The 72,089-nt window shown below is 41.8% G+C and overlaps 1 protein-coding gene and 1 non-coding gene across 3 annotated transcripts; both read left to right on the plus strand.

Moving 5' to 3' along the window:
• Window positions 1–10,203: 10,203 nt before the first annotated feature.
• On the plus strand, window positions 10,204–39,808 carry LOC148024998 (uncharacterized). Of its 2 annotated transcripts, none has more exons than XM_087694693.1 (6): window positions 10,204–10,464; window positions 16,295–16,398; window positions 16,520–16,696; window positions 38,804–38,902; window positions 38,992–39,237; window positions 39,341–39,808. In XM_087694693.1, the coding sequence occupies exons 2-6, from the start codon at window positions 16,342–16,344 to the stop codon at window positions 39,641–39,643; spliced, it is 882 nt and encodes a 293-aa protein (XP_087550819.1). In that variant the 5' UTR covers window positions 10,204–10,464; window positions 16,295–16,341; the 3' UTR covers window positions 39,644–39,808. The 2 variants fall into 2 exon arrangements, with proteins under 2 accessions (XP_087550819.1, XP_087550818.1); XM_087694692.1 differs by having other exon boundaries at window positions 10,207–10,464; window positions 16,278–16,398.
• Window positions 39,809–43,355: 3,547 nt separating this feature from the next.
• TRNAG-UCC (transfer RNA glycine (anticodon UCC)) lies at window positions 43,356–43,427 on the plus strand. Its single transcript has one exon. It is a non-coding gene; the product is annotated as a tRNA-Gly (tRNA).
• The last annotated feature ends 28,662 nt before the right edge of the window (window positions 43,428–72,089 follow it).

Here is a 72,089-nt window from a genome sequence, read left to right on the forward strand (position 1 = left end):
CTCAATCTGCCTATCCATGGCAAAGGATGTGAACCACTGCTAGAGGACACTCCAGGTCCACTAATATTTTGTGACTGCTGCTATGAATTCTGTGCAGCATTACCATTTTGTGCATCTACATCATCAATCACATTTACTGGTTTATACCAGCTACTCATCTCATAAAAAATAACATCTCTGCTCACTGTAAACTTACGAGTAGAAGGGTTATAGCATCTATACCCTTTCTGCTCTGCAAAGAGTAACCAATAAAGATGCACTTCTCAGCTTTTGGATCCAACTTGGATCTCAGCTCATCTGGCACATGAACATAGGCAATGCAACCAAAAATCTTCAAATGAGAAATATCTGATTTCCTACCAGTATACCTCTCCTCTGGAGTCATCCCATGTATTGCTGCAGTGGGAGTCCTGTTCATTATGTAGACTGCTGTAGCAACTGCTTCAGCCCAGTAAAAATCTGGCAACTCTTTTTCGTTGAGCATGGCACAAGATACCTCTCCAATATGCCTGTTTTTCCTTTCTGCAATTCCATTTTGTTGTGGGGTATGACTGCATGAATATTGCTGCTTTATGCCATGCTCCTGCAAGAACCTTGCAAACTCATTTGAGAGGTACTCTCCCCCTCCATCTGACCTTAGGCATTTTATCTGCAGGCCTGTTTCTTTTTCAACCATAGCTTTAAGAGTTTTGAAATGCCCAAAAACTTCACTTTTCTTTTTCATGAAATACACCCAAACTTTTCTGCTATAGTCATCAATAAAAGTGACAAAATAATGACAGCCTCCAAGAGATGCAGCTTTAGTAGTCCACATATCAGAGTGGATCAATTCCAATGGCTTCTTACTCTCTTGAACATGTCTAGGAAATGGTTTCCTTGCCTGTTTTCCAAACTGACAGGCTTCACATACCTTATGCATTTCTGCAACCTTGAATTTAAGCAATCCTGCAACAATATTTTGGGCCTGCATTGATTTAAGTCGTTGTACATTAACATGACCAATGCGTTTATGCCAGATATCAATATCTGCAACTACACTGGTCCCATGTGCAAACATTGCTGCACTCAATTTAGGCATGTCTACATCCAACGTAAACATTCTGCCCTTCTTCTTTCCTTTTGCTATCAAGTGACCTTTATTTTTCATATCCTCAAGAAAGCATCCATGAGAATTAAATCTGACCTGCAAGCCCTGCTCAACCATTTGACCAACAGAAACCAGATTCTTGGTGATATTCGGGACATGAAATACATCGGACAGGTATTTCTTTTTCCCATCCTGTATAGACAAAGGAAATTTTCCAATCTGCACAATAGGATGTGCAGTATCATCACCAGTCTCCACAAATCTTGGTTTTTCCACTTTCCTTGCATCCTCCATCCATTCTACATGAACTGTCATGTGGTTTGATGCACCTGAGTCAACATACCACACATCGTTGCTTTCTTTTGCACTTGTCACAGAATTGTTCATGCGCTGCACTATAAACAAATGCTCATTTCTGTCATCACCCTGTCTACAGAAGATGCATAATTCCCTTGTTGCAGTTTTCCATTCATGATGTCATTCTGCTTTTTATAGCAGTCTTTAGCCATATTCCCCATTTTACCACAGTAGTAGCATTCAACATTACTGTTTGCATTTTGGCCTCTTTGCCATCTACCACGACCTCTTTGGCTCCCCCTGCCTCTAGAGTTACCACGTCCTCCTCCATAGGACTGGTTTTCTTGAGTTTGCTGCATATTCTGATTTCTACCACGGCCTCCAGATCGCCCTCCTCTACCTCTGCCTCTACCTCTTCCAGCATTTGAGTAGAAGACAGCTTCTTTTGAAGTTCCTCCTGAAGAAGATGCACCACCATTTCTCTGCTCCTCAAAAATTAGAAGAGCAATCGACTCCTCAAAATCAGGAAATCTTTCACGGATGGAAATGGATGTTCGAAACTGTGCATAATCCTTTCCTAGACCATTCAAGGTCACAAAAACTAAATCATCATCTTCCACTGGTGACCCAATGGAAGCAAGTGCATCTGCAATCTTCTTCACCTTCATGTGGTAGTCATTGATGCTCATATTTTCTCTTTGCACATTATGCAACTCTTGCTTGAGCTGCATTTTCCTGGCTTGCGTATTTGTGCTATACATTTTTGACAAAGTATCCCATGCCTCCTTTGGCGTACTTGCATCCTGAATATGCACAATCATAGAGTCTGAAATACTGATAGACAGCTAGTACATAACTTTCCTGGCTCTCTCATGCCATGCTTTGAATGCCTGCATTTGCTGTTGATTGGGAACATCAGGAAGAACTGGTTCTTCTTCATTTCCTGCAATAAATTCCCAATATCCTTTTCCCATAAGGAAATTCGTAATTCTAAACTTCCATGCTTGGAAGTTGTTCTTGTCAAGCTTTTCAGTTACAATCTGTGAAATAGAATCAAACGCCATTAGAGAATACTGCAAAAAATTATGTCACTGTAGAGAACACAGCTTCAGCCTCACAAGGGCAAATCTGCAAAACTGTAGAACAGTGGTCGCACAGCATAAAACTGGGCCTTTTCCTGAGTGCGTGCAGAAAACTTCCACCTCCAAAACAAGCCCCGAAATGGCCTCAAATCAAAAAAACAGGGTCGCCGAAGGCTAAAGTCCCTTCCCGCAACATATATTGCCCTCTTACTTCACCGCGAAGGGCGTCTCAACCTAAGACAATGCACTCTTGCAATTTTCGACTGTGCTACCTACAGAGATCTGCTCCCAAAACAGAAAATGAAAGCAACATTGCTCCTCTTACCAGAACACCGCGAGCTTGGCTTGCTTTCTTGAGCTCCTTACCACGAACAAGGCTCTGATACCATGTCAAGATTGTGGGAGAGAAGGAAGGAGTCTCACTTGTAGCTTTCTTGCTTGCACAATGGGGGAATACACACAAAGGTGGAGACTGAAAACAGTTTTCCTCTTCTTAGTTGTGTAAGCCAAAAAGAACACTGATACAAAGAAATAGAAGAACCCTATATATGGGTCTCAAACCAAACTCAACTAACTAAGGTGGCATACTAACTGAGCCATGAACTAGAGTAGATAAGGATAGCTGCTATGTAGCTATTATTCATGGGCGGTGTACCAACCGCATCTGCAACTGACATATCGGTGACATAAATGCACAACGATCACCCTGGCATATCACGAGTGGAGCTCGATATCTCAACAGGATAGGGGGTAGGGCAGAGATCATGCAAAGGCGACTTGTGGGACTTATCACTCTTTAGTGTAGTATAGTGCACATGTGCTGCCTATTGAGGTGTAGGGAAGAAATTCAGAGAAGGTGAAGCTAAGAGGTGAGATAGCTCCTCCTCGGCCCACTCTCGATCTATTTTACATACAACACCTTTACATCCTAAGAGTCCACATCTCATGCTCTCATTGGCATAGCATCAACTAATTGCCACTCTTTTGTATGATATATTGAAAATGATGTTACTTCATATGCTTTTTGTAGCTTATAGGTGGTAGTTGTTTAATCATTTACTTTGATGAGACTGTCTTGGTTGGCATCATTGAAAATTTCTATTGATGGTAGTCCTCTTCCCCTTTTATAATAGATCCATCATATTAGATCGTGTACCTACATTCTTCCCCATTCCGAGCTCTTGCAGTGACCACTAACCATTCCACCTTGTGTCTTCACAATTCTTCTATGTAATTGAACTAACGTCTCCACAATCATAGAGCTATTTATCTTTTAAGTGTACAACATTGTTTAGAAATGCACTATTAAAAATTTTAATATACCTTATCCATACTTTGCATACTAAGTGATTACAACATGAAGACATAGTTCCATGGCAAAACAATTGCAGCCCTTACTAATGGAGACCCTTTGCTTGTATAACCAACTGTACCTAATGAACAACCTACCTACCTTCTCGTGTCACTTGGCTTTTCAAACATAGACCTCTCTTTAAAAGGAACAATCTACAAAGAACAAGTGTGCAAAATAAAAGTGTATGAGTAGCCCTAAAGAAATATGAACTTACATGTTACAAGAGTTTTGAACTATGGCTAATGATAATCTTGTTCATAACTATCTTCACATATCTTGTAGACCCTTTCAAGGCTTCAATAGCTTGAAGGATCCTTATGTGGATGCTATCTAAAGATGACTCTCTTAAGGGGGTAGCTCTTTAAAATAAATCTACAAGCCTTTGCTAAAGAGTTCCCTTGCTCATTGCCAAGTGTAGTTTTGATACTCAAATATGTGTATATGCCTTAAGGCAATACTTTTGTTGCTAATGTCCTATCCCTGCTATTCAATATCTTCAAGCTTCAAAAAGTAGTAAATGGAAGCTTTTTATGACTCAATCAAACACCCTTTCATAGGCAATGGTAGTGCAAATCCACTTCTAAATAAGCTCTTAGTTGTTGATGTTTCTATGTGTGAATTAAGAACTAGAGGCCCCCCTTTATGATAGTTTCAACATGCCTTAAAATTGGAGCCTCCTATACACCTATTAGTAACTCCCTATTCTAAAATTTTGTACATTTAGACATAATGGTAGATTCTTTGCACAATTGTATCCATTCTATAAGGATTTAGATTTCTTTAACAACCCTGAAAAAATAGCCTTCATATCTCTTGTATACAGTACTTTTGCATTACATGGTTTGATTAATTATCTAATTAAGACCTACTATACCTATCGTCATGCCTCCCTAGATTGCAATACTTGCCTAAAAAGGATCTTATCCACACACATGCATGTTGTTCTTAGCCTATTATAAATAGTGTTGTGAAGCCTTATCTCTCACACATCATTTGCAGTTGCCTGAATGAATTCTATAAAGCTAATAGCTCGATTTTTTGGCATGGAAATGTGCACATCCAAGGAGGCCTCATGCATGTTGTTCTTAGCCTATTATAAATAGTGTTGTGAAGCCCTATCTCTCACACATCATTTGTAGCTGTTTGCATGAATTCTATAAAGCTAATAGATCATTTTTTTGGCATGGAAATGTGCACATCCAAGGAGGCCTCATTTTGGTCCTCATAACTCATAGTAATCCTTTGACAAGAGCTCCACCTGGCAAGAACAAAACCTGCCCTCAAAGTCTCCAATTGTCACCTTATGTGTAGTCATAGTGGCCCTTTTAGTAGCCTCCACAACTATGAAGAAACATCTCCCAAACAAGGCCTACCTTTAGTTGATTCACCTTTTGTCATCATGGCTACCCTTTTGGTATGGCAAGAACCATCAAACTAGGCAGTATTCGCAATGTTATGGCCACATCTACTTCTACTTTACTTCACGATCAAGGGGATCCTTAGAAGTAGCCCAACCTCTCATAGTAATCCTGCTAATCTTGAGAATTTTAGTCCCTCTAACTAGTTGGTGAATTGCAATGGACCTTTGGCATGATGATTTGGGGCCACTTTTTTGACAACCGTGAGTTGCTCTTTAAGAATTTTGCAATGTATCCGCATGCAATAGTGGCTTAGAGACATCCCTTTATAACCCTAAGCATGCATTCATATTGTAATGACCTTGAATCTAACCAAAAGGGAACGAATTTATTCAAATAGCCAAAATGTTAATCCTATGTTGTCTAAGCTAGTATCTAGTGTTGTAATTAATTAGTGATGGCTAAGAGTGAGAGAGAGTGTGTGTAATTGGTAATTAGTTATTTAGTTTGTGAACTAAAACTTAACTAATTTGTACATTACTTAGCGACAATGGCTAGTGTTGTAGTTAATTAACTAGTTGATGTGTATGTGCATGCAATCATGTGTGTGTATGTGCATGCAAACATGTGAACTAGGTTGATATGTGCAACTAGGTTTAGGTAGTAGTATTGTTGCTTGTATTTGAATAAATGAACTCAAATAAGTCAATAAAGGCAATTGGGAAGGAATCTATTTGAGTCTAATAAAAAAGAAAAACATTGAGGGGAAATAAAGCTAATCAAGCTATCTAATAACGTGGATGCAAAGGTGTTGTACATGCTAGAATATTGATGTTTATTTGAACTGCAATCAAGAAAAAAACAAAAAGCTTTGGGGTTGCCATATTCATGTTATTGATGTTAAGATTGTGTGGGAAAGCAAAAATAATTTTTTGAGGAAGGAACAAGTAGAACTAACCCAAGATGAGAAGAGAAACCCTAAAACCAGGGCCTTGAGTAGCAAGCTTCCTTTTGGAGAGACCTTGCTCAATTACTTGTCTTTCATTGCTTTTAGCTAGGCTAGATGGAATGGTGTAGTTGGGAGGAGTAGAGAGGGAGCTATCCAAAATTTTCTTAAATTCTTCTTTGCATTTATATATAGATGCTCTTTGAATATTTTTTTATTTTTGTATGAGTGTCCATGTGTAACCTTGGAACGTGTCTTGGTGGGACAATTGTAACACCCTTGAAAGAAGGTTTTATCTTTGGATGCTTGAGATTGATACCTTGATGATGCTTATAAGTTGTAGCTATAGCAAATTAGCATAAAGGATCCTTTTTGTATAGTCTATCATTAGAGCAATCGCATGCTTGTTCCAATCTTTGTTTGCATAACATGGTCCACATTTTGTTATTATGATCTCTACCCTATGTTGTTGGCATGCAAGGATGAGGATTGTGCTTGACAAAGGCATCAAAACTTACATTTGTTGCATACATTGATTACTTGTTTAAGAGAGAGTGGTTTGATGCTACATCATAGCTACTCCTTAAGATTTGTATCTTGTTAGTATGCCAATGATGCTTGCATATTTGGTTGCTAAAGATGATTTGAATGTGTAAATATCATTCCAACTCACATCACATGTTTTTAGTGATGTGTTTTGGGAAGCAACAGCTTTCCTTTTCCTAGAATACCTTAATGAGATCCTACAATTTGGCATTTGTATGGAGTACATTGCTATTGTGTATTCAATTAGCACATGTATGTATATCTTTTCATGACAACACTTCGAATCTATGGTTAAATATGGGCTTAGCAAAATGAGATATCTCTTCTAAACTATGCATTTTAAGACCAATACTTACAAGATTTTGGAGTTAATTAGATTTTGCAATAAACCTGATGTATAGCTTGAATGCTGTGTTGATGAAGAATACCTTGCAAAACATAAAACCAAAAGCTAGAATGTTGCTTGGTCAAAGTTTGAGATGTGGTAGTTTTTACATTTTAACTTTTAGTATTTATTTCAAATATAGCTCATAACTTTGTTGAAATATAGGAATAACAAGAAAAAACATATAGACATGCTATACAAGTGGCATGCCAAAGAGCTGGTACAAGTCTCTTCTTTATTTTGTAATTCTGGGTGAAGGTGTTATTTCCCTGTCTTTTAAGAAGATATGCACTTTTGTTTACATTTCTTTACTTTCCTTTACTGTTGTTGATGATAAAAAGAAAAAATGTAGATTCTAACCTTATGAAAGATGGTACATACAATGATTATACTTCCCATTACTAAATCGAAGTCTACAATGATACTACAAAATCAAATAAGCAAAACATATTAATTGTAAGTACAATTAGAAGATGTTAATGAGGATCTATGGAAGCATTTTATCATTAAATATAGATTTACATCTGCATCTCTATGTTTAAAAGAAATACAAGATCAAATAAGCAAAACATATTAATTGTAAGTACAATTAGAAGATGCTAATGAGGATTTATGGCAACATTTTATCATTAAATAGAGATTTACATATGCGTCTTTGTGTTTAAAAGAAATATAATATCTTTTAGAATATTTTAATCGAGTTTAGCTTATGTTTCTACATCGAAAAATAAATATTAGATCATGCGTTTTGTTATGCATGATATTAATATTGGTAAATTGAATGTCCTAAAACCATATCAAAATAAAACGCAATATCTCTTTTAAACTATACACTAGATAAGTAACACTTACAAGTTTCTTAAGCTAATTGAATTTAGCCAAAAACTTATTGTGTAGCTTTAGATATTGTTTTGATGAAGAATTTCTTATGAAACATAAAATTGATAACAAGAAAGTTGCTTGGTTAAAGTTTGAGATGTGGTGGCTTTCACATTTCACTAATTTTTATTGTTAAGACTTAACTTATAACTTCATAAAAGCATAGTAGTGATTTATTTTTTAAAAAAAACATAAACATTCTATATAAATAGCATGTCGAAAAGTTGGCACAAGTCTCTTCGTTGTTTTATAATTATGGGGAAAGGTGTTATTTCCTCATCTTTCAAGAAGATATGTGGTTTTCTTTACTTTCCTTTATTATTCATAATGACAAAAATAAAAATGTGTAGATTCTAACCTTGTGAAAGTTTGTACACATGAAAATTCCAATTGCCTTTACTAAAGCGATGCTTACAATGATGAGATAAAGCCCAATGAGAAAAACTATGACATTGATTCTAAATTCAATAATTATTAGTTTCGTGCTCCAAAATAAGAACCAACAATACAATCCACAATTTTTTCTTTTTTAATAATGAACAATAAAGGAGAGTAAAGAAAAGGAAAGGAAAGTTCAAATCTTCTCCAAAGATAGGGGAATGATACTTTCCCCCATAATTATAAAACAATGAAGAGACGTGTATTAGCTCTTCAACGTGTTGCTTGTATAGTATGTTTATATATTTTCTTATGTTACTGATATGCTTTTACAAAGTTATAAGTGAATTCTTAACTAAAAAATTAGTTAAACGTGAAAGCCACCACATCTTAGACTTTGATCAAGCAACCTTTTTTTTTGGTTTTTTGGTTTATGTTTGCAGGGGTACGCTGATTCTAATTGGGCAAGAGATCCTGACACTCGGCTTTCCCATGAGAGCAAGAAGAAGACTAGAAGAGGAGAGAGAAAGAGAGAAAAGAGGAGAGAAGGGTACTCTTCATTAACACAAGATCTTAGGCTATACGATAACAGTCTAGCTAAATCTAATTAGCTTCACAAACTAAACTCCATTGAGACATTCAAAAAGAGGAGAGAAGGGTACTCTTCATTAACACAAGTTCTTAGGCTATACGATAACAGTCTAGCTAAATCTAATTAGCTTCACAAACTAAACTCCATCAAGACATTCAAAAAAATCATGAAGTTTTTTCAAACATATAGGTTAAGATGTAAAATTATATTTAATTATACAATCATACTATTGTCATGAATAAACACGCATTGTTATGCTAATGCAATAAAGAATATCAATGCACTCCATGCGGATGCCAAATCACATGGCCTTGTTAAGCTCTTTTAGGAAAATGAAAACTTTACCTTCAAGAAAGACATTACTAAAACCATAGACCATAAGTTGGGATCATTTATATACTAACAATATGCGCAACTTGTAGAGTAATCATGATGGAGCATTAGAACACCCAGCGTGACAGATCTATATAACAAATGCAAGTTTCAACGGCTCTATCGAGTACAATCCTCATCCTTGCATGCTAACAACATGGGATCAACAAGATAATAACAAAATATTACTATTAAACAAGCACTTGGGCAGGGAAAAAAACATTATCACTACCTAAAATTGGCTGCATGTGTCAACCTAGTTCTAAATGGAATTGTTTTTCCATGCGAAATAGTGATATATATATATATTAAAGAATGCCCTTGGCTACAAAAGTTTATAAGGCCCTGCGGCTTTACACAAAGAGAGATTCTAGTTACATAAGAGATACTAAGACTTTTAAACTTGCCTATAAGCTCCTATATTCTTAGAGCTTTGAAGGCTAATTCTTGCCAAGTGGGTAACTTATAGTTACCAAGCAAAATTGGTTGATTCCTGGTAGACCAGATAAATTTTTAAAAAAAGTAATGCAATAGTTTTATGGCCTTTCAGTGGAAGTATCACAACGGGATTTATCCTGTCGATTCAACCCAAAGGTTTGTGCACCTTAGAGCCGCCTAGATGTGGGATTCGATCCTTTGTAACTCACGCACATGCCCAACTAACTAGGCCAGATAACTTGGACTCTGGAGAGTGACCAACTTGAGCGATTGTGCTACAAGGAATGTGTGTTTATGAGAGGCATCTAAACTAGGAGCCCCAGGGCTGAAGGTCCATGCTTGTAGGCTTTCCCCATCATTCTTGGGCAGGGGGAAGTGACACGAGACCGATTAACAAACCTATTTGGAAGATGGAATCGTTTTTGTCACCATAACCATACCATCATAACAACATGTATGGTATGCCCAAGGAGCAATGTTAATTTTTTAAAAAAGGTGTCAAGGCGACTCATAAGACGTTGAATCAGCCCAAGCCTTTCAAGGAGAGAGGCGGGGGCCGGCTTCTTCTCCGACGTGCTGAACTCGTGCGTTTGATGCACACTGTTGGCACATGCGCAGCTGGCTTGTCGCAGTATAAAACTGTGTCAGAAGAAGAAGAAGAAGAAGAAGAAGAAGAAGAAGAAGAAGAGGGAGGAGGCTAGCAAGGGATGGATCCGCATAGCACGCAGACCAGACACGTCAAAATCTCAGGTAATCCGCTCAATCTGCACCTTTCTTCTCTTCCTTGTCAGAATCAACCAGCACATGGATCCACTCCATTTAGATTTCCTGTGATTTACCACATGCCGTTACAGACGTTGGCTCATCCATTGCGGCCAATGGCCTCATTGTTGTCCCGCATCATTCAAATGTGTAATATCAAACCCCCAACCATGACAATTCGTTATATTTCAAGGGATTGATCGTAGGGATTATTAGCCTGGCTAACATCGCTTTATGCCTGGCAATGCTTAGGCTTGAATGTAATGACACCCTTGCATTGGCTCGTAGAGTATTACTTGCATATTGCATTGCCACTTCAAACGTCATTTGCAGTTTTATCATTCTGGTGATGATTGTTTTCTGTTAAGTCAGAACAGCAGAAACTTTTGTTCCACCATTCCTCGGCAAATGGAGCATTCTGGAAGTCCCCAAGAGAGAGTCTCCAAGCTGGTGTGTTTAAGGGAATATTTGGTTGTCCGACACCCTTGGTGTGCATCATCAAACCAGTCTAGCGAGGCTGATTGGAACCAATGTACTTACACTCGCTTGACTGACTAATGTGCTTGGGTTTGGAGAAATTAAGTCTGGCAAAACTACAGTCTGATTATTGCTGTGCACAATTTCCTAAGATATGATGAAAAGTTGTTATCTAACCAACATTTTTTGGTTGCTAATGGTGGACTCTGGTGTGGTACGGATGAGTTGAAAGCAAGGCCATGTTTTGAGGTTTAAGTGCATTAGCATGGAAGGTTGGTGGAATGTTATCTATGCCAATAAAAACATCTGGTTTGTGGTGTGAAGGCACAGTTAGGGGGAGACTCAATGGAGTGCGTAGGTCATTGCATCTAGCAAAGATCTTGTTGGCAAGCAGGCAGTCTTGAACTGATATTAGCAGGCACTAGTCATTCGGATTAATGGATTTTCATTCTCATCTTGCTATTCCTATCTTCTGTCAGACATTTTATTTGCTCATCTTGATATTAGCAGGCACTAGTCATTCGGATTAATGGATTTTCATCCTCATCTTGCTATTCCTATCCCTTGTCAGACATTTTATTTGCTCTAAACTACAACCCTGGCCACCAAGATTGAGAACTGGTTTTTGGTACTCAGCGGTCTATGCTCTTTATATGTGGTTTATAGCAGTACTGAGATCCAATTTCTTTGTGAGTAGCGATAAAGCAAAATGATGCAGCCATGTCTCAAGGCAGCACATTGGCATGTCCTTATTTGCAATTTTAATTCATAACCAGTGCCTGTATTTGGCCAACTATTTCTTAGTCTAGTTAGTGCATTACAGTATATCCAGTTGTGTGCTTGTTGCTGTTTGTGCTTCTGCTCATGTAGAGATGGATGTACTAGTAAAGCCATACTTGCTAGGCATGTGCTACAGTTTTGGATGTTCAGAAACTATTTATTACCTCTGTGGTGTTGATATTACGAGGAATGAGAACCTTTAGATGATAGGTTGTTTTCTAGTGTTGCCGTTGTCAAAAGTACTACCACCTAATGTTGGTGAGGGGTACTTTGTGTCAGAAGTGGTGCAGCAATGGAAGCATAGACAAGTACTGAAATAAACTATTGAACACAAGTCAAAAGAGAAAGAAAACAAAAGAACATCGCAAAAGAAGAGAGCTCAAAGATGTGCTCGGGAAATGGAATCCATATACCAAATATGAGAACGACACATAAAATAGTAAGTCATTGGCTGCATGGGCACCGGGATTGGCTCCTCTTAAACAGGAAGACCACTTCAAGAATGATGATGATTGAATGAGGAGAAGGAGCTTGTGAATAAATAGGGCTGTGAATAAATAGGCCCAAAATATGCCAAATACGACAGTTGGTGGGCCAACATTCAATTCTGGCCAACTGGCATAAAATGCCACAAATGCCACACAAAAAATCACTAAAATAATGCCTAAATGATGACTAGTGTGCCCAGCCCAACTGGCATCCACAGACTCACACATGAGTTGACAATCGTGCTAACACCTTCTCTCAGATTATGGGTGATCTTATACAGTTCAATGATATGGACTCTTCACAGTCTATACAACATAGAATCATGAGAGTAGAACCATAGATATCCAAGTAGTGGGTGATCAAGCCACCACCAAGGTGCCTCAGAGAGAACTTGATGTCGATGTCGATCGTACCGGTTCTTAAAAATAGAGAAGAGTCATAAAAGATCTTTGTTTGTCACATTGTATACAAGACCATCCTGTCAAAAATGCCTTTGAATATTTGTGACCATGGATTCCCCTCCTTTGGCCAAGATTGCCAAAGTGTCCCCTTAAGTGAGCTCGGACCAGGAGCCAATCCTGCTCTTTGTCAAATAACCAACTCATCATGAACCTGGATGTCAATCCCAACTCTAGAATTTGAATCTGCTAGATGCATCAAGAATGTCTCTCTTTGGAACCTATGCACCTGTATATCCATATAGATGAGCTCGGCTGCCCCATCTCACCATCCTCTCATACTCCCTCTTTGGCACTGGAGAGTTGTGAGGGATGACTGCATCACTTAGACTAGAAGTAGTAGAGGAAGGGGCAATCAAGTCCTTCCCTCATTCCGAAGAAGTGGATCCCTACAGCACCTTGGACTTTCCCTTGGCCGGAGGATCAAAGTTAGAGTTTGAGGAAGAGGATGACTGAGCAGAGGAGTCTCCATCATGCTTCTTCTGCTTCTTCTTCTTCTTCTTTGTGAAGCTACTAACTCCTTGTAGTCCTTCCGCAAGTGTCCCTTTTTACCACAGTGATAAGACTGAGCCTTGACTTATTCATCCTGTCACTCCTCTCTAAAGTTGTAAAGGCCTCACTAGAACCTCCATAAGAGATGGAAATCTCCCTTGTAAACGCAAAGATGCCTCATGCTCAAGCAGTATCGAGGACATATGTATACAATTCATAGGTGTAGATGATGTCTGTGCTCGCAAAGCATTCGTCACTCTATCAACCTCCGGGGGAGAGCTTGTATCTCATTCCCACGAGATGTGCCTTGGAAAGGACAGACTGCATGTGTTGAAGTTGATCTCGTACCCGTGTAATACGGAGCAAAAATGATTGAATGGTGTCCTTTGGCTCAAACTTCGTGTGCTGAAGCTGTCCATAAAGGGTCACAACATGCATGAGGGAAGGTGCCTTGTACAACATTTGAAGCTTTGACCATATTTCTAGTGATGTCTTGTAGGAGGATGGAACTTCTTTAGAAATACACCAAAGCAATGCAGAATATGCACATGCATCGTTCGAATCCAATGTAAGCACAACTTCCTCATGGTTGTCCTCATCAAAATCTTCGGGAAGAGAAAGAGGACATTGAGGCTGAGGAATAGTGCCACATACAATGTACCAAATCCACTTCTGCACAAATGAGGCTTTCATCATAGCACTCCATGTAAGATAGTCAGGGCCATGTAACTTATCATTTGTAGAAATGCACGGAGGAGCCATTTGGAGAAGATAATATAGAGGAAAGAGGGTATATGGAGAGGGGATATAGTTGAACCAACAGCGAAGACTTCACAAAATGAGAGCTCACATGTAGTATAACAAAAAATTAGATCAGAAACGAAGGCCAACTGCTGCAAAATGAAGAAAAACCAGTCAAAAACTACCAAAACCAGAAAAAATGACCTGTACAAACAATTGCCCAGCCATGGTTAGGGGTAGAAAATGAAAAATGCAGGCTGGTTGGGCATTTAATGCAGTGAATTGACGATTACAGGCTGGAATTGAGGCGCGCAATCTGAAAATGCAGGTTGCTAGTTTGAAAAATGCAAGCTTGATCAGCAGGGGGAAGAAGGACCCATAATCAACCGAAGAATTGCAGTAGGAACCTAGATCTTGCAATCTGATACCATGTCATAAGTGGTGTAGCAATGGAAGCATAGACAAGCAGTGAAATAAATTGTTGAACACAAGATAGAAGAGAAAGAAAACAGAAGAACACTGCAAAAGAAGAGAACTTAGAGATGTGCTTGGGAAATGGAATCCATATACCAAACACGAGAATGACACTTTCAATAGTGAGTCATTGGCTGCTTGGGAATCGGGATTGGCTCCTCTCTCCAATAGGAAGACCACCTTAAGAATGACGATGAGTGAATGAGGAGTAGGAGCCCCTAAATAAATAGGCTCAAAATATGCCAAATATGGCAGCTGGTGGGCCAGCATTTAATGCTGGCCGATTGGCATAAAATGCTACAAATGCCACACAAAAAGTCACTAAAATAATGCCTAAATGATGACTAGTGTGCCGAGCCAAACTAGCATGCAAAGACTCACACATGAGCTGACAATCCTGCTAACACTTTGTGGTTGTTTAGAGCCCTTTAAATAATGCTTGAGGCCTTTCACTATGCTTGAGTGTTGAAAGACGAGTTGCATATCTAGTTCAGTTTTGCTGGTCTTTAGCACTCATAGGATTTGGTGATTCAATGTTTGATAATAGCCTGATCAGACATGCTTTTCTGCTGCATGCTAACAGTTTCAATTTCACTGTATACAGAAGGCCCTTAGGCACACTTGCCTGCATTAGTTCTGAGCAGCTGCCCTGTGTTCGAGCTACTACAATAACAACTGCATTGAATCCTGTCTATTAGCACTGCACATTATATAGTCACAAGTAACACACGGGACAGATGCCAGGATGCTGTCCTGTGACGGTTGTGTAACAGGATGCGCCACGTCCGGAAGTGACGAGTCGAAAAGTGATGACACAATGTGATGGCATGGGGACGTCTATGGGACAGGGACAGGACGTGACATGGTCAAATTCAGTGCCGACACTGACCTGTGTAACACGTCTGAACTACCCACATAACACGTCCATCTGACCTGCCACATGTCTGTCCATCTGACCTGCAAAGGACTCATGACGGACCTGAAATGACTGACCGTAGGCTCCCTTTGCTAAGCACAATGCATTATATGTATGACCCTTGCAAATTGCTGCACCACAGCAAATTCACTGTTCAATGTTCAGTGACCAGCCTCCCTTTCACGGTTCACTGCTGTGTCCACAGTTTCCAACCAGCCCGTGCCCATCGTCCATGCCCATCTCGAGTCTCGAGTCTCCACGAGACATGACCATTCACACTGCGCAGGCTCTCTCTCTCTCAAAGTTTGCTAATTTTAAGCATACTTTGAATTACTTTAATGCTGTCCTGGTCCCCTGTCTATTTTCGGCTGTCTCCATCATGTCCCTGTCCCCCATCACTTGTGGCTAGCAGCACATAGCTCTAGGCCTTTTGACCAATCAACATCAATAAAGTTTCCAATCAAATATCACCAACCAGGATGATCTTCTACAGTGATTCTCCTGCCTGCTGTCCACAGCTCATTTTTGTTGTCAGCTTTATGTGTTCAATCAGCCTACTTGTGCTCAATGGAATTTTATAGCTTCTTTGTATTTATGTACTCCCTTATTTGTAACATGTTATTCTGAACGTGCCAGACAACTTATTGATGTGCACTTAAGATCTAAGCTTGGGGAAGACTTCACTATGAGTTTTGTGATCATGTGACAGAGAGCGCTTTTTTCAAATGTGGCAAGGAAATCTATTCAGAATTCTGTTCGCTTACTGTCCTTGGTCTCATTGCTGTGTATGCAATCTTTTGCATGTTTTGAAGTAGTTAAAGATTTTTCTCTCTTATTAGCTTGTGATATTGAAGAAGATCTCTACCATGATAGGGCTGGTGTTTTAGTAGCTTATCTTCTTTAATCAGTGAATCATGCTTATGGTCTGTTATTGGAGGACAATGGATAACACTAATCACCTTTATCTGATCAAGCATGACCTGAGTCACAGTTGATCAATCAACTTGACACCTTACTCTTGGATGAGGGACAGCAAATATGTTTTGGGGAAGGCATGCACACCGACAACAGAATTCTGCAGAAGAGGATGCCAAGGTAAAGTACTTTTCATGAATGTTAGATCACTTAACAGTTTACTTAGTTTGCAGTATTCTTGTAAGAGATGGCATGATATGGATCATCCAAGTCCTCAGCTAACAAATTTCAAAACTTACAGGAGGAAGAACTTCGTACTGCCTTAGGGCCTCTTGCTGGTCATGCACAGCTATACTGTTCAAGTGCTTGCTTAAGAAGGTACTTACGGGCCAGAAAATGGAGCGTGAACAAGGCCAAAACCATGTTAAAGGAAACTTTGAAGTGGAGAGCATCTTATAAGCCAGAAGATATTAAATGGGTAATTCTTAACTCCTGGATTTTGTTATACAAAACTTTTTTGTAAGAGATGAGGAGATTTGAGCAAGGTTCTGCTATGGACACATATAGAAGCTTTTACACAGGGTTTTTGAAGTTTCATTATGTTGGCTGAGGTTTTTCAGTTTGTCTTTTCCTTATTTGTGTCTGCCTCCTTCCAATTTGGCTCCATTGGAGAGAAAAATTGGTTGGTAGTCTATCATCCCGAAAGCTATCATTAACTCCTGAACATACCGCTTTTGAGAAAGGAATTTCCTTCTCTCACTCTGCCATTTCTCATGGTAGAGAAAGAAGTGTAACAGCCCCATTTCTGTCATCTAAAACTCGTGCTTGAGGGAATCCCTGGTCTTTGCATCATAACTGTGTAGTCTTTTGTCACAGTGAGGTTGTCTATGTATGGCACAAAGAGAGCTGTCTGGCCATGTGAGACATGGATCTAGATATTGGGATTGGAATCCAATCTTTGATTGTCCAGCCTTTCCTTAAGAAAGGTGTCAATCTTCTCCATGCACATGGAGAATGCTTCAAGCCACAGAGAGCTCAAAGCCTTCTTTAACTTGTATACCTTGCCCTTTGCATGTGACCTTGCCAACCTTGGAGGTTTCTCAACATAGATCTCCTCCTTGAAATCCCCATTGAGAAATGCAGACTTCACTTCAAGCTGATAGAGTGGCTATTGCTGCCTATGTCTAGCCCAAGCAAGAATGACCTTGATGGTCATGATTGGGTGATGGGGATGAAGGTATTATCAAAATCTGCTTTGGGTTTTTGAGCAAACCCTTGGTCACTAATTTGGCCTCATGCTTGTCCAAAGAACAATCCAATGATTTTTAGTTATGAATGTCCACTTCACTCCAAGACTTTGCATTTTCCATCCTGCTCAATGGCATCTAATTCTAGCTCCATGGCTCTTTGCCAATGATCATGCTATATAGCTTCTCCAATTGAAGTCAGGTCCCTGTTTGCCATGGCATGGGTCATCAATTCGTAAATGGAGTGCAAAAACTCTCTTGAATGTGCCTGATGTTGATGAGATTGTTGTGGGTCATCCTGTCACGTCTAGTCCTCTAGGATACCATTAGCCCATCAGGGGGGTGGCCGGAACTCCTCCTGCTCCACAATCTTGGGAGGTGAATTTGAAACAACCATTGGGTGAGAGGTCGATAGCGATTGCCCATCCTCCACTTGAGCATCATCCTTTGATGGCTCATGATGCTTTGGCGGTTGTGACTACTTGCCACTTGCATCTCCAAGATAGGGTGCCCCTCACCCTCTTTTCAGCTTGGAAGCTCCATGAAGTGCATGTTCTTGCTAGTGTAGATGTTTGAAGTCTCTAGATCAAACCAAGAACTGAAGAATTACCATTGATGAAGACATTGCCTTGCATCAAACACATGTGCTCAATATCTTCCTTTGATATTCATATATTTTTATTGTAGTTCTACTTAATATTGAATCACATGCATTTAAAAGAAATAGTCATGTGGTATATCTCACGTCGTAGTTGCATCCAAGTTTTCCACATAACAGTCAGCCTCAAAGATCTTATCCTTAGACTGCACAATCCCTACATGCAGCCCAGGGTGTTGGTGAGGGCATTGGGTCAGGTTGAATAATGATGACAGCACCTTCGACGGTGAGTGTGATGGAGACGGAGAGAATGTAGCCTGCTGCCCATGATGGAGACGGAGAAGACTGCAGCCACCTAATAGATCACTTGTGAGATAGAAATATAAATGACTACCCCAACTAAATGACCAGTTATATATAGCTGAAAATCAGAAAAACTGGCTGACCTGATGCTGGCTGACTACATTTAATGAAGTCCGCAGCAATAAAATAATGCGAAAATTGCTAAGGCGGCATTCGGCATTTGGGAAAAAACCGTTGTCACCTCGGGGGGTTAGAAATCATCCGGTAGGGCAGCACAACTAACAAACACACCAAGACTAGGAAGAAAGACATAGTCGGAGTTCCAAATGTCCCTGGTAGAGTTTGACTAGGGCTCACAACAGCGAGGAGATGACAGGCTGACAAAATAAGGTAGGCTAACACTACATTGGCCATGGTTGGTATGACACCTTTTGAGGCGTACTTTGGTCACAACTCGCATGCCTCATATTTTAGGGTGTTTAGGTGTAATGCTCATGTTCACATCCCAAAGAAATAGAGGGATAAGTTCGAGCCGACTTCCAAAAAACACGTTTATGGGTTATAATTCGTAGTCTTAGGGATACAAGCTTTATGATCCCATTTCACAGGATGTATATGCAAGTCGAGATATTGGATTCATGGAGTTTCTAGCTGCAGAGGGGGGTGTTGACCATCCCATCCTTGGAGATCTAGGTGATAGATGGGCACCTGAGCAGGTATCTTTGGAGTCGATGCCTCTTGAGGCTCCACCATTAGTGGAGAATGTGAAGAAAGTACCCTAACACAGAAACACAAGTACAATCATACGACATAGCACAGACTGATAGAAGAACATAATTAGGGTTAGGGTAACTCAGAGACAATGAACACAGAGAATGAATGAAATGATATGACTATTGAATATACAATGCTCACATAGCAAACACACTATGTAGCGAATGAATACTGTATCTCAAACTCTTGTATCTCAAGGATTAAGGCAGGGATATTGAGCTGGAGAGTGTGGGGTATTCCGAATGGATCCCAAATCGCAGCAAGGCAGCCTAGATGTCTAGCATTAGCAAACACAGCCAAGGAAGGCTGGATTTGATGCAGACACTAGTGTAAGAGAGAGAAAGACCATAAACATAGGTGAACGCGGTTGGGAGGAGAGAGAAAACAACAATGACAGGCTGAGGAGAGAGAAAACAACGAATGCAGGCTGAGAAAATCTGTAGCAGCGACGGTCGAGAGGAGAGAGAAAAACAGCAAACGTAGACTGAGGAGAGAAAATTTGCAGTGACATCTAAGAGGAGAGAGAAAATTTGCAAAGCGGTACTTGGGGCTTGCAAACGCAGCAGTATGCTGATGTGGCAGGTTGTACGATAGCTAGATGATAGACAGCAGCAGTTGCTTGGCTGGAAACAGTAGCAAAATGATGGAAGGCCGGAAATAGGTGCTAGATGAGGGAAGACTACAATGGACATGTTGGATTGTGATGTCCTCTACGAAAGGGGTGTGGACAGCAAGCTGAAAACACCTAAAACCTGCAAAAACAAGATTAGGGCTGAATGGAGGGCAGCATATCTATTTATAGAAAGTTTGGGCCCTCCCAAGTGGGTTTGTGCTTATGGGATACAGACACTCTAAGAAAACATTTCTTTTTAAATAAACAAGGTTTCTTCCTTAATTAAGCATGATTTGGGGCTGTTTAAGTAAAGTTAATGCATTTTTAGCTCAACACCCCCTCTCAAGCCCAACAATAGTGCCATGAGAAGTAGGCCAGCCAAGCCCTTTTTTTTCCCTTTATCTTTTATTCCAAGGCGTCCCACGCCAAAGTAGCAAGAGCATCAGACAAAGGGTGCGCGTCGGTTGCCCAGTGGCCTACTAAGACTACAGAGGTGATGACTATCTTACCAAGGGAGCCCAAGAGATTACCCTAGAGAGGTTAGGGCATTGGACAAAGGGTGGTAATAGTGGGAAGTTTAGAAAGGTTGGGATTTGGCTGGAAAGATGGCTTTGGATTTGGATTTGTGTTTGATGGTAAAGCAGGGGGTCGTGTCCAAGATTGCACGTCAGCTGCCCAATGGCCTACCAAGTCTTGCAAATGCGGATGGAATCATCTATGTAATTTTTTTTTTTGGAGAGCTTTGTATAACATTAAGTGAGGGTTTCAAATCAATTTTCGCTCTATTGAGTGTGTGTGCGTTCCAAATGGGAGAGTGAGAAGGGATATTCAAACCCAAGATCTTCATAAAACAAGCATACTATCCCTACCATTATTGGGTGTCGGTGAAGAAAGAAAATGACTAAGGTGTGGATGACACAAATATAGCAAAGATGTGAAGTAAGCAAGACAAGCAAGCAAGCAAGCTAGGGAGAATTGCTTTGGAGATTGCTATGTGCAATGCCACGAATATGGTGGATCCAGCATCAACCACTCCAAAAGACCAAAAAGGGATAAATGCGCATAGATGTATGGTTACATGAATAGAATGCCAATGCATGGGTTTATGCAAAGGGAGATAATAGATGTCATGCTCACACAAAATGCAATGCAATGGTACTACTTAGGCAGTGCTCTTGCAGGGGAATTGTTCACTTGTCCAAGTGTCCTTTTACAATCATGTGATCCTAACAATGCGGATGAAGTTACAAATGTCCGTAAGTACAATACAAAATAATAAATGAACGAATAAATGTCTAAAAACTATAAACATTATCATTGTCACTATCAAGAGAAATAGCCGTCCCCTCTCAAACTGGAAGGAAAAGCAAGAGGAAAGCATCCCCTCCCTGTCAATTTGAAGAAGCAGGGGAGGGTGTACCCAAGCCGATCCTGGGTAGAACGTATTGAAGAATTGTTTGGTTGACCGCTTTGATCAAAATGTCATCAAAATTGTTTGATGAAGACACAAACTCTAGGCGGATAGTGCCTAACTTAACCTGCTCTTTGAAGAAGTGGAAGTGGACTCCCACATGCCACGTCAATGGTGTGATGATCAAATTGCCGGCAAGGGCAATGACACTCTTGTTGTCGCAATAGACAATGGTGGGAGAGTCACAAGAGAAGTGAAACATTGCCAGTATGGCCCTCAGGTAGATGGCCTTGGTGGTGCCATCGAAGAGAGCTCTATACTTATTCTTAATTGTGGAAGCCTCCATCGTCTCTTGCTTACGGTTAGACCAAGAAATGGGAGCTGTGGCCAAGATGAAGAGATAGCTGCCATGGGAATGTTAGGTGTCAGGATCTCTTGCCCAATTAGAACCAATGTACACGTGCAAAAGTAAACCAGAACCATAAATGAGGCCATAATAATAAGCACACCGTAAATAATGCAACACTCCAAGACATGTAATCCAATGTGATATTCTAGGTGCTATGAAATACTGATTGAGCATGTTGATTGAGTAAGCTAAGTCTAGCCTAGTATGAATTAACCCAAAGAAGTTTCCCTACAATAGACCTATAGGTATGCGCATCGAAGGATTGACCTAGGGTATTCTTCGACAAGTGGACAGTAGGATTGAGAGGTGTGGCCACTAGCCATGTCTGATCTGTAGTGAATTGTTCCGCGAGCTGAAGTGCGTACTTCTGTTGTGACACAAAAATACAACCCCTAGATCGAACTATCTCCATCCCTAAGAAGTAAGACAACAAACTGAGGTTTGTTATCTCAAATGTAGCACTAAGCTTTGCCTTGATTTCTGCTATGGCAGCAAAATCTGAGCCTGTGATGAGTAAGTCATCATCGTACAATAGGATGTAGCTGGCCCCCTCTACAATGTACCGAACATATAAGTTCGAGTCATAAGGGGTAGAATCGTACTTGTAAGTCTGTAAAAACTCGTCCATCCTATGAAACCAAGACCATGGTGCTTGCTTTAGCCCATAAAGAGCTTTCTGCAAGCGGAATACCTTATCCCTCGGGTTTGCAGAAGGAAATCTTGGTGGCTGCTCCACATAGACTTCCTCTTGCAGATAACCATTCAGGAGGCATTCTTGACATCCATCTAATATATTGGCCAACCGTGGCGAGCGGCTAGTACGAGTAATAACTGAAAAGATGTCAACCGCTTAGTAGGTGCGAAGGTCTTTTCATAATCAATACCATGCTTTTGTCGAAACCCTTGCACGACAAGGCAAGCCTTGTACTTGTCTAAGTCCCATCAGCCTTTAGCTTGGTTCTAAAAATCCACTTCGTCTCGATGACTTTCTTGTGGCTCGGATAATCCATCAATGTCTAAGTCTCATTTCGGTCAATACTCTCTAGCTTCTTCTCCATGGCCTCTTGTCATTGAGGGGTGTTGAAGAGCTTCTTGCCATGTATTCGGCTCAAAATGTGCTATGTAATTGGTGGTAAACAATGACACAAAGGATGCCTGAGATGCAAGTCAGACAGATCTTCTAAGTTTCTCTGGAGTGGAATTTGGTGGTAAGATCCGTGAATCCCGCATGGTCTGTCAGTACTAGCAAGATAATGGGTCTCGTGGAGGGGGCCTAGGAGTCAAAGAATCCGCATGTAGGTCAGGAGCGGATAGTATACCAGGCTCAGTAGGCACGATCTCCAATGTTGTGGAAGGAGGAATCGGATTGGAATCTGGTGCATAGGACTGTACAATATCCCTCTCGTCAAAGATAACGCCCCTCCTAACGATCACCTTGTTTGTTCGAGGATCGAATGAATGGGTAGGCTTTCGCTTCGGAGGAATATCCGACAAAGATAAGGAGATCAACTCGGGGAGTGAGCTTTCCTATTTTATCATTAGGCGTGTATATGTATGCACGATATCCGAAGACTCTGAAGTGGGATATGAGAGGCCAAGAGCCAAAGAATGTCTCATATGGGGTCTTCTGAGGAAGAGTTGCAGTCAGACACCGGTTGAGGATATACATTGCAGTATTGGCAGCCTCAATTCAAAGGCGCTGAGGGAGCTCTGCTGCGAACAACATAGAGCGTACTATTTCCATGACTGTCTGGTTTCTATGCTCTATGACTCCATTTTGAGAGGGGGAGTTGGTAAAGGTGAGTTGACGAGAGATGCCATGTTGCTGTAGAAACTTGGAAAACTCGTGGGAGATGAACTCACCACTGCTATTACTCCTCATGTAACCAACACGACAACCCGTTTGGTTATGAACTAGCATTACCCAAGCAGAAAAATATGTGAAAGCATCGAACTTATGCTTGAAGAAGTACACCCACATGTATCTCAAATGATCATCTTCTATCAAAAAGTACAGTGCGCCATTCAAGGCGGCAGTGGATGTTGGCCCACAAAGATCAATGTGAATCAATCTAAGAGGTGCCTTAGCTCTATTTGTAGACTACTGAGGGAATGGGATACAATGCTACTTCCCGAGTTGACATGCTTTAGAGATATCTCGAGCTAGCTTCAGGCGAGGAAGGTCCTCAACCATCTCATGGTGAGACAACTCATAAAGAGAGTCAAAGCCAAGATGTCCTAGGTGAAAATGCCAAAGACACTCATTGTTTGTAGGCTCCCAAGATGTGGCTAATGCGTGGAAGCTATGGAACACAGAGCCCTCGGCTATTAGCTCGGTAATAAAATGGGTCATGTGGTATAGGCCATTAGGTTGTGCCTCACCATGAGCAATCACTAAACCAGTCTGAGAGTTAAGGACCTCGACTATGGTTGCTGTAAAGAAAACTTCTAGCCCCAACCGGTAAAGTTGCTGATTAGATAACAAGTTCACCCTAAGTTGAGGGACATGGTATACATTGTCCAACGAAGCCAGATAGTCATGTGATGTATAGCTCTATTGTCCACAATCCAAACAGGTGCTAATGTGATCGGCTGTGATGAGTGGGTCTTTGCGGTAACCTCATCGGGAGGCAATTCACAAATGTAGATGAGATTCTCATCAGATGACTCTACGGAGATGATGTGGGTCTTTGCAAATTAGTTAGACAAGCCCTCTAGAGTTGAGAATGTTGTTGGTTGAGATAATTGACTAGTGGCAGTGTGAGTTTGACCTTTCGATTGTCCCTTGCCATCACCCTACCTCCTTCGAGGAGGGTTGCTCGAATGAGAAGTGGGGGTCTGTGACTTGGGTTTTGGTATTGTGTCTCTTGCATTTGATCAACACTCCTCGTCAAAATGGCCAGTCTTTTGACAATGTTGACAATACCTATTCTTCTTAGGTACATTCCCCCACTTGGGTTTGAGTTGAGAGTGGAAGTTTCCTTGTGATTTCCTTGCTTGTTTTTTATTTTGATTTTGATTTGAAATTTGATTTTGTTTACCCTTTCCTTGCTGCTCCTTCTGAGAATGAGCAACAAGAGCCCCCTCTGAGAGATTATTCATATGAAATAGATTGAACAACTGTGCATAACACAATAGCTAATACTCAATTTCATAAACTGGGCAGAGAAACAACTTGCTGCACAAAATTGAAGTATTTACACGATAGTTTGTTGAGAAAAAATGTGACTTGATCGTTAGAGGACTTAGGAGGCCTTGTAGTGGAGAATTCAGCAAGGAGACGCCGATACTCAGCCGACTTGACTTTCAACTCATCCTGGTCAGAGATTTTGAAGTTCTGAAGCTCACGGTCAAGATTTATTCGATGGGTCCTATCTCGAGCTGCATAGCACTTAGTCAAGTGTGCCCATCGCTCTTACGCTAAGTCAAAATGCTGAAGCTGAGAATGAAACTCAGGCAATAAGCCCTACATTAGCTCGATAACAGCGGAGGCATTCCTAGCCTTCCATGAGCAGACGACCACGTATGGAACAAGTATGGGATTGGGTTGGGGTTCCAACCCCTGCATAAGATCCCATATGTTCTATGAGTCAAGGACATGTCTCATCAATTTCGGCCAAGTTGTAAAGTTTGACTCGTTAAAACGAGTCTTGTCATTGAATGCATGCTTTGTGGAAGATGAGGTAGAACCATGAGGCGTCGAGAATGTGGGGTAAGATGGATGTGGAGGATAAGATGTTGGTGGTGGTGGTGGAGGTGTTTGATAAGGAGGAGGGGGAAGAGGTGGGTAGGCAAAAATAGACTGTGAGTATCCAATGAGTGCCGATTAATGCAGAGGCATTGGAACATGAATGCTTCCATAAGGTGACGGTGAAGGTGGAGACACTAGGACATGTAAGCCTTGTCCAAATGACGGCTGGGACACAACATAATGACTAGGGGGTCCACTAGGTAATGCCATGGAGGCAAACTATGGCACTGACTAATCCTTACTCGAGAGAGACTAGGGGGAATACCCAAGCTGCAATGATCCCAAAAGTGTGTGAGGAAAAGGTAGAACACCACCCGATTAAGGAAGAGATAAGGTCCTAATGGTCGTTCCTGAGTTTGAAGAACCCCCAGGTGTGGTGAATGAAAACACATGTGATTCTACATGAGATGCAACATGCGGTGCACTTAATGGAGGTTGAAAGGATGTGGTAGTAGAATAAGAGGGTGGGATGGGAGGGAGATTAAATGGATTTGTGATAGGTGTAGATGTGGGAAATAATGTGGGTTTCTTTTGTCTATTAAATGCATTAAATTGAAATGATGATGATGAAGATACATCTACTTCATTTGATCTTTGAAAACAAAATTGTTTGAAGGAAAAGAAGAGGAAGGAGTACTCACAGTTTCTTGCTTCAACAACTTACCTAGTCTTGATTTCATAAAGAAATATCTGTCTTCCTCATTACTCATAAACCGGAAATTGTTTTGCATACGTCATTCATCAAGAAAATCATCCATACCAATAGGAGAAAGGGAATCATCATTAACAGAAACTGAAATGGTAGACATACCTAGCGCCGGAGAGAATAAGTATGAAGGCAATGGCATGTACTCTATGCCAGTTTCCACTTGCGGATGGCCAATCGTAAGTGGAGATTTCGCCCTTCTTGCATGGTTAGTAGATTGGTGCAATGAATCTAAAGGGTGAAATTCAAATTTACCTTCTATCTGTTGTTGGGCTCTATGTATCAAAATGAGATCGTACTTAGCTGGAGTAATCTCGTAAGGTTGTGGAACTCGATGGTAGTCCAATGTCTGTCCAACCATGTGAAGAGCTTGTGAAGCAAGTTGTGAGGCCCACTCCGACTCATTCTTCGATGGATTTAGCTCAGATGTAAGAAGTGATACAGAAGTAGTGTTCAAAGTCATTTGCCCTTCTGTTGTTCCTGCTTCTTGTGTAGAGCTTTTAGATCAAGGCCTAGGTTTCTCTCAGAGACTCGGCTCTAATACCATGTGAAGAAAATACCCTAACAGAGACGCAAATAACATCGCATGACAAAGTACAGATTGATAGAAGAACACAATTAGGGTTAGGGTAACTCAGAGACAATGAATACAGCGAATGAATGAAATGATATGACTATTTAATATACAATGCTTATGCAGCAAACACACTATACAGTGAATGAATACTGTACCTCGAACTCTTGTATCTCAAGGATTAAGGCAGGGGTACAGAGATGGAGAGTGTGTCATACTCCAAACGGATCCCGAATCGTAGCAAGGTAGCCTCTGGATGTCGAACACTAGCAAATGCAACCAAGGTTCGATATGATGCAAATGGCAATGCAGGTGAGAGAAAGACTAAAAACGCAGGTGAGGAGAGAGAAAACAGTGAATGCAGCTGGGAGGCGAGGGAAAACAAAAGCGATAGGGTGAGGAGAGAGAAAACAACAAACACAAGCTGAGGAGAGAGAAAATCTGTAGCGATAGTTGAGAGGAGAGAAAAACAGCAGTATGTTGATGTGGCAGGCTGTACGGCAGTTGGATGACAGACAACAGCAGTCGCCTGGTTGGAAACAACAGCATAATGATGATGGAGGGCTGGAAACAGACGCCAAATGAGTGAAGACTGCAATGGACAAGTTGGATTGTGATGTCCTCCGCGAATGGGGTGTGGGGAGCAAGCTGAAAACACGTGAAACCTGCAAAAACGAGATTCTAAATGTAGGTGATTTATCATGCCATCACCCTCATTCATGTGTGCATTTGCCAATCCTTTTCTCAACTCAGAGATTCTAGTCTCATTTCTTGCTGTAAACATCTACTCAAGGATATCCCATGCTGCCTTCGAGGTCTTACAAGACCAAATATGAGGTTCTATTGCTCTCTTGATAGATAAAGCAATTAAAGGCAAGGTTTGTGCATCTTTGGATTCCTATTTGCTTAGTTCTTCTATAGAAGGAATGTAGGCAACAACAAGGCAACTGCTGTCCTCTAGCCCCTCTTTGAGGCATTTGAGGACAAACCCTCTTGGTCTAGCCAAATCATTCATCACAAAATCCCAAATACCCTTAGCAACCAACAGATTGCACGCCATGAAACTCCACAAGGAGTAATTGTTTGAGAGAGCAAGTGCTGAATATTGATGAGGTGATACCTGATGAAGAGATGGCTAACATCACACTTAACGCTCTTCCAGAGTCTTATCTTGGTTTCCATACTTCATTGAATTTGTCCTTGAGGGGGGCACAATAGCCCCTCACATTCATGGAGTTGAATTGAATGGCCTCTTGTTGTAGGAGAAATAGGCTCAAAAGAACACGGCTATGAGATCAGGTGATGTAGCTATGATTTCTAGGTATAAAAGAAAAGGCAAAGGCAAGCAACAAGTAAAAAATCAGCCCAAGTTTGATGTGGAATAGCCATCTAGCAAGGCTGCCCAAGAGTCAGACAAAGGGAAAAATATGGGTAAATATGACTATTGCAAGAAGCTTGGCTTTTACATAGACGAATGTAGAAAAAGGTTAGCAAAGGAGAAAAAGGACTTTGGCTTGGCTAATGAAACATCAACCACTCAGTCTTTGGATGGTGATGCTACAACCAACTTTGTTAAGGATGATTATCCATTTCTCACTTGCAATTATGACATGTCTATGGTTGATTCAACATTTAATGCTGTTGAAACACAACACATATGGTATTTTGATAGTGGGGCATCCAAGCACAATCCATGCAATCAATCCCTATGGGAAAGAGAGTTTCCTATGTGAACAACTCTAGTTATGATGTTTGTGACATTGGTATGGTTGTGATCATTGCTACAAATGGATTAGTTTTTTAGCTAAACCTTCTTTCGGTTTTAGCTTTTAATAAGGAAGACTTTTACGTCATCTTTAAAGATGACGAATGCATTGTTAGAGATAGAGAGCTTGATTATGCTCTTTGTTTGTTAGGTATTTTGTACAAAGGTCTCTTTTTGTTGGATACTTATGAGAAGAGATCTCATTATGCTCTGACAACCAATACAATTACTCCTTTTATGTAGAATGCGGAGCTATGGTATGCTTGATACGGCACATGAGCATGACTCTTCAGAGGTGTCAGATGGTTGATGCTTTGCCTACTTTGGATACTCCACCTCCTCATGCTTGTGAGATTGCATTCTTGGCAAAATGCATAGGTTTTGCCTTTGAGAAGGATTGTGTAGTGCATGCTGTCCAGAAATTACAGCTTGTACACAGTGATATATGCAAAATCATGTTCTTGGGCATCATCTTTATTTATTTATCAATGACTACTCTAGATACATTTGGATGTATGGTTTGAAGGCCAAATCGGAAGGAGACCCTCAAATACATCCAAAGAGTCTAATGTGGTTGACATTTCAAATTGAGCATGCATATGTGCTGAATTTTCAGAGAATATGACATCTCTACTCACAAAAACCTTGCAGGTGGAAGGGTCTTATGTCCTATACACTTTGATTTTCATGCTATACCATTAAGCTTTCCACGAAGCTCTTTGGGTACATGTATCAAAAGATGACGTATCAGCGAGACGGTAGGGTTCGCAGGAAGGAACATGGAGTGAACTCGGCAAACATGGAGAAGAGATAAAAAACTCTGATGAATGGAATGATGGAGTTCTGAATCATGGAGTGCGTGTGACATGAGGGAATAAGGGTGTTGTAGCACAAGGAAGATGATGAAGACAACCATAAACCACGAACCGCAATGTCCTCTTGAAGGTGTGTGAGGGCAGTGGAGAAGCTAGAGAGAAGAGGTGACGGATTGAATGAATCAGCCGTAAGGAATGAATGAGAGAGTGGCCTATAAATAGGCACAGTCAGTCTAGGATGGTGCCCCTTTTTGAGGCTGTAAACCCTAAACGCAAACCCTAAATGCAAAACGTAGAAACACAAAAATGCAAATTGCGGGTGAAGGGTTTCTCAACACCTTCTCTCAGGCCCAAAAAGGGGAACAAGAGAAAAGTGAGGTGGAGATACAATGCTACATGCTGAAGAATGATGATGTAGCATGTGCCACTTGGACAGTGTTCCTCGTGGGGAAATTGTTCACTTGCTCAAGCGCCCTAGTACAAAGATGATGAAAACATGCAATGCATAGGAGGAATGTCGGACTTTGTGTGGTGCTAAGAACCATAAGGATATGCTCGTACTCGATCTTGAGAGCTCCATATTGACCAAGTGACCAAGGCAAGAAGAAGAGGAGGAACAAGATGTAGAGGATCCCTAAGATCCAAGGTTTCCACCTAAATGGTAACCTGTAGTAAAGAACAATAGACAAAGTGAACTGGAGAACTTGAAACTCAACCTTGGGAGAAAAGCCACTAGCTCCGTGCATCCATGCAAGAAGAAATACGAAGGCCTCGTCACCAAGTCGCGGTTGAACCTCCAAGGCCTCAATCTAGGTAGATCCTCGAGATCTTGGGTATCAATATGTGAGATGACCACTGGAAGAAAGCCACCCCATCCAATGGTAGAAGAAGAAAGTAAAAGGCCTCCGCCAGGGTGTGTGAAGGATGGAGCGGTGGGTAGGGATCTCCTTTGAAACTGGAGGAATAGGAGCCCCCTCTGAAGTGCAATAGATGTAGATGCCCCCTCAAAGGGCAAAGAAAGATCATCCCCCTCTGAATCCCTCTATGAGGTAGATAGGGAATCCAAAAACTCATGGATCATGGACTTCGAATTGTCTAAGGATGAAGGAAGTGTAGTCGGTCGTGCCGAAGAAGGTATCTGGGATGGTGAAGAACTCCTAGAGGTGGCCTCTCGAACTTGAGTAGGCGAGGGTGAAGGATGGGGCTTAGACGAAAAAAAGAAAAGAGTCGAGCAGCCACTATCTCTTAAAGGAGTGGACTGACGAGGAGACAATATCAAACAATCACTGTCTCTTGATGGAGCGGACTATAGAACTGCGGGCCGTGGTAGCCACTGTACTCGAAAATAGGTGAGAGAAGATTGCCGTCGGCATTCTGATGATCTCCAGGAGGTCGTAGTGCCAATGGATCCGCCATGTGCTCGAAAGGACTTAGTGCGCATCGGATGCGTCTTATTGCCTTGAGCATAGTACTTTGATAGCTGATGCAGAATGATCTCTGTGGCCCAGAAAGGAGAAGTGGCACAAGAAGTGCCCAGGTGGGAGGTGCATATACTCCGGGGGGGGTGGGGAGCAAAGGTTGAAATCGGCAGGCATCGGTGGTATGTCTAGTGATGCCACAGTAGGAGCACCCAGTAGTTTGCAATGCCCGCCTCATGGGGTGTGAGGGCAGTGTGAAGCATGAACCACAATGTTCGCCTCAAGGGGTGGGAGGGTAGTGGAAGGGCTGGAAGTGAGTTGGCAGTGGAAGGAGGATGCTACTAGCAGTAAGAGGTTGCAATTAGTAGAAAAACGCAAGTGAGAAAAGAGAAAGACTAAAAACGTAGACTGCAGGAGGGAGAAAGACTAAAAACGCAGGTGAAGAGAGAGAAAGACTAAAAACACAAGCTGCAGGAGAGAGAAAGACTAAAAACGTAGGAAAAACCAGCAGCAGCAGTCAACATTGCTAAAATCAGCTCCGAACAGTGTGTGATAGGTTGGAAACAAGCGCCAGATTGTTGTAGACAACAATGGCCAGCTTTGGACTGCGATGAACTTCGCGTCCGGGGTGTGGATAGCAAGCTGAAATACCTGAAATCTGCAAAAACGAGATTGTTTTTTGAATGGAGAGTGATTAGCAACAGTCGCTCTGCTGTAAACAGCTGCAAACTGCGGGTGGAAGGCTGGAAACAGGCGCCAAGCTGTAGATAACAACAAGGGACAGCTGAGGCTATGATGTCCTCCGCGAAAGGGGTGTGGGCAGCAAGCTGAAAACAACTGAAACTTGCAAAAACGAGATTTTGATGCAGTGGAAGAAGAAGAGAAGTGGATGTTGAACCTGCCACTGGTCTTTGCCGTCATTGGAGTGGAGGATCTTTGCTGCTGTTTGAGTAGATCTAGCTCTGATACCATGTCAAAAGATGATGAACCAGCAAGATAGTAGGGTTTGCAGGGAGGAACACAGAGTGAACTTGGCAAACATGGAGAAGAGAAGAGAAGAGAGAAGAAACTTTGATGAATGGAATTATGAAGTTCTGAATCATGGAGTGAATGTGATACAAGGGAACAAGGGTGATGTAGCACAAGGAAGATGATGAAGATAGCCACGAACCACGAACTGCAATGTTCTCTTGAAGGGGTGTGAGGGCAATGGAGAGGCTAGAGAGAGGAGGTGATAGACTGAATGAATCAGTCGTAAGGAATGAAGGAGAGAGTGGCCTATAAATAGGCACAGTCAGTCTAGGATGGCGCTCCTTTTTGGGGCTGCAAACCCTAAACGCAAAAACGCAAACTGCGGGTGAAGGGTTTCTCAACAACATGTGTGTATGCAACACAACCAAAAACACAGAAGTAATTTGGTGTAATGGTCTTCAATGCTTTTGTAGGGGCATGATTCAAAACATGATTTGTATACATTCATTTAGTCATTTCCATGAGAGTGCGGTTCTTGTGTTTAGCCACTCCATTCTATTGAAGAGTCATCCTCACTATAGACTAATGTGCTGTGCCATGGTCTAGCAAACAAGTCTCAAAGGCTTTAGACATGTAGTCTCCCCCTCGATCTATGGGAAGAGTCTGCACTTTCAAACCAGTTTTAGTTTCCAATTTGGCAACCAAATGTTTAAAGAAAATAAATATATATGATTTGTCCTTCAAACCATAGACCCAAGTGTACCTAGAGTAGTCATCGATAAATGTGACAATAAAGATGACCCCCAAGAGCATGAGTTTGCATTGGACCACATACATCACTATGTATAAGTTGGAATCTCAGGATAGCATGCACTGCACCATCCTTCTTAGCAAATCTATGCATTTTTCCAACAATGCAAACGGCACAAGCTTGGGGAGGTGGAGTATCCAAAGTAGGCAAAGCATCAATCATTTGACTCTGTTGAAGAGTAATGAGATTGCCAAAACTCTTGTGCCCATATCAAGCATGCTATAGCTCCGCATTTTGTATAGTAGGAGTAAGTGTATTGACAATTAGAGCATAATGAGATCTCTTCTTATAAATATCCAACAAAAAGAGACCTTTGTATAAAGTACCTGACAAACAAAGAGCATAATCATGCTCTCTATCTTTGACAATACATTTGTCATCTTCAATGATGACGTGAAAGCCTTGCTTATTAAATTCTAAAATTGAAAGAAGGTTTTTAGTAATCCTAGGCACAAATAATACATCCATACTTTGAAGAGTAATGAGACTACTAAAACTCATGTGCCCATATCGAGAATGCCATAGCTTTGCATTTTGTATAGCAAGAGTAAGTGTATTGACTATCAGCATAATGAGATCTCTTCTCATAAGTATCCAATGAAAAGAGACCTTTATACAAGTACATGACAAACGAAGAGCATAATCAAGCTCTCTATCTGTGACAATGCATTTGTCATCTTCAACGATGACCCAACAGCCTTGCTTATTAAAAGCTGAAAATGAAAGAAGGTTTTTAGTAATCCTAGGCACAAATAATACATCCGTAAGCTGAAAATCTGATCTATCTATAGCAATGATCACAACTATACCAATGCCACAAACATAATAGCTAGAATTGTTGGTACAAGGAACTCTCTTTCCCATAGGGGCTGATTGCATGGTGTGAATAAACACTTCCGAGAAATGATGTGCTTGGATGCCCACTAACAAAATACAATGTATGCTGCGTTTCAGCAGCATTAAATGCTGAATCAGCCATATATGTGTCATAATTGCAAGTGAGAAATGCATAGTCCTTCTCAACCAAGTTGGCTATAGTATCAGTATCGGAAGATTGAGTAGCCCATGTTTCATGGACGTCCAAGCCGATGTTCTTTTCCTCCTTTACTAACCTTTTTTTGCATTCATCTGCGTAATCGCTAGTTTCTTGCAATAGTGGCATTTATCTTCTTTTTCCCTTTATCCAAGTCTTGGACAACCTTGCCAGATGGTTGTTCCATATGAGCCTTGGGTTGATTTTTCACTTGTTGCTTGCCTTTTGCCTTCGCTTTTATACCTAGAAAGCATAGCTACATCATTTGATCTCATAGCCATGTTCTTCCGAGGTCCGTTTCTCATGCAATAAGAGGTTGCTTAACTCCATGAATGTGAGGGGCTATTGTGTTCCCCTTAATGGCAAATTCAATGAGGTATAGAAACCAAGATAAGACTCTGGAAGAGAGTTAAGTGTGATGTTAACCATCTCTTCATCGGGTATCACCTCATCAATATTTAGCAACCGCTCTCTCAAATCCTAAATGTAGTAAAGGTGATCTACATGCTATCACCCTTATTCATGTGTGCATTTGCCAATTCTCTTCTCAAGTAAGATATTCTGGCCTCATTTTCTAGCTGCAAACATTTGCTCAAGGATATCCCATGCTGCCTTCGAGGTCTTATGAGACCGAATATGAGGAATTATTGCTCTCTTGATGATTGATGGAGCAATTAAAGACAAGGCATGTGCATCTTTGGAGTCCCATTTTCTTTGTTCTTTTATAGGAGGAATGTAGGCAGTAGCATGGGCAGCTTGTTTTTCTCTAGCCCCTCTTTGAGGCATTTGAGGAGTAAACCCTTTGGGTCTAGCCAAATCACCGGTCACAAAATCCCAAAGATCCTTAGCAACTAGTAGATTGCACACTATGAAACTCTAGAAGGAGTAATGGTTGCCATCCAATTTGTCCACTTGAGCAAGGACACTTAAAATGTTGCTATGATCACTGTGACCCTATAAAGCCATTGTTGCAATAAAATGCACAAATTGCAAACAAACACTTCCAAGCTGAAGTGCAAAATGTACTCACATGAGTACCGAAGTCCCAACATGGGATTGATAATGCAATCACAAAACTGTCTCAAAGCAAAATCTTTATCAGATTCTTCGTAAAGTGTGCCATGAAATGTGTGCCAAAAAAGTCAATTTTAGCATTTTAATGCTATAAATCCCAATTTTTATAAACTTCCGTGTCCAAACTGTATCAATTGGCAAATAAATTGTATATTTGCACTTGTTTGCTACCTTGGGATGTGTGAAACACAAGAGGCCCCAAATTTTCGTGAAGAAATTTGGAGGAATTGAAGAAATTTTATACTTATAGCCTTCTAATTTGATGAAATGTCGCTTTGGGATGTGGCTAGATTGCAACTAGTAACTTTACTGCACCTCTAGATACATGTCGGATCCAAAGATCACAAAAGCTCCAAATTTCTCGTGAAAATTTCAAGAAATTTCAGAAATTGGGCAAGTTGGTTGAAAATTCCTAAATTTCTTGGCATGGAGTGTGAGAAATTGAAAATTTCTTTGAAATTTGGGATGAGACAAGCAAGATGGATGAGGAATTGCACAAATTTTCAAAAGATCTCAAAGTTCTAAAATTAGGGTTTTTGAGTATTTTTACACAGTTGAAAATGACAAAGATAGGCAAGATAGATTGGAAGTTGCACAGATTTTCAAAACTCCTCAAATCCAGAAATTAGGGTTTCTTTGTTAGTTTAAAGATATGCAAAAAATGGTGGGCAGGGCTTAGATAATGGCGGGGAGGGTTGAGAATATTAGGGTTGAGAGAGGTTGCATGTAAGATTGCATACGTGATTGTGTGCACGCTGAAAATATTAGCAACTGCTCCTCCAAAAAAATAGTAGCTTCTCTTTCCAAAACAACAACTCCTTTTCTTTTTGTCGGCTGAGTGGACTTCGTTGGGTGGCACTAGTTGATCGGTGGCGAGACGAAATTCATATGTCTAGCTTTGACCACCATTGGAAATGGAGGAGAGAGAGAGTGTGTGATGAGAGTGAACACAAGATAGTGAGCAAGAGTGGGTAGTAGTCCCACATTCAAAAGATGGAAGTGCCAAAATGATAGCATGAAAGTAGAATAGGTCTTAAGTAAGTTAATTAACTCAATTGGAGTTAAACTAACTCTAGAGGTAGTGACACAACTCATTAACTCAGTTGTGCCCACATCATATACTAAAACATTGGGCACTGCCTATAATTGGCCAATTTTAACAATGGTTAGCTCGTCTCTCCCTTTGCAACGACAATTAATAGACAAAGCCTTGGTAGGTGATACTTGTATGTTCTTGAAGGTTGACAGGGATAGTATTTGTAGAGCCATGGAAAGATTACTATCCACAAATCAGCCCTCATAAATTGCAGATAACGAGACTTCTTGGCATTGATTTGGCACGGAAGGTGGTTACACAAGGTAGCGATACGAGATAGTTGGGATAGCTCGTATTGCTAACTACTTTGTTTATTAGAAGCCATAGGTTGAAAATTGCAAAGATAGGCAAGATGGTTTGGAAGTTGCATAAATTTTTGTAAAACCCCAAATTGAGAAATTAGAGTTTCTTTGTTTTCTTAAGATTTGTAGAAAATGACAAGCAAGGCAGAGAAAATGATAGGCAAGGCTAAGAATATCACGAGGACATGTATTTTTAAAACCTCACTTAACATGTGGATTAATTTTTAATCACATGGTTAAGTGAATATTGCACATGTGAGGTGTAACTGGGGTTAGAGTAAATTTACGAGGTCGGAACCTAAGGAAATCACAGGATGTCAAAGGCAAAAGTTGCTATAAGTTATGTTGCACAGGTACTTGGTGGTATTTGGTGCCAGCTGTTAGCTTAGGTCATTCATTTGGCCATAAGTATCAGTTGGTGACACTAGAGAAATAGTGTTTAATGGTACTTAACACCAATCTGATGGTCAAAACATGGCGCAGAGACACTTGAGAATAGAAGTTGTCTAGCAAATCTAATTATTGGCCAGTTAGATTATTTTTCAGGGCATCGAAATAATTATTAGATTATTTTTCAGTATTTAAAGACTGAAAATTATTATCTAATTATGGATAATGCTAGAAAAACCATTTGGGAAGGTTGCCACTTGTCAAAAATGCTCATGCAAGATTGAAAAACATCTTTAGAGGTTGAAGAGAGGCATTTTAGTGTATTTAGTTGGCAAGAGAGAGAGAGGAGATGTTGTTGGTCTGATTTGCAACCATTGGAGGACCTTTTGAGGCAGCTAGGGGTAGGAGAAGACCAATCAACAATATGTGATAACATCTACAAGTTATTGAGACAGGGAAACGGTAGTAAATGACTGGTTGTCTTTAGTTCTTTGCATCTAACAACACTAAATGACAGATTTTCTTTAGTTCTTCGCGAAGAAAAGTCTGAATTTTCTCTCTCCTCAGCATTCTCTCTTATCTCCTAGCCTTTCTATAACTTTGTTCCGAAGATTATAGCATTGAGATTACTAGAGGTTGAGAAATTTCAGATTTCTCTGTTGTAAACCCTAATCTGTAGCAAAAGTTAGGGTTTAGCAGTAGCCTCGGGAAGCGTGCTAGAAATTGGAAGCTCCAAGACTTGGATTCAATAGGATTGAAGTTGTTTAGGGTTTAGCAGTAGCCTTGGGAAGCATGCCAGAAATTGGAAGCTACAAGACTTGGATTCAATAGGATTGAAGTTGTTTTCAATCAAATTTAGGTGGAGGGACCAGAAAATCAATGAATTTGGGGTAGTTTCCATCTCCTTCAAAGCAGGTGAAGGCCAATTGATTGCCCGAATCAAGGGGCAAATCAGATCGAAGACTTGCTGGTCATTTTGGACAATAAAGGGAGTTGGAATACTAAAAGGGATTGGGAGAATCCCATTGTATATCAACTTCTTCTTCAATTAAGTTAAATAAATACCGAAAGGGGCGCTAGTTTTAGGGCCAATAGGGTGTCCAATGTCCAAGATTATATGGTAAAGTATGCATTTCGGTTTTGTAAATTTGTTAATTGCTATAAATAGTGCTGAAACAGGTTATTTACCACCCTATCCGAGGAGGAAGGCTGGTTTCAACTCCTCCCCCAAAATAGTAGCTTCTCTTTCAAAACAACAGCCTCCCTCCAAAACAGCAGTTCGTCTTCCTTTTCAGCTGAGTAGACTTCATGTAGGTGGCACCTGTTAAGTGGTGGCTAGATGGAACCCATGTGTCTAGCTCTGGTATGAACTGTCGGAAAAACACACACACACACACAGAGGGAGAGAGAGAGAGAAAGTACAAGACAATGAGCAAGAGTGGGCAGCAGTCCCATACACAAAAGAGGCGAGTACTAGAATGATAAAATGAAAATACAATAGGACTTAAGCAAGTTCGACCTATCCCTAACTCAACAAGAGTTTAACTCTAGAAGTAGTGACATAACTTATTAACTTAGTTGTGTCTACACCACACCAAAATATTGGGCACTGCCCATAATTGACTAATTCTAACAACCACCTCACCATTTTCTACCAAATGGCATAACATTGTGAGAATGGGATGAATTGCAAGAGCAAAGATCAAAGGACTCAAAAGGACATCCTTGTCTAAGAGATCTGGAAATTAAGAATGGTTTTGTAACCCCTCCATTGAGCATTGCTCTTGCATACAAGCCCCCACTAAGGCATAATGCAGACCACTCATCATATCGGCTATTTTGCAACACAGTCCACGAAGTGTCCTTGACCCTATCTCCTGAGATATGTACACATGAGCCTAGAGTCCTTTCTATCGAAGTCCTGAACTCACTTTGTCTTAGGGCATGTTCATACAATGGGACTCCTCAACCACCTTACCTTTTAGGATACATTCAGTGGTTCACACCTAGTGACCAAATGCCTCAATCATCAATGGGCAATGTTATGGGTGCCCATCCTACATGTCCAAAGATGTATATTACAATTTTTAGGATGCATTCACACATAGTGACCAGATGATCAGTGGTCAATGGCCAATTCTTTGGGCTTCCATCTTTGATGTCTAAGGATGTAACAAGGCCCACCCTGCTCTTTGGTAAGAGACGTTCAACAATGAGAACAAAGCAAATCAAGAGAATTTAATTAAGCATCCCCCTAGGGCATCTTTGCTGCTAGTAGGAAAATCTTATCACCGAAATACACATCTGAGATGCCAAAATGCAGCTGTGAAGCTGTTATATTCAAATGTAGTTCATTTTTTAGCAGCTTTTTGGCACATTTGATTTATGGCCTTTGCTCTTTGCATTTCAGTGTGCTTTGAATTCTGTTATTGTGTCAAATCAAAAAACTCCTTTCACCACCGGACTTTTGCATGCATCTTAAATTACTGATGCACTGTGGTGTTCATGTTCTTTTATCCTCAGGAAGAGATTGCAGTTGAATCTGAGACGGGCAAGATGTACAGGGCTGATTTCTCTGATAAGCATGGTAGACCAGTGATCATTATGACCCCAGCAAACCAGGTTTATTTTCAACCTTAAATGCCTTGAGCCAGTTGCTGGAACAAGCCAGATAAATTGAAGTTTCAACTGATTAATGTTTCTTTGAGCAGAATACAGATTCCCATGATGGACAAATGCGGCAACTAGTGTACACAATGGAGAATGGCTCCTTTCATTTGCCAGTTGATCAAGAGCAGTTTGTATGGATAATTGACTTCACTGGATGGTCAATTTCCCACGCATCACCCCTAAAGACGGTTCGAGAGACAGCTCATATATTACAAAACCATTATCCAGAAAGACTAGCAGTTGGAATCATGCTGAATGCACCAAAAATGTTTGAATACTTCTGGAAGGTTTGTCACTGTCCATTCTTTTAACACTTTGCAGCAAACTGTTTGCTGCTTCATTGCTGCCGATGAGTTATACTTAGTTTTTAACCTTTTTTTTTTTTTGAAGCTGTGGAAACCTTTCATAGACCCTGAAACTTATGCGAAGGCCAGGTTTGTCCATTCAAATAGTGCCAGCAGTTTGAAGGTCGTGGAGGAGCTTTTTGACATTGAAAATACGAAATTAGACTTTCAAGGGCAATATAATCATGCAGAATATGGCCAAAAGATGTCAGCTGATGACAAAAAAATAGCTGCATACTGGGAGCAAGCTAGCAGCCACTCAGAGCCTACATATGGTGAATTTGGAAATAGCACTCCAGATGATGTGAAAGAGTCGATTGATTCATGTGCTCAAAATGGAATCCACTGATTTTCATTTTACATAATTTACTATAGAACAATGAGATATGCCCATCTAAATGTCTACAGCTTGAGAAAGTTGTGAACAAGGTGTGCCAATATTTGAGCATCTCTTCGAACTGGAGAGATATCATGGTGCAATTGTATTGGTCAATGCCAAAGGTTTTATCAAGAACTCTGCTTACTCACCCATATGCACACATGCACCCACATGCCCATTTTGGGACATCTAAAACAAAATATAAAACACTGGGAAAACACAGATTGCTGTAATGAAATACCTCAAGATCATAAAAGTTAGAGAGAGACTAACAGGGACATTTTGATAGAAGTAAGGGTGGTTTTCACCATCACCCTGTTGTGGACATGTTAGCTAGTCCTTGATGCACAACATCTGATCCATAGATATGAAAAGACCATACTTCTGTAGTGGGAATGAAACTACTTAAAAATTCATTGAAAAAATCGTGTTACTGGCAAAGCGTTCTCCTGTGTGATAGAGATTTCTCCACCATTGAAGTGGTTTCGATGTTGCTTTTGGTGCAGTAACATACGCCAAGGAGTTCCATTAAGTTTAACACCATGCGTTTTCTTTGAGACCCACCCAGGCTATAACACGCTATCAGAGTAATGTACTGTTTAATGCCCAAAAGCCTTAGGCTCTATTCTCCATAATCCTATAAATAGGGAATTCGAAGTAAACCAGCATGCTGCTGTCCTCTGTTGTAGTGTTGGAGTCCTCCATAGGTCACTTATTCAAAGCTTTAGAAAAGAACTGAACAATCGTGTCACCCAAAGTTCAGATGAGTGTAATTATTGTAACATATGGCTTAAATGCTGAGACGGAGTATAAAAGATGGAGCTTGCAATATAAGAGAGAAAGCACTCTGAGCAAGAGAAAATTATATAGATACATGCATGCAAATGTACTTTGTAGCAAAACAGTAAATAGCTTGCTAGCATCATCAAACCAACCAAATAGAACCTATTTCATCTTATTTTAAAGATGCTTAATGAAGATACCATATTTTGGACTTAGTATCCAACAAACTCTCTTAGCCTTTATCAAATGTACACATGCATTTTTAAAAATAATGCGATGTATATAGTAATGAATAAATATTTACATCATCCTTACTCCAAAAGGAGGGGCACACTTAATTGCTTGAAAAAAAACCCTAGCTATTTCTCAACAAAGGCTTATAAGTAGCTCTAAAAGTATTATTTGTTTTCCCCAATCCCTTCAAAATATTTGAAATTTCTTGCTTACCTTTAGTGCTATCCAAGGAACAAAACCTCTTCACCCCCCTAAAAGTCCCATCACTCCTAAAACTTTGATATATGTTTGATAATGATTGTTCTTAGAACATTCCATAAAGACAAAGACCCTTCATTTAACTTCTCGATATCTCCAAAAACAGTTGTTTTGTTGAGATGTAACCATGAAAGCCAACAATATCCACCAAGTTGTGAATATTGGACCATAGTTTACGAACTTCCAAATAAGTCTAGCATAGATGAAATGCAAATTCCTTTGCTTTGACACAAAGAGGGCACGTAGTCGAAATAATTCTAGCTTTAGTGAGTTGCTCGAGAGATGGGAACTTATTCATTAGGGCTCTCCAAAGGGCAAATATAACTTTAATGAGCAAAAATAATCCTCAAATGGGGTTATAACAATCATGGTCATAGACTAGTTGTAGATATCTATTACAATGACAAATGCCTTGGTTGAAAGTGGATGTGGTTGCACATAATGGACAATTATCAAGCGAGCCATCTCGATATCTTTTTTTCTTTTGTAGTTCTACTACATTCTAAGATGGTGTGCTTGCATTGGCAAACTTTGTCTAAATGCCATGTGATGTACAATATTGATTCAAAAGCTTGAGAAAAACTTACCACTAAGATCTACTCTAGTAGTTTGAGTGGTGTTAGTAGACAACATCTCTGTGGGAATCTACGTAGAAATTCCAATCAACATGAGGTAGAGACCTTCGCTCATTGATGCAATGTGTATGGGATTGCACAAATCCATATGGATAAGCTTTTTTCTTAGAAAAGCTTTGTATTCCTTGCTTTCAAGGAAGTGAAGATTAGAAACCCCCCTTAATATGCAATTTGCCTCTACTACAAACATCCATGGTAGGTAAGCCATAATAGGCTAATCAAGGTTGTGGGATCGTACAACTTGGTCTCTTAAAAACTAATTCAACAAGTTTTAGCTAGAACTACAACTTGCCTCATAGAAAAAAATATATTCAAATGCAAGCATTGAGAGAGAGAGAGAGAGAGAGAGAGAGAGAGAGAGAGAGAGAGAGAGAGAGAGAGAGAGAGAGAGAGTGTGTGTGTGTGTGTGCATGTGCGCGTGCTCACACACGGAAGTTTAATAATACATGACATCTCAATTGCATCACTTTTAGGGTGTGAAAGAGGCTCATTCCCCAATGGCACAAGAAAACTTCATTATCCAACAAAGTAAATCAATGTTTTAATATTTTCTAATGGATATTTTAAAAATGCAAGAAATGTTCAAAAATAGGCAAGGAAAAATACAACTAATCATTAAGGCATTCGTAAGGCAAGCCAAAAAGGCTCGTATTCTTGGTATCAATTGTAATATCTTGACTATTGAAGATGGCCTTTATGTTTAATAAACAATACCATGGATGGAAAGGACATTAAACACAACTCAAGAATATACAAACTTGTAGCTAAGGTATGTAGTTAGTAGCATTATATGTAAGCCATGAATTTTGTTTTGAATGAAGCCAAGTTGTCGGTCACATAGATGGATGAAAATTGACTTTATGGTTAACATAGTTGTTATGGGCTCAAAGACTCATTTGTTGGACAAAGGCAAGGATTTGTTTGCCACTGTTTTTAAACCATGGCACACTTTGCAGAAAACAAGATATAGTTGGATAAAAATTGGCACTATGGTTGATGCAACTGTTGCAGCTTCCTTGGTGGTAAGACTCATTTGTTGGTCAAAGGCATGGGTATGTTTTGCCAATGTCCATGTGATTGCACTGACCATAGTATGTCACACCTAAATATAAGACAAATTGTTCTCTTCTTCCTTCTCCTAGCACATGATGGACTTGTTGCAAAGGTCTTCATGATTATTCCAACATATTGAAAGTCTCATGATGCCAATGCTCTTACTTAAGAATCATGGGAATATCCACCATGCCCATGTGTGGTGCAATTCTAAGGTAATACAAACAAACTAAATGACATCATAAACTTGGGAAGGAACATGGGTAAGCTGTGACGTAATCTCACTCTTAAGTTACTCCATTTTATTGACACAGTTTTTCATGATAGAAGTCCACAATTGGACATCAAATGCATGATAGAAGAGTCCCACAGTAGATAATAGATATAGTTTGCAGTTACAATTCCACCGGTGGATCTCGGATGGTGACGATGGGAGGTGTGAATGTCATAGGGATCTGCAAGAGTCCCGAGATCTTATGGGTCAAAGAAAGCACTAAATTATTCAAGGGGAGGAGGACCTAGCTTCGGCAAGGACCCATCGTTGAGAGACTCTCAAAGCGGGAGACTATAAAAATGGAGCGACATTGTGAGGGCCACAAAAACTACACAAAAATCGATTACAAACCGCCTTGCGCAGAGTGATGCACACATCCAGTGTGATTAACATCGCGCAGGTTTTGGATTATCCTAACAAAACTTATAATTGTAAATATCAGTGAGCGTTTGTAGTCCAACGGTTAGGATAATTGCCTTCCAAGCAATAGACCCGGGTTCGACTCCCGGCAGACGCAACTCTTTTCTATACCTCGCAATCGTGAAACGTATAAATTTATTATTTTACCACTTCTATCTTTGCACTCGTGAGGATGGACATCCTACAATTGTCTCTATTTGATGACCGTTTGAACACAATCAATATTGAGATCCTACAATTGTCTTTATGTGATGACCGTTTGAACACAATCAATATTGAGATCCTACAATTGTCTTTATGTGATGACCGTTTAAACACAATCAATATTAAGTTTCATGAATCTTTCTTTGCTAACTTAAAGTTGTCTATGATCTCTATATCAAGAGAAGAATGATGATAGAATAGCAAATACCCCTTGATGCTTTCGAATGCTTGTATGACATCTCTTCCTTTTCGCAAATGGGTATAAATGATTTGAAGTAATGTGGTTGATAGTCTATGTGTGAGAAGTCGATGATGCTTTGTGAATAGTAATGTGGTTGATAGTCTTATGTGTGAGAAGTCGATGATGCTTTGTGAATTTCCTTGTCTAGTTTTTCTCCTCTCCAAGATCCAAACCTTGATGATAAAGATTCAATTGCTTGAACAATGCAAATAAATTTGATGCTATTGGTGAGGTCATTTATGAAGCTTCCATGGAGGTCATTTTAGTTGTTGGTAGGGTCTTTGATGCTTCTTCTCAGGTCAATTTTGCTTTAAGAAGAGTTGCATCTCCAACTCTATCTTTTTCTTACTTAGTCAAGACCCTTCTGCTTTATCTTGACCCTACATTATGAATTAGAAACATCTACAATGGTAACAAGTACCCCCTTTTGGGCCTCTCTTACCTCTCTAGAGCCTCATCATGTGGCAATGTCTTCCATGTAGCAACATTTGCTTGCCCTTTCTTGGTTGGGGGGGGTGGGGAGAGCGAGGCAGGGAGGTTTTCCTTCTTGATGAGCTAGCATTTCATATGAGAGAGAGAGAGAGAGAGAGAGAGAGAGAGAGAGAGAGAGAGAGAGAGAGAGAGAGAGAGAGAGAGAGAGAGAGAGAGAGAGAGAGAGAGAGAGAGAGAGAGAGAGAGAGAGAGAGAATATTTACATAATTATTCAAAAGACATGATCACCATGTTGATATGTTTATATTGATTATTGCTTATTATTGAGCAAGTCATACTATGACTTGATAACTAGCTAAAAGCTTGCTATGCTTCTTTATTCTCATAATGGGTCTTGTAGAAAATTGAAGAAGCCTAGTGGGCCCGATTAAAACCCCAATGGGCTCCAAATCCATAAAAAAGAGGCATGGGGGCCCATTGGACTCTCATTCACATATTTCCTAAGTAATCTCTCTCTATCTTACTGCCTCTTTGTCTCTCTCTTGTGTGGCCTATGTGGTAGGGGAGGCCTATCAATTGGCATGCATCGTAAACTCGTCATATGCATGTCATGAGGATTGATGAGGTAATCCTCTCATATTAGTCATTATGTGTATGTGTGCACACTCTACATGCACATGCATGGTGGGGAGGTTGTGCTTGTTAACTTTTGCAAATTGATCGCGTGCTATCATGCACACGATGTTGCAACAATAAGGGTATTTAGTTGTTGGTGGAATTTGGAACCTTGAGAAAACCCTACATCTTTACTGTAAGCTACTTGGAAATGCCCCAAAGATGCTTGAAGTCTTTGGGGAGCTATCACTTGCAGCTATATCAAATGAGAAGTTGACCTTGTGGAACACAAAATGGAGGGAGGAGGTAGCATGTGGAAGAAGGGTGAAGGACTAGTTTGGCTCAACCTCCCTTTCAAAGCATCTGAAAAAGATAATTGGTGCAAGCCCTAGGTTTGGTGCCACAAGGCAATAAGAAGATCCATCGAGGGCAAGGATACTGCTACCTATATCAAGAAACCACGAGTGTGTGCACCAACAATTAGCATTCCTTTTGATGCAATGAAGCTAGACAAGGTCCTTAGGCAAGGTGTCTTTGGGCAATGTCTAGAAGTCACTATACACAAGATAAACTATTTTCCTTTAGATCTAAAATATTGTGAAAGATGTAGAAGGGTTCCAAAAACACCAACTATAATAATTCCAGGTGGGGTATAGCATGCAAAAGGTCAATGCATTGGTTGCATGATGCATTGCTTTCACTTATGAGTCCCCTTGGGTGACAAATTTTCATCTCTTGGATGGCGATACATTGTGGGGCCTAGAGCAAGAGTGCAAGTTGTTGTGCTTACAAGCCCAACGTTAGGACTATGGATATACTCATTGATTCAGTGGGTTCAACACATGAAGTGCAAGGCCTACTTACACTTGCACTTGCACTTACACAGAGCCTACTTACACTTGCACCCACACATAATAAGTAGACTTACCAATATCTACCACATTGTCATGGCTTGCTTGGTGAGTCACACTCACAATTCATACATATGCTCACTTGCTCACTTCTTGCCCATGTTGTTGCCAGGCTTTGAAGAAGTCACCAAGGATAGCTTGTGGAGATGAAGAGAAATAGAGGAAGCTTCACTTGCCATGTTCCTCACTCTCTCACTCTCTTTACCTTGCACCCTCTCACTCACTTGCGAATGCACCAAGAGAGAAGAATGAGAAGAAGAGAAGGATGTAAGAACTTCTCACACATTGTCCCTCACACACACACACACACACACACACACACACACACACACACTCTCTCTCTCTCTCTCTCTCTCTCTCTCTCTCTCTCTCTCTCTCTCTCTCTCTCTCTCTCTCTCTCTCTCTCTCACCTTCACTCTCTCACTTGCATGACAAGATAAACACAAGCATGAAGATTGCAAGTTCACATACAAGAATAAATTCTTCCATTGTCTCTTATCCTTTTTATACAATAGTTCTAGGGTTTTCTATACTTTTTGGAATCTAGCCCATAGTTGCGGCTTCTTGGCCAACTGCACATTGCATGCATTTTGGTGCTTTTGTAAGGCTCACTTAACTTTTAAAACAATTTGCACGAGTCCCATCCTCAATTTTATATTGACAACATCTTTGAAAAAGATAATTACTACATGTCACATTATTGAAAAATTTATTACACATTGTATGGGGATGTTTCCATTTCTTTGTATGCTTGCTCCACTGCAAGGTGAGGGTTAACATTACCTCCCTCCTATATGTGTGCCAGTCCAATGGCAAAGAATTGAGTGCCAATGATGATCATGCTGATAGGATCCTTCTGGTGAGTGGTAGTCATCCATGAGGGTGTGATAAAGGTGTCACTGTAGTTCTGGTGATGGTGCTCAAGAAGGTAGAATAAGGCTTATGGATGCAGTGTTGTTGCAAAGGATGATTGGCCCATTGATGTTGTTTGATTTTCAATGGATTCTTAAACATGCTCTTCCTAGGGGTGTGTCTACCTTATTGTGTAGTGCTTGCACTCATGCATTAATATTTGGGAGATAGGTCAAGATCCAAACAAGCTTAGCATTTTGTCCCACACTTGAGGATCTAGTTAGCGCATGGATTTATGGTGCAACATGTTGTTCAAATGCAACAAGTATGACTTACAATCCACCACAGGGGGCCTCAGGGATCTTAAATTTTGGCTAGTTAGAAAATTTTAGGGGTTAGTTAGTTATTGAATGTTGTGAGTTGGAACTTTATTCTAAAGTGTGCAGCAAACTAGCTTACTTAATTACATACTTCAACTTCATTCAAACTTCTGAGCATAGTTCAAGAACAACCATATTAGCCTACTAGGCAGGGTTAGAGTAGATAGTTGATAGAGTGATACTCACACAACAACTTGTAGAACCTGCCTTTGGAATATAAAACAAAGAAGGAAAGTATAAAGAACCAATGAGAACTCCTAGTGTCTTATAAAAATACAAAAAAATCACCTAACCTCATACAACATGGTCTCTAGTTTAATGCTATCATGGAGGAGGAGTTCTCCACAACATCTAAAATCTTCCAACACAAGTTCACTTAAAACAAACCTCACTCTTCCATAATGAGGATTCCCAAACACCTCATGAAAGACATACTTATTAAAGAGATCGTAACCAAAGTTCTGAATGATCTCTTGATGAAGGAGTTCATGAAACCATTTTCAACACAAAGAAAGTACTCGTTCAAGCTCCTGATACAAGCCCCTCTAAGTCAAAAGGGATGGTCATTAATTTTGCAATTACACTCACTCAAGGGATCAATGCAAGAGGACTCTCTATCGATGCACCATATGCCCTAGAAATTGTCATACCACACGAGGAAAAGTCGTTACTTCAAGAGATACAACATAGGATCAATCACACAAACAAGAGGATGTAGGGAATCGCACACGTGTGCACGCACGCACACACGCATGCACATAACAAAGAGAATGAGCTAAGAAAAATATAAAGGGAGCAAGAGGAGGAACATGAAATAAGTCAAATGTCCAATAGGGAACAAAGTAGTCAACTAAGGAAGGAGTCAAGAAGAGAGCAAAGAGTCCATTTACCTCATGCTCTAATGAAAGAGACACCCCAAAGTGGCAAGCAATAGCATGTGCTACCAAAAGAAAGTTCGCAAATACAATGTTGTAGAAAGTTCACAAATCCTTGATTCGAAAATTCTTCAACAGACCTCAAGTGCAAATACAAGGCTTACAAGACAAAATAGCCAATCTCTAGAGAAGATAAAACCCATTGAAGAAGTCATTCCCACTTCACAATGAAATAGGAAACGCCATGAAAAGTCCACCTTGGGCTCATAGGAGCATAGTATGGTAATAAGTGCAACGGTGAATCTCAATGCATTGGAGCTACTATGTGATGAACTTTGAAAGGATAAAATGGAAGCACTCAATGGTAAATAGGAGCTCTATGGCATATTAGAAGATACCTAGGAGGTCTATAAGAGATTCAAAATCCAAATCAATCATCAATTTGCACAACCTGTATGCACGACAAATGAAAAAATACTTGGCATTAGAAACAAAAGATAAGGAACTAGAAGAGCTAAAGAAGAAACAAGAAGAAGTGCAAGATTAAATGGATGACCTGAGAATACAATTAGAGCATGATAAGGCTAAGTCGGCTCTATGCAAAAGAGAGATCCAAGAGATTTAGCAAGCCCAATAACAAATGAAGGTAGATTGCACCGGTCTGCAACAAATCATTGATACAAGTCTAAGTAGTCCGTCAAATTGAGAATGCAATAAAGAAAAACTTGGGTGGAGTAATTTAGGAAATTGATTGATGAACTAACAAATTCACTAAGCAAAGAAATTCATATTAAAGCATACACAGATGTGTATAAGTTTGTGATGTCACAATAGGAGCTCTATAGAAAGACCAACTATACAATCTCCACCCACAACACATGACATAACAAAGTTAAAAGCACAATTGAACTTAGCTAATGCAACATTGAGTAATTTGTATTTTTTCCAAGTGTCTAACCTTTCAACCTGAGCCCCAACTAGAGAAGCACTTAGCTTATGCAACATTGAGTAATTTGGATTTTTTCCAAGTGTCTAACCTTTCAACCTGAGTCCCAACTAGAGAAGCACTTTGCTAATGCAACATTGAGTAATTTGGATTTTTTCCAAGTTTCTAACCTTTCAACCTGAGCCCTAACTAGAGAAGCACTTAGTTGCAATTTAAAGGGCATTCGATGTGAAGAGCAAGAGTTGGAAGTTGTAGGGCTAGGAGTACCAAAATCGTCCAAATCATAGCTATCCTTTTTCATAAAGCCACTAGAAATTATGTCTTCCTCAGCAGACTATTTGGAGCCCCAAGAATTTTATAAGCCAAGGGAGAGTATAAGCGATGTGCCTCAAGGACCTCAATCAGTGGGGGTGGTGAAGTTGGCATTAAAAGTACAAGAGCACTGCTTGAGATTGTTGAATGCCCTAAAAGTTCCTACTTAGAAGTCCTAACTGAGAAGGTGATTAACCATCCTCTTGAATATAGAGGATATGAAGAGCAGCAAGAAGACCTAGATGAACCAATGAAGAAGTACCAGGAGCCAGAAGAAGATTAGACCATAGAAATGACCTCAAGGTTTGTGAGTAAAGAAAGCTTCGAAAGGCTCTATCCCCAAGAATTGCAGAAATATTGATTTGGGCAGGTAAGGGCATTGCCAAGAAATGGAAAGAGCAACAAGATAAAAACACCCTCTGGGAAGCTTATCAACTTCAAGAAACCAAAAGATGAGGTGAATATTTGGGATTTCAACCACAACAAGTCTTGAAGCTTCAGCCAAAATGGAAGTATGTTGTCCTAGTAATCAATGGCATCACAAGGTTAGCATTATGCTATGTTAAAAGCTATGAAAGAGAAGATGAAATTCATTGCCCTTACCCTAGGTAGCATATACAACATGATTATAATCAACGACACCATGGCCAGTACAACTTTCAAAAGATCCCCAATGTCAATGCCACTGAGCATGAAAAGTTGTACTTGTTCCAAACCCGAGACCTTTGACCCTCTTTCTATAGGTTCCCTAACCACTTCACTAACTGCCCTGACCTTGTTTTCATCAATTAGTTGTAATTGTCTCGCCTTCTAGTCAAGCTACTAGAATAGACCCACCCCCTATGAAGATGGATAGCCCCAACTATTCTACAACATCAATACTGGCCTAGATAAATTAGCCATGATTTGCCTACACATGTGCACCATAGTCTTTTCATCCTACTCCATTGCAATGCTAGAAGACATGGTGGACAGTTGGTTTACTTTTTGTAACCATCATGTCTATCCAAGTCTTCCATTGAGCTATGGGATGCAATAAAATATTACATGCCTAGCAGCGATGACTTAGCTGTACCTTGCAATCACTCTCGGAGAAACAAAGTCCAAAAGGGAAGGGGGAGGGGCGGGGGGGGGGGGGGGAGAAGGGGGGACGATATAACATCATAATCAAATAAAAGAGACCAAAAACTTTAATCTAGATAAGTGCGCATGACGACATACACCTAGGGGTCCTCAAGTTAGGCACGTTCGGTGGTGGCCTTGGTCATGTCGGCTTTGCTTCTAACCCTCTAGCCCTTCCCCCATAGCACAACCCTAGGGCACATCATAAGCAGAACATCCCAAGCTGTGACAATTAATATCCCGATTATCACAAAATTGCTCAAAAAGCTTAGGGATATATTCATCCCCATTGTTAGACCTTGGGCAACAAAGCATTGAAATGTGGCTAGAACATTTGATTTCTACTTAATAAGATAAGCCCAGACATTATACAAATAATCATCAATAAATATCACAAAGTACTTCATACCACCCAATGACTAACAAGGCATAGGGCCATATATATTGGAATGCAGAAGAGCTAGAGGCTCACCCATGCTTATAGAGTCAAACTTTTTTATGAGTATTACATGTTTGCTTGCCATGAAGATAATGATCATATGAATCAAATTGCGAGTAATCAAGAGGTGAAAAATACTATAAACGAGTAAGTACTTTCATTCCTTTCAAAGACATTTGCCTAAGGCGACGATGTCATAAAGATATGTCATAAATAAGTCGTAGCCAAAATATGTTTAACAAACCTAGATATAAAGAAATGATAGAGGCTACCAATCTTGGCACCTCGAAAAAAAACAAGACAACCATAAGTAATCTTTTATGCAGAATCACCAAAAGAGACATGATATCCTACATTATCCAAGTGTTCAATAGAGAGTAGGCTTTTGATAAAAGCCGGTACATGATATACATTATGAAAAACACAAGAGTTCCCTAAAGAAAATTGCAGTCTAACATCCCCAATGCCAAGGATATCCAATGAAGTGTCATTTTCTAGTCTCATAGAACATGTAATGTTGTGATAGGTATGAAACTAATCACCATGTGGAGTAACATGGAAAGAAGTCCCCCGAATCAAGTAGCCAACACCATTGAGGGTAAGTAGACTAAGCATCACTCAACTAAGTAGCATCAAGAGATGAAGCAACTAAGATATAGTCATAATCAAACTCAAGCTACACTATATTTATCTCTTCAATCTTGTTGTTAGACTTACTAGGGATAATGCTACTCATTAGACTTTGTATTATCCTATGCTTTTTCCTTACTATTTCTTATTGCACCTATAACTCATTGTGTATTTTATGGCACTACGGCCTAATATGATTGTGCTGCCCACAATTATGACACGTCAAAGAGGACTTACATCTGCAAAACTTAATACAAGATTTCCCACGATATTCAGATTTTCCCCTATTGGGCTATGAGTTTCTATCATAGTTATTATTGCCATACCACCATTTCTACCTCTAACAATCAATGCTTGAGAAGTGCATGCTGCATCAATGTTCTTTCTATTTTTCTCTTCTACCAATAGAGCACTCTCTACATCACTACATTTAAAATCAGCCTCAGGGGATGAGCACTCATCATAAAGTATGAAAGATATCTCATGACTCGAGCATTGTAATAAGAAAGAACAAAGACTTGATATTATCTACAAACTAAATGCCTTGTGATACAAGCTAGTTGAAAATGGAATGAAACTCATTCAAATGAGTACACAAGCTGTATCCTCCTTTATGTGAAGCTTCACAAGCTCATTCAGCTAGTACAACTAAGATGTAGGACTTTTCTTATCATAAAGATCATAAATCTTTTTCATAATCCATTCTTTTTCCATAATCCATAAGCACCACCCTCAATGTCAATGACATTTAAATACACTTGCTTTGATAATGACAAAATGATAGTGGACTTGTGTAGCTCATCAAGTTCTACCCAATCCTTTACATCACAAAGATCAAGCTTTATTCCCTTTAACTTCAATGGTCTAACCTACCTCTTCCACAATAATATTTACCATATTTAAAACCTATCATAATGATTGCAACTTTGTGCAAATGACAAGAAAATGGGCTATTGTAAATTCAAAAAAAAAAACTCATTGTTGATCATTGAGTATGTGACTAGGATTGGATACATATTTCTTCAGTAGGCTAACACGGAATACATTGTGAACCTTTACATTCTTAGGGAGTTGGAGTTTGTAGACACTGGGCCCTAGGCATTTGAGGATCTTGTAGGGTCCACAATACCTTGGACTAGGTTTCTTAAATTCTCCTAGTGATAAAGAGCTCTTCTTGGGGCGTACCCAAATAAAGACCATATCCCCTTCTTTGAAGAGTCGCTCCTATCTATTTAGATCCGCATAGGCTTTTTGCTTATCCTTGGTGGCTCTAATATCTTGTCTGATGGTCTTGACCTGCTCATCCATCTCCTCGAGCATTATTTGGAAGCTTCTATCCTCAAGGTAGGATCTGAAAAATTCAATGGAGTATGGCAATCATGCCCGTACAATGCTTGAAAAGGCATCATTTGAATGCTTTGTTGGTAAGAAGCATTATAAACGAACTCTACCAATGGTAGATATTGGATCCATTTCTTGGGTTTGCGACAGCAATATGCCCTAAGAATGTATTCAATGACTTGGTTGACTCTCTCCGTTTGGCCATTAGTTTGAGGGTGATAGCCTGTAATGAAGCAAAGTTGAGTCCCAACGGCCTCGAATATCCCTCTCCAAAAGTAAGATGTGAAGAGAGAATCACGGTCACTAACGATCCTTCTAGGTAACCCATGGAGTCTGAATATCTCATTGATTAACAACCTGGCAATGTCTGAAGCTTTATAGTTTGTCTTGACTGGAATGAGGTGTGCAACCTTAGTGAGCATGTCTACTATAACCATAATTGATTCGTATCCTCCTTGGACTGAAGGTAGTTCAACAACAAAGTCCATGCTGATAAATTCCCACTTCATTTAGGGAATGTAAAGAGGTTGCAGTTTTCCAGGCATCTTGACATGTTCTGCTTTAATGTGTTGGCAAGACAAACATTTCGTGACATATTTGAGCACATCTCCCTTAAGCCTTTCCCAATGGTAGCTTTTCTTGACCGTGTTGAGGGTCGAGGGTCTTGACATATCCGGGATGGCTTGAAAAGGGGGAATCATGTGCTTCCCTCAAGTACTCTGGGTCATGGCTAGCTTGCTCCTTTGCTAATTGAAGGATTGGGTTGCCGGGCATTGATACCATAGTTGCCAATGATTCTGCCATCGAGGGTTCCTCCATAATAAGAGAGTTGAGGAACGCTTTGCGACTTAAGGCATCAGCAACTACATTCTCCTTTCCAGGTCAATATCTGATCTCAAAGTAATATTCCAATAGAACTTCGATCCAACATCATTGCCTCATATTGAGGTCGGTTTGGGTGAATATCCATTTGAGGCTCTTATGATCTGTGACTAAAGAGAACTTGTTTCCAAGAAAATAGTGTCGCTAAAGCTTGAGAGGATGAATAACTACTATTAGCTCCAAGTCATGGGTAGCACAATTCCTTTCATGGGTCTTTAGCTTCCTTGCAGAATCTGCTATAGGATGACCTCAAGTGAACTAGCATCTGTGACGACTTCAAATTCCTTGCTCAAGTCCGAGAGCTTTAGAATCGGTGCTGTCACTAGGCTATGCTTGAGTTGGGGTCAAAAATTGATTCTTCAATGGGCGTCCATGCTATGGCAACCTGCTTCTTCAAAAAAATTGTAAAGGGTGCTATGATTTGGGCGTAGTCCTTAATGAAGATCCCGTACCAACCTGTTAATCCAAGAAAGCTATGTAATTCTTTAACAGTAGTGGGTGGAGGCCACTCTTGGATATCCTTGACCTTTGTAGGATCTACAGAGATTCCCTCATTTGACACAATAAATCCAAGGTATTCAATCTACCTCTTGAGAAAGGCACACTTTTTCTTCTTAGCATAGAGCTTATGAGCTCTCGTGGTCTCAAGGACGAGACGAACTTGGGATTCATTGTCCTCCTCTTCCTTGGAATAAACCAAGGTATCATCAAAGAAGACAAGCACAAAATCATCAAGATATGGTTTAAAAATGACCTTCATTAGCCTATTAAAGGTGGCAGGGGCATTAATTAGTCCAAAGGACATTACCGTGAATTCGAAATGACCATATCATGTGTTGAATGCTATCTTAGGAATATCTTCTTCTTTGACACAGATCTGGTAGTAGCGTGACCTCAAATCGATTTTGGAGAAGATTTTTGCTCCCTACAATCGATCAAGTAACTCTCTATCCTTGGGATAGGATACTTATTTTTTATAGTTACTTGGTTCATGCCTCTATAGTCAATGGAAAGGCGAAGTGTACCATCCTTCTTCTTTTGGAACAGGACTGGAGCTCCCCAAGGAGAACTGATGGGGCGTATGTATCCTTGGTCCAATAGCTGTTTGAGTTGTGCAGCTATCAACGCTCAGTTGCCTTGTTCTAGCTTTTGACTTTTTAATATAGGTGCAATATTATTTGTCTCATGCCTCTAAATGCCTAAGGTGTTACAAGTACCACTAAGCTAATTGTCATAAGGTTGTGGTAACCTAAGCAAATGCTGATTTCCCTAAGAGCCCCCTAAGAGAATGTGAGATGTGTGTGAGCGTTGAGTGCTTTTATGACCTACATGATATGGTGGTCCTAGTGGCCTAAGGTTGTGCACATAAGCTAAAATACCTATGTGTGCTTGGATATTCACTAGCTAGGGTTTTTTTGAGGTAGTGTGTGTGGGTTTCATAAGTGAAAAATGCCTTAAAATTTGTTTAAGTACAATGTTCCTAAATCACTAAGAATGCTATGTGATTTACTTCCCTACTTCTAGTGCATGTGTACCATAAGTGGATTGTGCCTACACCCTATGTGATTGGATCTTAATGTGCCCCTAACATTCATTCACTAAGTACACTTGGATTTTATTCCATTATTATCCTAAGTATATCCATCAATGGTGGATGTGCTTTATCCTAGGGTTTGTACAACTAGATGTGCTGAACTCAATGTGAGTCAATTTCTATGTCCCCCTAAGGTGCTCTTACTATATGTCTAGGCATACTTGGAAAACCCTATTAGTATGCCCTTATTGGTGATGTCAACGATTTATGTAGGTGCCTTCTTGAAGAGGTGAGAAGGTTAAGGGCCTTATTGTAAGATGATGGGTAATTGACTACTTGAGCATTGTGGCTTACATGTACCTACACTGTGAAGTACCTCCTAGTGTGAGAATGTTCCCTAAGGGGAATAAGTGTCTATTTGTGCCTTATGATGCCCTAAGAATTCACAAAATCTATGGTACCCAAGTATTTGAGTGTGTAGTGCCTAAGTGACCTAGTGCATGTAGAACTTATTTAGTCTAAGAGACCAAGCTTGATAGGGTCAAAAGCACAAGCCCCAAGGGCTAAATGGCAATGATGGAAAGCCCTCCTAGCCAAATTGAAAGAGTTAAAAGCCTAGGAGGACACATCATAATAATTGAATTCCTTAGGGCCAAAGCATTGTGATTATAAGCCTAATTGGGTTGAAGGGCAAAAATTGAGGACCTCAAACCGGTAATGCTCATGGTCCCAATTTGGGCTTAATAGAGTGATTCAAGGCCATAATGACCAATTTGCAATAATTGTGGTTCTAGTTGGGCCCAATATGGGCTGAATGCTTTCAAAAAAATGTCAAGAATGGTGTAAACAAAGGAAGCAAAGACCGCCTCCAACTCCACAATGGCCCCAAAGCGTAAGCTCTCTCAGGAAATTGGAAAATTCGTGACTACGAGGGAAGGGTCGGGAAAAGACACCACTATCAACATGAACAGTTTATCACCAGGCGAAAACGCTAACTCGACTCTCCAAAACTAGGTATCGCTACCACATTAAGATTAAGTGTTGCTTAAAAGGTGAAACTCTATTTAAAGGATTTGTAAGTCATCTCATTGAGTTATTGACACAATATATTTCTTTAACCAATTTCACTTATGTTGGGTAAGATAGCCCGAACGGGAAATTCATGCCTTGCTTAACATGTGGTAAGAGATGTACTCAACACTTCTTTATGGGGAGGAGAATCCTCATTAGAATGTAAGGTTACCTTAGGATAAGGTTTGTGGAATCTCTGAATTGCACAATGGTGTGATTGTCATTGCATCATTTGATATACATTTGAAAGTATTATTTGTGTTTGCTAGAATCTAGATCTCTAATTGAAAATATTAATGTTAATCCCAAGTCGAGATGGTGGAAAAATGAAGGAAAAAGCAAAAGAAAGATGGAAAAAGAGCAAAGACACGCAGGCGGCCTCTAAAGATGAACCAGGGCAAAAAGCGCAACTTTAAATGAAAAGGCACCTCAAAAAACTCGGAAAACTCTTGTAAAAGAGCGCCAAGCTCCCTCCTGTGCCAATTGTAAAATATTAGATAGGTGTAGGCTAGAGGCACAAGGCTAGAAGAGGGAAATGGAAAAATGACATTGCCACAATGGCCGGTCATGTAAAAAAGGGATGGGTGCCCATGGGATTTTAGGGCTTGTATATAAAGTTCAAAAAAGTGAATGAAAGCTCATTCTTGGGTGTGTGGCTAACAAGAGCTCTCTTCTTCTTCTCTTCTCCTCCTCTTCTTGCTTGTGTGTGCTCTTGAGAGAGGGAGTGTGAGGGAGTGAGTGTGTGAGAGTGAGGGATCAAGAGGGTGAAGCTTTTCACCATCTCCTCTTCTCTTCTCTTTTCTCGCGCACGTGGCTATGGAGGATGGAGCTTGGAGATGGAGGAGGCTTGAGGATGCTTGAGCTAGCATCTAGGATCGTGGAGCTACCGAAGTGTGCGAGGGAGGAGGCTACTCATATCGGCATTAAGGTAAGCTCACTACACTCGTAGGATTGACGACGCGTCGGCTAGGTGAGAGATAGCCATTAGAGCTCGCTTGGAACGCTTGAAACAATAAGCGGTCTGTGGGTCTTGGTGGTTGAGCAAAAGCTCCCACTACATATTGGTTCCGTTGCAGGGACTAACGGATTCAAGCTTGAGCACTTGCGCGCCTCATATCGAGCATCGCAGTAAGGGATTCATCCCCAAAACAGAGCTTGATATAGGTAGGAAGTTGGGTGTTTTGATATTCGAAATAAGTAAGTATTTTGAGGTATTTTGTTTGTATGAGGATTGGAAAACATGGAGAAATCATTTTAGTTTTATGCTTTTGATTCTTGTTGCATTTAGCATAGGTTAGGATTAGGAAATCGAACCGGAAAAGGGTAGGGTATATTGTTGCAAAACAGGGCAAAAATCATACAAAAAATAGCAAAAAGCTCACTTGTGATGCCTAAGATCGGCAAGTGAGTGATTGGGGGCACCAACACCATACCCGAGAAGGGGTATAAGAGCCAAGAGGTCAAGGGAGAGCTCATTTGTGACCATTTCAGAGAGAGAGAGAGAGAGAGAGAGAGAGAGAGCCATCCCACGATTCGATTCGATTGCACCATCGACGAGCGTACTGCTCTATTCAGGTATATGAATCCCTTCCCCTATCCCCCTAGATAGGATCTGGAGATTATTGCTTACTATGATTGCCTAAATCGCACGAATTGACCAAAATCATCCCTTCGCTATCGTCGCGCCACTGCACTCGGCCCGTCCGTGTGGCCTTTTCTAGGCCGAGTCCCAGAATCGGCCCTCGACCCCTTAGCATTTGGCCGACTTGGCCTGAAACCCTAATCGACCCCCTCGGCCCCTAACCCATACGAGTCCATTATTCGACCCAAACCATTCGGCCCGTCCAAGCCAAACTGTCCGAGCGACTTGGTCCGAGTCACCCACTCAGTCCGTCCGAGTCTGCTCTGTCCGAGTCGGGAATTCGGTCCTCGCCCTTGTGCCTCGACAAGTCCGAGTGACCACCTCGGACCCTGCAATTCGAACCAGTTGGGCCGAGTGTAGATTTTTATCAAATTTTTAGAAATTTGACCTGACCCGGCTAGAACTCAGTAGTGCAAACTGTCGAAAGCCCTTAGGACGCTCAGAACTTGATTCTGGCATATGGAATAGGCAAAATCGTAGGGCGCAACCGCTTAGCAGCTAGAAGCAGGCAGTTGCAAGATCGAGAGACTTAGATGCAAACCGCTGAGTTGTAAAGCCTGATTGGACCAAAAACGAACGAGGCAACATATTAGAGAAACCCTAAACCCTGCCAAGACTGCCAGAAAATTGACCAACAAGTCTATCAGGCCCGAAACAACGCGAGAGTGCATAAGACGCTTAGAAATTGGTTGCTGCACTCACCCTGAATTTCTGCACTTGAAGTACACTTAAGGAAACTGAAAGCCTGATTGAGCACAAGTGCACAGGAAAAGACACACACATTGAGTGGCCATAAATTGAGGATTGTATTCAATAACTGAAGGAACTCACCCAGATAAACCACTCAAGGAATCCACCAGTAGGAGAGGACCCAAGACATAGACGAACCATCAACGCATAAAGTAGGACCAAGCAAGGGGCACCGACGAAGTGGATTTGACAAGTCTACTGAACCTGATTGATAGCTTGGTGGAGCACGAGAACTCGACAATGGTAGACGAAAGTTCAGACCGTAGATCTAATGAGGAATTCAACTTAGGAGTCTTTCCAGATACTATTCAACAGCTGGTCAGCAGTTACGACGCTCATGCCTAGTATGAGCACCGCGGGAGGATAGCAGATGCTATCATCGCAGATCTAGAAGAGGAGAGAAAGCTAGCCCGCAAAGCATGGCTAAATACAATAGGGATCATCAGGCTAGGAGCCAAAGGCAAAGCATGGAGTTGCGAGAGGTGCAGCAGGTGTTGAACCTGGCTGGCAGAAATTGAACAGAGCAAAAGAGAGCACTAGAAGGAGACTTAATGCTAAGCGAGCTTCTCATGAAGCAGCTGCTCGATAACATTGCTGCAGATCAAAGTGCCACGGCTCTAGCGACATCGCTGCTCGCAGGATTAGGAGCAAACCAGGGCTCAAAGAGCCAGTCTAAAATCCCTATTGTTGCCAAGCAACTCGATAACTACCAACCCCATGAGACAATCCATACAGCTTTGTTGAGCAGTTCGAGCAAGTCTGCGAAGCCAACGGCCTCAACGACCTAACTCAATGCTCTCAAGCATTCGGGTTTGCTTGGGCGACAAGGGTAGGACGTGGTATACGAGCTTAGATACCGCAGAGCAAGGCAACTACGATGGCCTCAAGGATCTCTTCATTAAGAGATTTGCCGAGCTGGATACTCTGATAATCTACTAGTATGCTTGATGAACGTCAAGCAGAAAGAGAAGGAGGACATTTGCAATTATGTGACCCACGTGAGGAGTCTCTTCAAGAGAATCCCTACTGGAGAGCAGCCGACTGAAAGAGCAGTATCAATTGTATTCATCAGCGGGATTCGGAATGAGGGACTATATAAGGCTTTGGCAGGCAACTCGAGCTTGTAGGGAGACGCGCTAGCTAGGGTCTTTGAGGAAGCCATCCGAGTTTACGATCGGCTGAAGGAACGAAGCTCTAGGAGATCGAACTCTGAGCAAACCAACTTGCGAAATTCAGAGAGAGCGTCAACCTCGAGTGAGCGATATCATCCCAAGATAAGGGGAAAACCATTGAGACGTGGCTGACGTTAAGATGGAATTAGCCAAGTTGCAAGACATGTTGAGACGACCAACGCGCCCACACATCTAATGTGTGTACTGTGGTGGAAACCACTTGCCAGCCGAGTGTTAAGACCCTAGGTCAAGACCTTGCGCTAACGGCGGTGGGTTCGATCATGACGTCGCACATTGTAGATTGCTAAGAAGACTTCCATACTCACAACCACACGGCTAGCCTTACCTAGCGAACAAGCCGTAGCCATTTTTCGGAAGGGGAGCCCCATTGGCCCTCCCTGCACCTAACGATATTAAGTCGGCTGTTCCGAGGATGGAAATAAATCCTACAGGCATTCCTAGACCGCCTGGTCCTTACGTAACCCATCCACCGAGTGATGCTCCTGTCCACTACGTGGAAGAACCAATTGAAGAAGAGACCTATGTATACCCTTACGTCTCGCATGACGACGAGGGCAACGCAGTCCTTATGGATTATCGACTAGTGCCGGTGATGGCGTTGGGAAGAGGGCGAGGTAGAGGCCTAGGAGGGTAGATGCAAGATCCAATCATTTGTTGGACTTGTGGTCACCTAGGACATGTCTCGTCATGCTGCCTTGAAAGGGAGCAGCAAAATAGAGACAAGGGTGACCAAAGATGTGCAGAGTGCGCAATCACTCATCTCTTCATTGATTGCCCAAAGCGGAAGCCATCTTCTAGTTCAGCCAACGTGCCATCTGTCCCATTGGGGCTATTTGGTGTCGAGAACCTCGATGGGGAGGCCACGCCTATCCCATTGCGGGTCATGACCCATGCCCAAACGAAGCAGGCCGGCATGCCAAGACCTAGCAATCTGGATGCAGCCTTGATAGGAAAGAAAAGCCACAGGCGGAAAAAGAAAAGATCGGAAGCTAAAATTGCACTAAAAACAGAGAGTGCTACAACTCTGCCTGCTGGAAAGAAGGTCTCTAATGCAGAGACAGAGACTTCAGCCCCAAAGACGGCCACAAAGGGAAGTGCTAAGGTAGGGGAATACTTGCATCCGAAGTGACAGTTAGAGGCCATAGAAAAGGTAAAGGAATGAGTGAAGGAAGCTCAAGAGCATCTAAAAGACGCAGAGCCCATCATAGAGGACGAGATCGATGATCTCTCTAGCATAAGCACGCTAGTCTCACCTGCTCCATCGGGAGAAGCAACTGCACAATAAGCAGTGCTGCTAAGGCCAAGCCTTGATGCTACAAGGCCGCAAAATCAGTCACGGCCATTGGCCAGGACAATCCAGGTTAGGAGAGAGACAAGCACCCAACGATCTCCTAACCACATTGGTGACTACCCCTATAACACTTAGCCTGGGAGATCTGCTTAGGCAGCATCCCACCCTATGGCAAGATCTTAAGCATTGGGTTGAAGGGTCACAAGAGCAGGTCACGGCAGACTCTCATGACCATGACAGAGAGACACAAATACTGAGTTTGACACTGCACTCTATGCCTAAATCCTTACACGTCAATGCCTTCTGGGAAGGTTCCGAGATGCATGCGGTCTTACTGGTTGTAGCCCTAGGTGACACAACGAGAAAGGGAATCGTAGACACGAGCCGGGGTTAGTGTGCTTAGCCAAGTAGTGCTTCAAACTTGGGGAAACCCACCTGTTGAGACTACTAGGTTTAATGTCACACTAGCAAACGGTATGAGAGTTAAGCCATTTGGGGTGCTTAAGAATTGGCCAGCGAAGATCGTAGGTGTCCAGTTCTCCGTTGACTTTATAGTCATGAAGGGAGTGGACTACGACATCCTATTAGGCCGACCCTAGATGCGCAATGCTCGAGTCATTTAAGATTGGGGTAATGGCTTGACCTTCCTTGGCAATAGGACGAACGCCGTGAGAGTAGAGATGGACACCTGGAAGACCTCACCAGTCGACTTAGATGCCATCTCCGCTATGCTCAAGGGTAATGCTTAGGTCAAGAAGTCCTATGGGCCCTTGAATAAGTATATCCCATGCCTAGAGGATGAGCGAGATTGGATGCACGTCCTCACTACAATCGACTTGCCGTTCTCAGATCATGAGGCTTATGAGCAAGCCATCAAAACAATCGGCAAGGCTAACGACACACCCTCTGTACCAGTCTGCATGATGGCAGGAAGCCTTCGTGGGAAACCGAAGCTCGTCAACTTCCAAGTTCCAACCAACAAAAGGGAACTCCAGGAGATACTGGAATACCCCACGGACAAGCTAGCTGGCAATCTAGCTACAAATTTCAAACCACTCCAAGATCTCTTAGATGAATCCAAGTGGCAATGGACCAGAGTACATGACTTAAACCTCATGTATAACTGGGCCCTAGTTCCTGACCAATGACAAGAGATATATCAAGCCCTAGGAGACAACGAGTAGTCTGATGAAGAGGATTCTAACGAGGAATATGAAGACTGCTAATCCTTCAGTGATGAAAGTGAGGGTGAGGTAGATATCATGGAATACGACACTGAGGGGCAAGAAATAGAGCAAATACGAGCAGACTCCAAGTCGCAGAAAAAGAGTATCCTCAGGATAAAGCAAGGAGTCATGTGCATGGAATGTGACTGTGCCTATTTGGAACGCGTAGAGGCCATAGATCTTGGGCAAGCAGGCCTAGCCCAGCCAGGAACAACATCAGTGCTTATGACAGAGTCGTCATCCGAACTGTGCCCACCAGGGGAGACCACCTCTTCTAATGATGGCAGGGAGTTCAACTCTGAGTCGGATATTAGTTCGGATAGTGACCCAAAAATCCCTAGGCCACGCACCAAGGGGGATCTACCTGCCCACCTAAGGCGCAAACGATTGAGGCAGAGAAAGGCAAACCAACCCAGGGATATGCAAGTAGAAGAACAACGAAAACCGCAGGACCTCCCTAAACGATTTATAAAATTCACAAAAGGGGATAGGGTAGTAGTTCTGTTAGGTGCCAAGCGTCAAGGGAAAACTAGCAAACCAATTGAGGGACCAACCAAGGTCAAGGAGATGAACCTAGCCCAAGAAGGAGAGGCACCCCGACCAGTATTCATTGCCGATGACTTGACTGGGGAAGAAGAAACGAGTCTTGTCGCTCTATTGCGAGAGTACATAGACGTGTTCGCCTGGTCCTTAGAAGAGCTTAAGGGGGTAGATTCGAGTGTCATGACTCACAACATACCCATGACGCCAGACGCAACGCCGTCAAGCAGCAATCGTACCCTATGAATCCAAAACACGCTCATGCTATCAAAGAAGATATTGATAAGTTGATGAGAGTAGGATTTATTTACGAAATTAAGCACACAGACTGGGTATCGCCCATAGTCATCGTGATGAAGAAGAATGGAAAAATCCGAGTGTGCATCAATTACAAGAAGGTGAACGTGATGCCAGGAGGCATATTCCACGGTGGATTCCGTGAGGTTTTACGGTGGATTCCGTAAACTTAGATGACCGGGGCTCATACACAAAGAGGATTCTTTGTGCGAGAAGTTGATGGGGACGCCTATCCTTTTCGGGCGTTTCATTAATTTAGTGTGTACGTGGGTGATTCCATAGCGGGTGATTCCGCAAAATGCATATTAAATTAATAAACATTTATGAGTTTAGAGTGCGCACTCGTAATAAATCAACTAAATTAATGAAACGCCCGAAAAGGACAGGCGTCCCCATTAACTTCTCGCACAAAGAATCCTTTTTGTGTATGAGCCCCGGTCATCTAAGTTTACGGAATCCACCATAAAACCTCATGGAATCCACCGTGGAATATGCCTCCTGGCATCAGAACGCTACTACCAAGAGGGACAACTATCCATTGCCGTACACCGAGCACATGCTTAAGAGAGTGGCAGGCAAGGAAGCCTACAGTTTTTTGGATGGCTTCTCAGGGTACATCTAGGTGCAAGTGCATCCTGCGGACATGCATAAGATTCCCTTCACCACTGAGTGGGGCATCTTTGCTTACATAGTCATGCCCTTCGGGTTGACTAATGCCCCTGTCACTTTCCAACGCCTCATGTGCACCATCTTTAAGGACATGCTTCGCAAGGAGTTAGAAGTCTTTGTCGATGACCTCTGTGTCCACTCAACGTGGATTGAACACCTAGACAAACCCCGAGCAGTCTTCGAGCGGTATCGCTTATATCGTCTCTCCTTGAACCCCTTAAAGTGCCAGTTTTGGGTGAAGCATGGATGCATCCTAGGGCATGTGGTGTCAAAGAACGGCATTGCCACCGACTTCTCAAAGGTCAGGGTTATTGTTGACCTTCCACCCCCAAACAACTATAAGGGAGTTCAATGCTTCCTAGGCCATACTAGATACTATCGGCGGTTTGTACTGAATTATGCGTTGATTGCCAGACCCTTGTACAAGCTGCTTATTGTCTTTGAATGGACCGAAGCATGCCAACGGGAATATGAAGAGTTAAAGAAGGCTCTAACCATAGCACCAATCCTACGAGCCCCAGATTGGACCATTACTTTCCACGTGCATATCGATGCTTCTAAGTTTGCTGTGGGGGCAGTGTTGTGCCAACTTGGCGAACAAAATTTAGACTATCTAATGAGCTTTGCTAGCAAACAACTCACTGAGACGGAAATGAACTACTCGATGACGGAAAGAGAGGGATTAGCCATGGTATTCGCTGTAAAGAAATTCTGGCATTATCTTTTGGCCACACCCTTTACCTTCTTTGTGGACCATCAAGCCTTGCTCTATCTAGTAAACAAGCCTTGCGCTACAGGATGCATAGCTTGATGGCTCCTTCTGCTTTTAGAGTTTGACTTCTCTGTGGTGGTACGGAAGGGAAAACAACATTACATGGTTGATCACATATCATGCATTCCCACCGGAGAAGCCGATGGACAAGGTATTGTTGATGAATAACCTGACGCCCATGTGTTTAACCTTTCCACCGAGAGAGATCTGTTTAAGATTGATCTAACGCCATATTGGGCAGATGACATAGTACAAGTGCTTGAGCATGGACTGCATGACCGACCGATAGAAAAAGCCCAACTTAGGCTATTAATCCTTAAGATCTAGCCCTATCAGCTGATTGCAGGCCAACTCTATAGGATGGGGCACGATGGATTGCTGCGTAGATGTGTTTGCGAGCATGAGATGCACGATGCGCTCTCAGAGGCACACAACGGCATTGCTGGAGGGCACTTTAGCGGGGATACGATAGCACGAAAGATGTTGCAGTCTCAACTGTGGTGGCCCATGATTTTTCGCAACGCAGCACGATTTGTCAAGCACTGTGACGAGTGCTAGCGGACGAAGGTTCCGATTCGCAAGGATCAAATGGAATTAACCCCAGTTATTGCTTGATAACCCTTCAAAAAATGGAAAATTGACTTCATTGGACCCATCAGTCTTGCGGCACAGTATTCGCAGGCCAAGTACATCATTGTAGCCATGAACTACCTCATGAAATGGGCAGAAGCAAGAGCAACACGAAAAAACGATACTAGAACGACTGCTAAGTTCTTATGGGAGCAAGTGATTTCACGATTTGGCTCCCCCATCGAACTGGTCAGTGATCAAGGCACACACTTCCTCAATGAAGTGATCGCACATCTCCTATCCGCCTTCCTCATCATCCATTGTAAATCCTCACCATACTACCCTCAGGAAAACGACCAGGCTGAATCAACGAATAAGATTCTTGTCAATGTCCTGACCAAGGTTGTCTCTGCTTCACACAGCAACTGGGACAACAAGCTAATGGCAGCTTTGTGGGCTTACCGCACAACTTATAAAACGGCTGTCGATCAAACCCCCTTTAGGCTAACATATGGAACTGAAGCGATTCTACCATTAGAATTCTTCGTTCCTAGCCTAAGAATAGCGCTTTAAGAACAATGGGAAGGGAAGAAGGCATGGACACAATGCCTGGTTGAACTCGAACGCCTCTCGGAGACTCGTCTTCTAGCCACCCATGCGCCGATCTGTGAGAAAGCCCGACGCAAGAGCTGGTATGACCAGCACGTCAAGCAGCGCGAGTTCGAATAGGGTGACTTAGTGCTCCTCTACTCAGTTAAGGGGCATAAGAAAAAAATAAAATTTAGAGGTCTTGGACCCTTCAAAGTTTGTGCGATCAGCCAAACAGGCAATGTCGAACTTGAGACCCTAGACGGTGAAGAAATAGGCTTCTTCAATGGTAGTTGTATCAAGAAGTACTACCCTCCTACGCATCCTTTGCATGAGCCACCGATGTTAGAATCGCCTATCAAAGTACGAGCAGCCACAATCACTGAAATCGACGATGAGGATGAGGAAGCCATAGAGCACGTATACCTCCATATCACGGTCACTGCCAACCAAACATGCGGTTTTAATGCCCTGATCGATGAGGGAGCAGACTTCAATGTCTTAACTCACGATCATTGGACCCAACTTGGCAAACCACGACTTCAACCCACCACTGCCAAATTAAGCCCATATGGGGCCCACTCATACGCACTTCTGGGCAAGTGCAGAGCCGCTGTCTCTATTGAGTCAACGAAATTGTACCACTGATTTTTTATGTGTTGCCAGACACTAAAGACGCGGGCACGAAGTCACTGCTGGGGCGAACTTTCAAAAAAGCAGGCTCACTTCAATGTTGATTACGAGTCGCAACGCATCCACCTTGCAATAGACAACATTTGCATTGTTACAACTTTCAACAAGGGCTGCGTGACCTCATCTCGGGCCACAAAGCCACCGATAGAAACATATGTAGTCAAGTCTAAGGAGGGGGGTAGTGCGCGGCTGCCACTCCCTGAATTTCATAAACCGCAACCCATAGCAGCCAAAGCTAAGGCCCAACAGCCTCGCCTTCAATGGATGCCTAAACAGCCGCAATAACCACCTAGGAGTCGACGCTCCTACCCTCATAAGACTAGAAACTCTAAACCTAGGAGGCCCAGATGTAGTTACAGGAATAGATATGTAATTAGTCAAAGATGAGTCCCCAAAGCCCTCTTGCATGCACAAGGCTACTATGAGGGCAATGCTTGGATATGGATACCTAAGGCCCACATGGCCAAAGGCACCACTCGTATGCCAGCCTCAAGCTTGATCATCCCAAAAACCGTAAAACCTCAAAACCACAAGGCGCAGAGCTTCCCTGACTCGCAACCATCGAGTTCATCCACGCATGAACCCAAGAGAGTCGCCCAAGCCTATCGACCCAAGCGACAGCCACCATCACAAGAGTCATCATTTGCCAAAGTCGATCCGACTTCCCAAATCCATCCTGAAAGCAGCAGGCCGTTCACTAGAGGCTGTTGCTAACCCAGCCATAGTCTCAGCGACCCAATCGCAAGCTCAAGAACACTCACAACCGCAACTTTTCATTGCCAAAGACTCAAGTCCTCCAAACCCCAACCACCCGTAGGCCTTAGACCCTCTTACGAGAGGAAATCCTTTTTCACACTAGCAGCTGATTTAGCTGAAGAAATAGGGGATGACGTGGTGGATTGCATTAAGCAACTGGACGCCACTTTTGTGTCGCTAGCTCTGAGCTATGATTGCTTGGACTTAGGCCTACTAGACGAATCCTTCGCAATCAAACTTCAAACGATGCCTTGTTCTTGGGAAACGTTTGAATTCGCATTCACAAAAGCCTCTACCTCCGCTGCTGAATTGCTCAGCAGTGAGATCTCCAAAGAGCAAGCAATCAAACAATGCCTCATCACGTCGTATGCTCATCGAACCACTTCTGCCATCACTGACCAAGAAGTTATAGAGCTATCAAGACTTGCTGAGATGGAATCCCAGTTCTTAAAGCATTGGTACACTCTTAGGTTGCAATGGGAAGTTGAAGGATGCCGAATAATGACCAACGCTGAGCAGCGCCGCGCTATCAAAACAACAAAGTACAACCCCACTTACGTTGCGCCAACCTCGTATAGAGTGTTAACCACTCTTCGTTGTCAACCCATGGAAGAGCATATCAAAGGACACCCTTACCTCGATCACTTGTTGACTGAGGAAGAGTTACACATTGCTAGCCATGTCAACTCTGGTGACTTCCTAACAAATGTTCTCACATACATTACGCACCTGGGGATTTGACCCTTTGATCTGGACCGCGAAGCTCATTTGGAATACAATCCCAATTTCTATACTTGTCTCCTTCACAAGTAACCCTTACACCTCCATGCTGAAAGCCCTTAACCTTCTGACCCTAAATCCTAGGAAGGATTCTTCTCAAGCTGGAAGGGGAGGGGGTAAGGTGAATCAAATTAGAATCAGTAAATCAAATCAAAGTCAGTGAAGCATAGACATATATTATGAAAAACGGATGGGGTAGGAAAAGGGCATGAAAATTTTGAAGTAAAGGGCAAAAAGTCAAAGTTTGAAAAGGAGAATCTACATTGGATCTTAATGAATTCATTCAAAAGCATAGAGTTTTTCATTTTTAGCAAATTATTATGTCGCAAGCACTAATGAAAATTACGGTTTATGACAGGAACAAAAGATGTCACAGCAAGACCGCATCCACTGACTCCCGTTCACAGATGATGAAAGAGAGCAATATCACATCTATCTAGAAAACCGCACCTTCAGCTAGCTTAAGTTTCGAACCGTCCGCAACATAGAAGTTGTGGTGGCTAGGGAGGAAGCAACTAAGAGAGTGGTCGAGCAATGTAACCTCACCAAGTACCTTGGAAAATTCTCACAGGAGTCGGACCACTTGAAGTGTGTAGAGTTCCTTAGATCATACGACCCATACCAAGAATGCGGCACAATGACGGTGGGTAGAGGAGAAAGTGTCAAGCAGGTGCAGGTCCATCTAGATCCAGCCTTGGTGGAGAAGGCATTGGGATTGGAGCCAAAGATGGAGAGAAAATAGAAGAGAGATGTCTATGCTATGCTGAAAATGAAAAGGGAGGAGGTGCTCACCAATGACGGCATCAGCATCCAAGACATTCCCGATGCAGAAGCTAGGCTGCAAGCAAAGCTAGTACATGTGCTCTTCTCCAGCCAGCACTACAACTCCCTGATGCATTGAATCAGCGTGCGTGTGCTGGAGAACATAGCGGCCCACACTCTGGATGAAGTTGACTGAAACTGGTATGTACAAAAAACTATCAACCAGGCAGCTAAAGCATTGGCTTTAGGAAGTGTGCCAGTAGGTGGAGAGTCTCCAGCCTTCAAGGCTATAGAAAGAAAGAAAGCTTCATCCAAGGCCTCTTTCATCGGGTATGGAGGTGTCTTGACTGCGCTCATCCAATAGGCAGTAAGAGAGACACAGAATGCAGAGGAGGGAGAAGGAGAAACGCCTGATAGGACGCCCCCTCACGAGGATAGAGAAGAATCTACCGATAGAACTGAAACAAATGAAGAAGGGGAAGAACATGAAAGCAGGAAGGCGACCAAGAAACCCAAAAAGAAGACAACTCAAAGGAAGAAAAAGGATGACGAGGGCCGCAGGAAAGAGAAAAAGGACTTAGAGAAGGCCAAGAGAGAGTCCCTTAGGGAGGCCAAGGAGAGGGAGAAGAAGAAAAAACATGAAGAAGAAAAGGAAAAGGAGGAATTACAGAAGGCTAAGAAGGCATCAAAACAGGAGGCAGAGGAGAGAAAAAGAAAGGAAAATGAAGAAAAAGAGAAAAAGAAGGAAGAGCAGAGAAAATCAGAAGAAGAAAGGTGAAGAAAGGCTGATGAAGAAGAGAAAGAACTAAGGAAGGAGGAAGAGGAACTGGCTAAAGCTACACACCAGTCCATCGAACAACAAAGCAGAGCAGATGAACTGGGGAGTTTGAGCCCACATGGAGAAGAAGGGCTTGGGTCAAGCACACAGGTGCCGGATATTGTGCCGCGCGGATATTGTGCCATCCGCTGTCACTAAGGGCAAGGGCAAAGCCCCAATTCACCCAATTCCTACTCTATTGGTGCCTCCCACTGAGCCAACCACCATCACCCCCAACATCCCCACTAGTGCAGACGTATCAAATTTTGTGGCATGGATGCAGTATTTCATTAACAAGGAGATAGCCCAGGGGAAGAGCACTGAAACTACGGCTACAGGGCAAAAGCGGCTGGCCACAGACACAGAGTCTAGGCAAGATCCTAAACAACAAAAGGTGGAGGCCTCAACAACACCCATCCAAACAACGATGACGCCACCAGCTAATTACGACGAATATGTCACCGAGCTACTCTCTCAGTTGGAGAAAGCTAAGGAGGAACGAAAGATAGCTATGGCTGAGTTGGCAACTGAACAGGAATCAATAGCCACCTTCGAGCTTGACAAAACAAGGATGATAGCCATGCATCAAAGGGAGATCGCGGATCTTAAGAAGAAAATAAAGGCTAAGGATGACAGGGAAGAGCACTGGAGGTAGCAGCTCGAGAATGAAACATAGGAGCTGGTGAAGATGCAAAGAGAACATAAGCTCCTGATAATGCAATATCAGGAGCTCATTGCAAAAACTGCTAAAGTTGAAGAGCTCATGGCTGAGCTCAACGCCAGGGATGAGAAAAGAAGGTAGGACATGGAGGAGCAGCAAGAAGAGATTGAGAGCCTAACCGATCAGTTGAACCTTGAAAAAGAAGAACAGGAGAGGCTGATCAAGGAATTGGAGGACCAAGAGCAAAGGCTCATGATACTGACCTTGAAGCAAGGGGAGAGTATGGAGGAAATGAACAAGAGAGTAGAGGAGTGGGCGGTGCATAATGAAAAGAGGGTGAAGACACTGGCATGGCGCCTTGCTCTCGTAGAAAAGGAAAAGATCATTGTAGAGGGCAAGGCAGAAGCCGCCCAAGTGGCCTTCGGTGCCCAACAAAAAGCCTTCCTCGACACCATCATGGACACTACCCACCCAGAGGAGAGAGAGTTGTTGGAGGTGGTACAAAGGAAGCTCAGCATTGCACGCATAGCCTTACATGCAGGATTGCAAATGCCATCCCAACCTGCAGAGGTTAGGCTGAGCCTGGTGGACGAGCAATGGAAATACCTATTGCTGGCCGGCCTCACCCCCCAGGAAATAGACGCCCTAGGATTTGAAGAGGGAGCACAACATGGAGACCGGTAGGGAGAGGGAGCAGACCTTGAGTTCGACATGGGCAGGTTCAGAGAGGATGTAATCCCACAACCCCCCTCACCACAGTCTCAAGAGCAACAATAGGAGGACCCATCTGTGGAGAGATAAGCCACACTTGAAGAGAGACGTAGGAAGTTGGTCGAAGAAGCCAAGAAGCAGCTGAGGGCCAAGCCAGCCGTGTAGCCGTCTGCACCCCTCCCACTTTTCCCTGATGATATCCCAGCTGGATTCCACGCAGAGCTAGTGGTTTGGGAGTTGCAAGAAAGAGAAAAAGACCCATTTACATTTAGCTTTCTCCTACCCAACAACCTGCGGAGGATCTTGCCGCTCAAGGTGTTGGATGAGGTGATCGCGATTGGCGGCCGGCTAGGGCAAAAATGGCTAGAAGAAAGAGAGAAGACCCCCACTTCTTGGGGAACTAAAGAGGCCGACTACTGGAAAAATAAAGTTTTTGAAGTACCACATACAATACAGGGCTATAAGAGCCAACCCCTATGGAGGAGGCGAGTATGCGACATTAGTATGCTCACCTGGATGGCATTTTGTAACACGCTGCCCTTCAAGAGGAACAACCCCACATACATGGCGTACCCTCATCGGGTGGGTGTGGATTTTCATGCCATCCTCCACGGGCGTTATGACTTCCCTATCATATATAACTCTAATGTAGTATCCTTCGAGCATGCCCTTCTCTTCAACTCAGAAACATAGAAGTTGGATTTTGGCCATTAACATCCTCAAGGTTAAGTGACACTCAACTATCCATAAAAAAGGGAGCTTCTATGATGATGGAACCACTTGAAGTCATGAAGTATATACATAGTTAATGTTGATCGCATGGATTATGATACACCCACAAAAGGAACAAAAGAGGAATCAATAAAGCTAAAAAGTGTCCCCCATTTCTCAAGAATGGTATAATAAGATCATCAAGGCCTTACAAGACTAACCAAAAAAAGGTATTTGATCAAACACTAGAGTTTCCACTACCAAATGCATAAGAGGAAGATCTGTATGATACTTTATGATAGTATAAAATTTAGCAGCATTTGAATTTAATGTTTATCAAGATCCAAAATTAAGGAAAATTCTACCCATGTGAGTACGATGTAAACTCTGATCAAAATAGGAGAATATATGGCCAAGAAGTCTCTCAATCAAGAAGACACAAGGACATTCCACAAAGCTTGTAAGCTCCAAGGAAACAAAAAAGGCATGTCTCAACTTGAAGCCCAATGAAGCATGAAAGTAATGTGCTAAAGTGGCAATACA

The sequence above is a fragment of the Lygodium microphyllum genome, chromosome 15 (genome assembly GCF_053477565.2).
Source record: "Lygodium microphyllum isolate KBCC chromosome 15, Lygodium_microphyllum_v1.1.10, whole genome shotgun sequence".
Taxonomy (NCBI): Eukaryota; Viridiplantae; Streptophyta; class Polypodiopsida; order Schizaeales; family Lygodiaceae; genus Lygodium; species Lygodium microphyllum.

Excerpts from the sequence above, each read along its gene's own strand:
- LOC148024998 (XM_087694693.1), top strand. The coding sequence starts at position 16,342 with ATGTTTTGGGGAAGGCATGCACACCGACAACAGAATTCTGCAGAAGAG. Across the intron at positions 16,697-38,803 it reads AGCCAGAAGATATTAAATGG|GAAGAGATTGCAGTTGAATC; the intron begins GTAATTCTTAAC and ends TTTTATCCTCAG. Across the intron at positions 39,238-39,340 it reads TGTTTGAATACTTCTGGAAG|CTGTGGAAACCTTTCATAGA; the intron begins GTTTGTCACTGT and ends TTTTTTTTGAAG.